General features: G+C 34.9%; 2 protein-coding genes and 1 long non-coding RNA gene across 3 annotated transcripts; 2 read left to right on the top strand and 1 right to left on the bottom strand.

The window, feature by feature from the left end:
• Positions 1–22269: 22269 nt before the first annotated feature.
• On the top strand, positions 22270–23028 carry LOC126719897 (uncharacterized). Its single transcript, XM_050422396.1, has one exon. It carries the CDS (start codon positions 22270–22272, stop codon positions 23026–23028), a length of 759 nt encoding a protein of 252 aa, XP_050278353.1.
• A 22841-nt stretch (positions 23029–45869) lies between these two features.
• Positions 45870–46734, bottom strand: LOC126716441 (uncharacterized). The gene is made up of 2 exons (XR_007652126.1): positions 46620–46734; positions 45870–46063 (listed from the first exon to the last, which is right to left on the bottom strand). It is a non-coding gene; the product is annotated as an uncharacterized LOC126716441 (long non-coding RNA).
• A 1206-nt stretch (positions 46735–47940) lies between these two features.
• LOC126716440 (putative expansin-B2) lies at positions 47941–58166 on the top strand. The gene is made up of 5 exons (XM_050417275.1): positions 47941–47977; positions 55908–56057; positions 56169–56281; positions 57316–57503; positions 57779–58166. Exons 1-5 carry the CDS (start codon positions 47941–47943, stop codon positions 58110–58112), a joined length of 822 nt encoding a protein of 273 aa, XP_050273232.1. The 3' UTR covers positions 58113–58166.
• The last annotated feature ends 13923 nt before the right edge of the window (positions 58167–72089 follow it).

Genomic DNA, 72089 nt, shown 5'->3' with positions numbered 1-72089 from the left:
TCAATGGAGTCATGTTATTCAATTGGAATTCCCCTAATCTCGATACTTGACATACTTGACATCCAACTTGCACCCTACTTTTCATGACATTCTTGGGCCTATGCAAGACTCAAGGCACTCAAAGTACCTTGGTCTCCCCTCTATCATTGGCAAGTCAAAGAAACTTGTTCTTGCCAAGATAAAAGAGAGAGTGGGTCAGAAGCTGGCTGACTGGAAAGGTAAACTGCTCTCTACGGGAAAATTCTCATCAAGGCCAATGGCCCAAGCCATCCCCACCTACACAATGAGTTGCTTCCAACTTCCAAAGAGCCTTTGTGAAGAGCTTGAAAGAATGATGAAGAACTTTTGATGGGGACAAACAACAAGAACCAAAAATAGCCTGGATTAGTTGGAGGAGGATGTGAAAACCGAAATCCTTTGGTGGTATGGGCTTTGGGAATTTACAAGCCTTTAATCTTGCCTTGCTTACAAAACAGTCTTGGAGAATCCTCACAAATCCAGGCTTCTTGCCAGCATGTATCCTTAAGGCAAAATACGTCTCATACAGTGATATGCTTATTGCCAACTTAGGCTGCACCCCTTCCTATACTTGGAGGAGTATTTTCAACAGCCTCGAAGTCATAAGAAGTGGAACACGTTGGAGAGTTGGCAATGGAACACTAATCCACATTTAGGAAGACAAGTGGCTCTCAACCCCCTCAACCTACAAGGTCAAACCCTTGATGACTTTTCGATGGTCTCCTCCCTCATAGACCTAGAGATAAAGTGGTGGAAAATCAATGCCGTTAGTGTTCTCTTCTTGCCAATTGAAGTAGACAAGTTTCTAAAAATCCCCTTGAGCCATAATCTGCCCGAGGACAAACTCATCTAGACCGGGAATAAGAGGGGAGAGTTCTTAGTCAAAAGTGCCTACTACATTACTGCCAAACTCTTAAACACTATGGAAGAAGGGAAATGCACATCTGGAGACCTTAAATGCCCAGCTTTAGAGAAAACTTTGGAAATTAAAGCTCCCCAAAAAAATCAGAATCTTCTCTTGGAGGGCATGCATGAATGGTTTGCCAACGTTTGAAAACATGAAAACAAAAGGCATGCACACTGCCAATGGTAAGGAGCTTGAAAGCCTAACTCATGCCTTATTTTCTTGTGACTCTGCTCTCTTTGTTTGGTCACTTTGGCAAGATTACCCTATTAGATCACTGCTGGAAGCAAAGGACTACACTGAACTTGCCCACCAAATCCTCACTGGCACCACCACTTAGCACCTCAAGTATTTCTTCACCATCTCCTAGCCAATCTGGTACAATAGGAACTTGCTAGTCCATAATGAGCATGGCCTAACCCCCCTGCAACTCTGGGAGATGGCAAAGAACCTTGTCGAGGACTTCCAAGATACCATCGTATGGATTTTCCCCCTAAACAGCCAATCAATATAGGCTAGTCAGTGCCTCTTCCTAGTACTTTCAAGGTGAATGTAGATTGCGTGACCTCCACAGAGGGTGTTGAGATTTCTGGGGTTGGTGTGGTTATTCGAGAAGAGGAAGAAAGAGTTGTAGCAGCTTTCAACAAACTGCTGCCTTCACATTACCCAACTGACTAGACATAATTCTTTGCAATAGAGCAGGGTGTTCTTTTGGCCTAGGAAATGGAACTCTCCAATGTCATCTTTGAAACAGGTGCAAGGAATTTAGCTTGCAAAACCTTCCTTTAATAGCTGCTTTTTTCATCACTTGAAAAGGGACTACAACAGGTTTGCTTATGAGCTTGCCTAGTTTTCCAAATGTAGCTCATCTGATTCAATCAGACCTAGGTTGATCTTTGTGTTTGCTTTTGGCCTCTGTTGTACTCCTTTTCTTGTTTAATGAATCATATGAGTTTCTCCTAAAAAAGAATATATATATATATATATATGCACGTGTATTTTTTCATAAAAAATAATGTGTAATTTGGAGTTTATTTGATATGAAAAATAGATTTAATTGGACTATTTTAGTCAAATTTTCTATTTTATCAATTTAATATATTTATTTATATTTTAAATAATTATTAAATTAATTATTACATCATGACGCGGTTCAACCTCAGTTCAACCTTAAAAACCTTGAACCTCTACTCATTACGGTTCTTTGAATGGTCCGGGTTTGAAATAATTATTCATATTTTAAATAATTATTAAATTAATTATTACATTATCACAGTCAACCTCGGTTCGACCTCGGTGCGTCTTATAATCCTTCCACATTCTTCAGCATCAACTTGAGGGGGGAAAATGCACGTTTGAGTTGAATTTAATTAAGATTGATAATTATTTAACTCTGGAAACGGATTAAGATTTAGTTTTTTAGGATTTTTTATTTTATTTTAATTTTGGTTGGAAAAATTCACTAAAATTACACACATGTATTTGTGGGACCATAGAAATTGTGACCCTGGCCCAGTTTACCTTAGGGCCCAAGGCCCGAGCCGAGGTAGGATATAGCCGAGGACATAAAATAAAAGTCCAAATAACCTTGAGACATAGCCGAGGATGACTCTGTCCTCGGCGTCCCCGAGGCCCTCTTGGAAGAAAGGGCAAGAATGATATAGGAACAGTTTTGGGAAAAACCCAAAATATCTGCGTTGATAGAAAAAGGACCCCTGGACAGTATGGCGACAAAGGACAAAGGGAAAGTTGCCATTACTGCCATTGAATACTCTGCACCTGACAAAACCATGCTCTTCAGCTTTTACAACTACCCCCAACCACTTTGGGTATGGGCTGATGGGACAAGTATCAGTCCTGGAAAGTCGAAGCTACACGTGGATGTAGGATGAGGGGAACAGGCTAATATAAAAGGAGAAGCGAGCAGTCCAGAAAAAGGGGCTGGGAAAAAAGGCCAAGAACCAGAGCCTCCCAGACCGTATCGAGGAGAATGACTCCTCGAGCGAACATGGCTTACTTTTGTATGAACACCATGACTAACCACCGTTCAGTGACCAAGGCCTAGCCTTTCAAACCCACGCTCTACAAATTGTATTGTTTGGGCCCTCAACATGCGAACCCAATATCATTTTGGGGTCGTTATAAATTGAGTCCTTACAATTGGCGCCGTCTGTGGGAAAGACTTGTGTGTTGGCACAGGCGGTGGGTCGAGAAAGTCCCCCCATCACTCCCAACAGCCCGTTGTAGTATTCTAACATAAAGTTCCATTAGGGGCTACGTTTTTCCATTAGGGGCTATGCTTCGAAGCGTCAGTAGCGCGGATGGTTCTAGGGGCTTGGTCAAGGGGCTAATCCCCCCAAACCAATGTCCCACGGCTTGGCCGAGGGGCTAATCCCCCCTACTTGAAAACTATGTTTTGGACAGAACCAAGGTATTGCATGGTCCTCGGACTCAAACCTATGGGGAAACCAACTACTTAATGAAAATATCTAAGTTTTGGATAGAACCAAGGTATTGCATGGTCCTCGAACTCAAATCTATGGGGAAACCAACTACTTAATGAAAATATCTGAGTTTTGGACAGAACCAAGTTATTGCATGGTCCTCAGACTTAAACCTATGGGGAAACCAACCACTTAATGAAAATATCTAAGTTTTGGACAGAACCAAGGTATTGCATGGTCCTTGGACTCAAACCTATGGGGAAACCAACTACTTAATGAAAATATCTAAGTTTTGGACAGAACTAAGGTATTGCATGGTCCTCAGACTCAAACCTATGGGGAAACCAACTACTTAAAAACTAAGTTTTGGACAAAACCAAGGTATTGCATGGTCCTCGGACTCAAGCATATAGAGAAACCAACCACTTAAGGAGAATTCTAGATTGCTCAGACCTACGGAATGATTATATACTAAAAGTCGGATTAAGTCCTGGACGGAATGAAGATCCCGGCCTGCCCTCGGATCCTCAAGTTCTAAGGGAACTGATGCAAACGAACGTTTAAGTTCGGTACGATCGTACTTCAATCCTCAGACCAGATGCCAAAAATGGCTAAGGCTATGAAGGATATTAAGAAGATGACAAAGCATCCTAGTACTTAGCGAACTGCATGGGCAGCTCATTTTGGGTTACCCCTCCTCGGATGATTACCTCCTACACCGTACCGAGCATTTAGCTGTCATCTTGGTTATTCTGGGGTATGTAACCTTTTTCAGGTCAGCATTACTGCGCCAAATAGTTTCAATAAGCTCATAAAGATATCTTTTTCTTAGTAAGGGCCTCGGCCCTAAGTATCGTTTTTTCCGGTCGGCATTATTGTGCCGAGTAGTTTCAATAAGCTCAGAATAATATCTTTTTCTTAGCAAGGGCCTCGGCCCTAAGTATCGTTTTTTTCAGGTCGGCATTATTGTGCCGAATAGTTTCAATAAGCTCATAAAGATATCTTTTTCTTAACAGGGATTTCAGCCCTAAGTATCATCCAGATTAAAAAAAAAAAAAGAAAAAAAAAGAAAAAGAAAAAAAAAAGTCATATAATAGCATATCCATTCACAGCATAACTATTGCAGAAAAGAAAGAGTACATAGAATAGAATAATGTCAACTTTTATGAATATAAAGAAGTAGTACAACGTACAATAAAGGGCTTAAACAAGCCTATACAGGAAGCTAATTACAAAAGCAAAAAAAAAAAAAAAAAAAAAAATACAATAAAATGACAAATCTTTCTAAACTCTGCTCCAGAAGCGATCGTGTATGAGAGGGTGACCCCCTTTGATGGATGAGGAAAAGAAGAGGAAGAAGTAAAAGCACCAGGATGGATCCTGTGATGGGAAAGAAGAAGAAGAGGAGGCGAAAGGAGACATCAGTGAAGGAAGAGAGGAAGAAGCAGGGATACTTAGTCTTTGCGTCATCCCTGACTCCTAACACGCTGGTACCATATTAGCTATGCTCGAAGGAGAGCGGATGGTACTGATGATGAGCAACCCCAGCTCAGTTGCACCAAAAGCTTGATGCGATTAACACCTGCTTCGGATTTTGGCTAAAGGAAGATGAGAAATATCTTGAGTCTCTGCCTACCCTGCCCTGATCGAGTCATCTTAAGCTTCGGAGGGACATGGTGCTTCTGGAGAGGATGTGGTTCCTTTACCCCCGCTTTTACCTCAGACATATCACACTCTAAGATTTGATTGTGCTGATAAGGAAAACTTTGAGCGCAGCTTGAGGTTTAAGGCTTTAGAAAGGTTAAAGGGTCTCTATGCAAAGGAAGTACCCTCTTGTCTTGCTTCTTATATGGAAGGTAGGTTCAGTGGCATTTAATCCGTACAGATTTCCAAGAAGAACTGCAAACGAGATAGTGTCCATTCAACTCCCCAACGTCATCTATAACCGTCAGATTTGATTGGCCTCGTGAAGGAAAGTTATTAAAGACACGCCTCGTACACGGGAACGGCAGGAGCGCATCGTGAGTAAATCTAAAAGAATGTCTCGTAACCCGGCGCATTTTCTAGGCAGATGAAGAGACACCGACATTAATGCGGGACAAAGCTGGGCAAGCCATGATACAGGCCCGACATCACCAAAACCCTCCTCCCCGACCAAGAGGTCGGGCAGCAGGATTTTGAGGGGCTATTGTGGGACCATAGAAATTGTGACCCTGGCCCAGTTTACCTTAGGGCCCAAGGCCCGAGCCGAGGTAGGATATAGCCGAGAACATAAAATAAAAGTCCAAATAACCTTGAGACATAGTCGAGGATGACTCTGTCCTCGGCGTCCCCGAGGCCCTCCTGGAAGAAAAGGCAAGAATGGTATAGGAACAGTTTTGGAAAAAACCCAAAATATCTGCGTTGATAGAAAAAGGATCCCTGGACAGTATGGTGACAAAGGACAAAGGGAAAGTTGCCATTACTCCCATTGAATACTCTGCACCTGACAAAACCATATTCTTCAGCTTTTAAAACCACCCCCAACCACTTTGGGTATGGGCTGATAAGACAAGTATCAGTCCTGGAAAGTCGAACCTACACGTGGACGTAGGATGAAGGGAACAGGCTAATATAAAAGGAGAAGCGAGCAATCCGGAAAGAGGGGCTGGGAAAAAAGGCCAAGAACCAGAGCCTTCCAGACCGTATCGAGGAGAATGACTCCTCGAGCGAACATGGCTTACTTTTGTATGAACACCACGACTAACCACTGTTCGGTGACCAAGGCCTAGCCTTTCAAACCCACGCTCTACAAATTGTATTCTTTGGGCCCTCAACGTGCGAACCCAATATTATTTTGGGGTCGTTACAAATTAAGTCCTTACAGTATTCATTCCAAATAATTTTCAAAAATTCCCCCCAAAAAAATTAATTTCTTGAATTAAGGATTATTATAACAATATGCATGTTTTAATATTAATGAAAATAAATAAATTTTATTAATTAAAGAGAGTTTACATATACATCATCTTGTAACACAACTTGGCAATAATTGGAGGGGTATCCTGCAGCGAACAATTCATTTTCATCCTACACTATGCACAAGAGCTAAAGCAAGGGACTAGTGTCCTTGATGAGGCTAGAGTATATAGATATGGGTTATCCGGAACTCCTGCTCGGGTAGGCCCAAACCCAACAGATAAGGTGTTACTATGATCATGCTTAGGTGGAAGATGACAACTCAGATCGATTGCCCTCCTACCCATTCTTTTATTTAGCACCAAAAAAAAAAAAAAAAAAAAAAAAGAGAAGAAGCATGGGCATGTCGATTACAAGAAGATGGGATTAAATTAAAGACAACCTTTTTGAATCGTGAACATCTCCACTTTGCCTCTTGAATCAAATGGTCCAAAAGAAAACAATTTCTAGCTAGGCGAGGATGATAAAATAGTAAAAACTAATTCTAGAATCGCCTTCAACAATGATGACCTGCACTCCTACCTCAAAGGTTAAATCCAAGCTTGCACTCTATCACAGCAAGTTGCTATGTAGTGATCTTGACAATTATGGATAAAAAAAAGTTCTCATCTCTCCCATTACTCCTGAAATGTGTTAGTGAAAAAAGTTGGATTTGTAGCTAGAATTACTCTATCTTGCCATCCTTAAGCTAATGCGCTTAGACTTCAAGATTTAATTGTAATGTCTAAGTTAATTAAGCTTTGTTTATATGAAAAAGATAGAAGAGGAAAGGTCTTATAAATGACAATAGAAAAAGCTTGGGAGAGAACTTCTGGCCACTCATCTCAATATTCCGAACCCTCCCATTTTACCCACAATTCTTACCAGGTTCAGTTCGAGAAATGTATACGTGAATAACTCTTATTTTTAATTTTTCCTGCTAGGTTCTAAGGAATTAGGAACTAATTTATTAGAACTCTATTTTGTAATGTTGGCAAACCATGATCAAAACGTTTTAGTCTTATTTAGACTTGCTCAAAGTATATGCTTTTTATGTAAAGTTGGAATCGAGTTGTTGTAGGATTTATTGTGTAAATCTACTTGGCTCGATCGATTGAGAATTAGACTCAATCGGTCAAAAGTCGTGCAGATTTTTTTTTATGCAAAATTTCCAACTCAGCCCGAGCCCGTTTGATGTGTAGGGTTTTATGTTTTATCCTAAGTATAAAATGGAAAACCCTAACCACGTTTCAGGTTGCTCCTTATGCTGTGTGCATGAATCTTTTGTGAGATGTGGTTGCCTTCACATACACTTAGGGTTTCCAAGATTCAAGATTATGTCAAGAACTTGGTGATCAATTCAATTACTAAATCAAGAGCTTAAAGATACACAAGTGAGAGTGCTTGTACTTGCTGGGAATCCAAGAAAGATTCATGCACAAAATGTAACTATAGTGACGAATTTTAGTGAAGACAATTTTTTTGTCACAAAAAAGTACCATATAGTGACGAAATTTATATTTCGTCACTATATATATAAAAAATAGTAATATTTAGTGACGAAATTTAGATTTCGTCACTATACGGTGTGCTAAATTCAAGGTACCAAACAAAAGTGGAGGCGGGAAACCAAATTGATCTACAGTAACGAATTATTTCGTCACTAAAAGTTTAAGTTTTTTGTGACGAAAACTTTCGTCACTAAAGGTGATGCTAAGAACACTATTAGTGACGAAACACATTTTGTCACTGAATGTGACAAATAGTGACGAAAATAAGTCGTCACTAAAAACAAAATCACAAGAATCAGTATTATTATCAACAACGAATCTAATTTCCGTTGCTATAGGTAGCCAATAGTGACGACATATAAGTTGTCACAATAAGTTTTGAGACTGAATAAGTTTTATTTTTTGTTTCACTTCCCTTACTCATCCGATTCTAAGTCTCTCCCTCACTCTCTCCACCAGACTGTTGCCTGAGCTCGCCGACGCGATATCGACTCTCCTCGTCGATATCGCCTCTTTGCCTCCCAAAACTCCTCCACCCCACTCTCATCAACCCGATCAGCACTCTCCGAGCAAAACCCACACAAAATCCTGACGATTCGGACGCTAATAGTGACGATTTAGATGTCGTTCGCGACGATTTAGACGCCATTCGTGACGATTTAGATGCCAGTCGTGACAATTCAAGCACCGTTTGCGACGCTTCAGACGCCATTCCAATGATTCAGATGCCATTCGTTCGCGATGATTCAAACGTCGTTCGCGACGATTCCGACGACGCTTCAGGTGACGCTTAATGGGTTTTTTTTTTTTTTTTTCCTTTTGAGTTAATTTTTTTTGTTAATTTTAATGGTTCTAAATGCTTGATGTTAGTGTTTTTTTTTTGGGATTTGTTCTCTGTGGTGGGACGGTTTGTCTAAGTTGTGAATCCCATATAGAAACTGTTCTCATTTTGTACAGATTGTTTTGGATGAGGGTTGTGCCGTTGTTGTTTGTGAACTGGAATGGTGGTTGTGGTTGTGGAATGGTGATTGTTATAGCATTTTGGTGACTTTGATGGTACCCTTTTTGGGTTAGCTGAAATTGTTGTGAAATGTTTTTGGGTCTCAGTTTTGGGTCTTCACTTTGATAAAGCCAGAGATGTTTACTCTAAACTTATTAGAGCTTTGGGTTTTCAAATGGGTAATATTTGAGCTGTGTTTAGATTCTAGAAATTTTTGTTTGGTTTAGGTGAGAAATTTGATTGAGAAATGATAGATAGGTAGTTGTCATTTGTGGTGGGTTGTTGAGTTCCAACTCCTACAAGTTGCATAAGGCTTATAAAAAGCTCAAGCAATCTCATGGTGCTGATTATGCAAGAAGCCACCTGCAAATGAATGCCACAGAGAAGCAGTGGACTGAACTCATTGATGGGAGATGGACCAATGAGGATTGGCTGGTAAATTATTTATGTTGTCAATTATTTATAGTCCAATGTTTACTATATTATGTTGTCAATTGATTAGATTAATACTTAGATGAAGTAAATGTATACTGTTTTATTTATGATCTAATAAATATCTTGAATGTTGTTTATTAGAAAAAATCAAGAAAGAACTCTAAAAATAGGAATAAAACTTCAGGCAAACATAGATACGGGACAAAGGAACTTGCTGTTAGGGTTGATGAGGAGGTGCGTGTTTTTTCATTTTCTTAAACCTTAGTATTTTGCATGTTGTGATTAATTAAGTATATATATCTAACACTTGAATGTTAATTAATCAGACAAATAATAATGATGATCAAGTTTCTGAATTGGCAAAAATCTTCAAAGATATTCATTTCAATCCAAATACAAATATGTGGATACACCATGAGAATGAAGCGACATATGTATGTGTATCATTTCATCCCTATCATGTTTGTAAAGCTACAATATATGTAGTATTAATGTTGTGATTGTTTATTTCTTTCTCTCTTTCAAATGATAGGAACATATTCTCAAAGTGCAAGCGGATCATTGTCAAGATCCTAATGCAATTCCCCTTACACAAGAGGAGATCTCAAACTTGGTTTTTAAGAAGAAGTCCGGTATTGTAAAAGGACTTGGCATGAGGCCTTCTGCCTCATCTAATTTCTCGGTGGAGTATATCCAATGGGTAGAAAATGAGATAATTGAGCTCAAAGAGGCAAGAGCTAGGGACCAAGAGGAGCGAGCTAAGGACCAAGAGGAGTGAGCTAAGCAAGATGAGGTCCAAAAGAATATTCTTAACTTTTTGAGAAGTAAGGGTTATGATGATGCTCTTACCTATGGGGGTGGTTCAACTTCAAGTTAAAACACTTTTTGGTTAGTACTTTATTTTAGCAATTGACCCACACTACATGGTGTGATTACTTTTTATAATGCATTATTTGAAACTAATTGTATTATATTACACTTGAAAATCTATATTTGCTTTCTACAACTTATACATTAGGAGTTGTGATTTTAATTTATTGGTGTGGCTACTCTTAATGCATTGTTAGAAATGTTTCTTATAACTTAGTTAATGTTTTTACTTTATTATTTTAATGTAGTGTTGTTTTTATATTTGTGCAGATTTCTTATTGGTGGTTTTTAGGGGATTTACTTTTGGCATTACTTGAAGACATATGAGAACATCTTCTGTTAGTTCTAATTATTGTACGGAATGAGTTTGAATTGGATACTTGTTTTATTTTTTACTTGTGGAATGTATGGATCTTTTTTTATAAATGTGTTGTTGAAATAAATGTGTTATTCAAATGTGAGGTTTTAATAATGTAATGATAGGTTACAGGTTAATATCAAAACCATGAAAAAAATAAAAAAATAAAAAAAGTTTTAGTGACGAATTTTTTCATCACAAATATAGCAACAAAAAATTGTTTTAGTGACGAAATATTTTGTCACTAAATGTAGCAAAATTTTGTAAGAAATGGTTTTAGTGACAAAAATTTTTGTCGCTATATGTGCCTGGATTTTCTTAAAAATAGTTTTAGTGACAAACTTTTTCGTCACTATATGTACCCGAACATAGTTTTAGTGACGAAATTATTCGTCACTAAATATAATTTAATAAACTAAAGTGTTTTTAGTGATGAAATATTTTCGTCATTGAATAGTGTTTTTAGTGAGGAAAACATTTAATGACGAAATGTTTTCATTGCTAAAACTTTTTTTAAAAAAAATAAAAAATTAAATCGGACTTTTAGTGACGAAATGTTTCGTCACCAGGACTTTTAGTGACGGGCAGTGATGAAATGAGTTTCGTTACTAAAAGTCGAATTTCGTCACTAAAGGTCCTTAGTGACGAAAAACTGGACTTTTAGTGATGAATTTTTTCGTCACTGAAAATACATTTTGTTGTAGTGTGGACTCAGAGTTGTCACGTGGTCATGGTAGTAAGTTTCTTACTTGAGGTAGCAATAGGATGTTAGTGGTCTAAGTCGCTATTGTGTAAACTTCAATTCTTTCATATTGGATTCAGTTTTACCTTGAGGATAGCTAGGTTAAATTCTCCCTAGGTTTTTTACCGGTTTGGTTTTCCTGGGTTATCATATTATTGTGTTTTTTATTTTTCGCATTTTACAATAATATGATATATGTGTGTTAACCTAGATTTGATAATTTGACTAAGTAATCACTTGGCTAATTATCTAGGTTAATCTGGTTGTGATTTAAGGGGTCTAAAATCGAACAGTTCCATCTCCTCTCCTTGAGGACACCACTTTTTGTGTATATGAATAAATTTGCGCAAAGAATCTTTTTTATAAATATGGTAGGCTTGGTGTTCAATTTCTTACCACCAAACCATACCAAGAGAAAGGAATAGTCAAGTGTCTCCTAGAGTTCCCTTGAGCACTTCACTGGGCTCTTTTTAGTTCCATAATGAAGAGGAATTCTGCTCTACTGAAGTGTTTGGGGGAACTCTGGGTAGCAACTAATATTTGAACAAGTCTAGTTTAGTGGTTAATTAATCTTCCTTGTTAGAAGAGTTATCAAGGTTTCTTTTTCTTAAATTAATGACTTGCTTTGTTTAAAATTTTTTTGATGACTTGCACTTCTTTGCATCAAGCATATTAGCATTAATTTGTGTTCGTACATTTTAAATTAAATATGTTGAAACTCAAAATAACTGAAGATGAATAAAGAGTTGAGTTATAATTTGTTAAAGAAAGAGTTACTTGTATGTAAGTTAGATTAAATAAATTATGAGAAGTTTTCTAAATTAATAAATAACATGTAGGTTATGTGAAGGGTTGGAAGACTATATATACAGTTATGCTATGGACTAATTTTATATCAAGAGTGAATGAAGAAAATAGTTAAAAACAAAGTGTATTGTGTGAGAGAGTGAATTTAATAATATTCCTAAATACTTGAGAAATTTCGTGCCAAAGAAAAGTGTTCTTCTAGTGGAGCTTTAGGCTTGAACACTTTGTGCAGAAGCTGTTCTAACCACACAACATTTGTTGGGCTGTTGTATCTTGAGGGAGACAAGTCAGAGAAGGTTTGCACCGGTTACAAAAATTAGTCAACCAAGGGCTTGAATCTCCTTAAAGAGAGCGAGTGCCACGCCTCAGTCCAAATAGTATTGTGTAATTTTTCTCATTGAATTAATAATATTCAGAAGTACTATTCAGTTTCACATTGTATTATTTTCATTATTATTGTGTTTGCACCAACAATTTGTGTACCTAAATCATGGCTACACTAGTGTGTAATCCCTTTCATATACACATGTATAATTAAAAACAATCATAATTACACGGTTCAAATTATACATTTTTTTGAAAAGATATTCAAATTATATATGGTAATAGCTTACACATTTTTTAAACCATACATTTCTAAAATATGTAATGGTTTCTCATTTTTTTTTATATATAATAATAATAATAATAATAATAATAATAATAATAATAATAATAATAAAATTGGACTCCAATTAAAATCCAATTTAAAATCTAATTGGATTTGGATTCTTTGATTTTTATACTTTGACAGTTTTTAGACCCCTTAAAACTATTGATTTAACCTAGGTAATTAGCCAAGTTGTTACTTAGTCCAATTAAACAAGTCTAGGTTATCACAATAACAAAGATCAAATCATGCAAAGCAGCGGAAAATAAATAATACAAGATATGATCACCCAGGAAACCAAACCGGTAAAAACCTGGGGAGGATTTGACCTAGCTATCCTCAAGGTAAACTTGAATCCACTATCTTGAAAGAATCGAAATTCATACAATAAGAATTACAAGCCCCCACGCTTGACTTCTTATTGCTACCAACCAGTAGAACTTACTGACACGACCACGTGCAAGCTCCGAATACACGGACTCCTTCTTTCTTGGATTCACCACCAGATACAAGCACACCCGCTTGTGTTTTCTTTAAACTTCAATGGCAGCAACTGAATTGATCATCAAGGTGTAGATAAATCTTCTCCTTGAAAATCCTAAGTTTGTGTAAAGGAAAGCTCCTCTAGATCTCACAAGAGATTTACACAAACCGCAACTATGAGCAACACTAAAATGTGGCTAGGGTTTGCCTTTTATACTTAGGACAAATAAGGGACCCTAAAAACGTTTTAAAACACTTAGGGCTGAATTGGAAAAATCTGCAGAAAATCATTTTGCCCGAGCTTCGATTGATCGAGCCTGTCTTTCGATCGATCGAGCCAGGCCGAAAGGCACAATGCTTTCCTGCTTTAACTCGATTCCAACTTTACATAAATGCACAACTTTGAGCTAGACTAAAACACTTTTAAACACATTGTTTTGATCATGGTTTGCCAACAATACAAATTAGAGTTCTAAATACATAAAATCCTAAGAATTTAGAACTTAACAAACTCCCCCTTTGGCAATCCGTGACAAAACACAACTAGAAGCTCAAAGTTTACAAAATAAAAAGCCCTTTACAAAATAATGCTCATAAAACAAATTCAATCCTAACTACTATCCATCAGTTGCAAGTGTAGACAGCAGCTCAATTGAATCAACCTGTATATTTCCTGAAACACTAAACAAAATGCATAACGCATGTGTGGAAACAATACAAGTAAACAAATTAACTTCTTGATTTCAAACAACACACAAATAAAGACATATATCAATGAATAACTCATAAATATAAATCAATAAGCAGTTTGAAACAAGAAACATATAAAGTAACAACAAAACATAAAACTCCCCCTAACATGAATATCCCATCAAAAACATGGCAAGAGCTAATAATGTAAAGTACAAAGTGAAGCACCTAGATACAATCTAAACTCCACAAGCTCCAACCAAAAACATATACTCCCCCTGAAAGCAAAAACTCTACAAAGTACTCCCCCTTTTTGTGACGGAATGCCAAAGGGTAAACAGAATCCATCAGCAAAAGGGAGGTGGTCTAAACTGCGCCAACTCCGCACGCAAGGCACGGATCTCATCGAGCATGTCCACCAAAATCTGTTCATGAGCCGCCTGAACGGTTAAGACATGATCCAATGTGCGACGAATGTCTGAATCATCCGAAGCAGTCGATGGAGGAACATCATCATCAGCAGCAGCACCAGATGTCTCAGCAGCATCAACACCTGTAGAAGAGGGAGGAGGGGGAACACCACTAGATGACGCACCTCTAGGACGGGAAGGAGCAACTCGCAAGTGAGCAGCCCTCTGACGAAGAAAGGTGGCACCTATGAGAGCAACAACATGAACAGGCTCACCAGACGGAAAACCATCTAGACCTAAAAAGAGCAAAATCCTATGAATGAAAATAGGATGAATAAGCGCATGCCCTACGGCAGAACTCCTATGAACCTCGTTCAAAGAACGAAGGAACAAGTGAGAAAAATTGATAGACGCTCCAGAAACAAAGGCATACAAAAATACACATCGCTCTAGAGGGATGGTGTGGAAGTGAGAAATAGGCCACAACAAATGACACGCTATCCTAAAGAAAAGATAGGCAGTCTCGGTAAGCTCAGCGACGTGATCCGAGAATCAGAACCCCACTAGATAGATGACTCAGTGATGTATGACATGATAACATCTAAAGAGGGTGACTCATCATAGGGATAGTCAAGCTCCCGAACAACCGGAACCCCAAGAGCCTCAGCCACTACCCGAGGGGTAATGGGGAACTCAACACCTCGTATCCAACTCCTAACAAGGGTGTTGGAATCATAGACGTGGAAAGAGAGGTTCGAGAAGAACTCTCTAATCAGGACGGTCGGGGGTGGATGATCTATCTCTAAGAGAGGCAACCAACCTCTAGACTCAAAATTGGCCCTAATGGCCAGATCAAGCTCATTTAAGACTACAGCTCGCTCAGCCTAAATCTTATGCTTACGGTTCAAATTCTCAAAGGCCTCTTTGCACTTATCATTCCTAAACTCCTCAACCCTAGAGGGAGACACAGAGGAAGTGGAAGGGGTCCTATTGGCTCTAGTTTTCCTACGCATGGTGCAAGGATAAGGACCAAAACACAGAGCAAAAGAACAAAACACAAAACCAAGGGCAAACTGTAAGTTAGCACAAAAAAATATAGAATTAAAATCTATATGATGCATGACAAATTTAAATGGTATGATGCATGTTCTAATGCAGTGAATTAAGTCCAAAAAGTTAAAATTCACAAAATTGGCTTGAACATAGAGGTATTAACACAAAAACCCCAAAATTTGGAAAACCACTTTATCAATTTGAAAAATATTGATGAATTGATCATCACACATGATAGAATTCAAAAATTAATGACCAAATACATCAGTTTGACAAGCCAATTTCATCAATTTAACCCAATTAGACAAAATTCCCAATTTGGAACAATTTTAAACCCTAGAAATTTCAATTTTTCAAAAACCACAAAATTGATCAAATTAAACTACAGGAATCATCATTATAGCATTCTAGAACAAAAACCCATTGATCAATTTCACCAAAACAGGTTTGAATCATAAAAAACCCCAATATATAGAAAGTGCCGAAAATACCCACAACAATGCATGAAAAATGCATGAAAACAAGAAATAAAATGCAAAAGGAAGGGCAAAAGAGACTTACCGGCCCTCAAGGACAAAAACCTTGCAAAAATCTTGGAGGAAAATGACAAAAAATCGATGGTGGAGCCTTAGCCAAGTCGGAGAGAGAGAAAAGTTTGAAAAACTTTTTGAAAAAGTGCCTTTGAAAAGTCCAATCGACTTAAAAAAAAAAAAAAAACATGTTTCACGAGTTTCGATCGATCAAAAAAAAGTTTCGATCGATCGAAATAGACAGAGGCTCTCTCTTAACAAAATTAAAAATTTTCAATCGATCGAAAAACAGAATGGATCGATCGAAATGGGCAGAGGCTCACCAAATTTGAGGAAAAACATAGTTTTTTGAAAAAGACATTTAGAATCAACTCAAAGCATTCAAATTTAAGAACAATAATGCATGAGAATGAGATGATATGATTTTCAAAAACAAGAATTTTAAGCCCAAATTCTCCAAAAAAAAATTTCTTGCATTCTCCACAAATTTTCAAGCAACAAATTAATTTCGCACAAAATTCAAAGTATTTGCAAAAACTTGGTTGGTCAGACCATAAACACACACAATAACACGTACAAAGTTTAGTAAAGAGTAACTTGTGTAGTGTGTGCAACTAGCAAAAGTTTGAGATACATATGAGGTGATATGTGAATAGCAATCAATCACAAAGTCTACAAAATTCATCACAAAGAATTTAAAAGAGACTATCACCTAAAGAGTTACATCATATAACTCCCACATCTTCTAGATCATAAGCTTGCAATCATGTAAGTTTTTTGTATTTATGCCTCATAATATACATACCAATTTTAAGTCATGTGAGTTTGGCATCAAGCTTAATAGTACACACCAATTTTAAGTATTAAGCAATTTAAACGGAGGCTTCACCTTATGTTCTTTTTGTGCATGTGCTACACTTTCTTGAGCACAAAATCTTATGATATGCACTAAGGTGTTCATGATTGGCTAGTGAACAGTGGTGAGATGGTTATTTATGCCTTACTCTAAAAGTTCAAGTCAAACATTCAAAAACATGTGACTTCAAGATTAAGACAGAATAATCAAAAACCCTAAACATCTTTCCCACACAACATGCACTACAAAACTTCAACTAGTAAAGTGCAATAAGTAAGCTCATCAAAGCTAAACAAGGTACAAAAGACATGTTATGTGAAAATAAATTGACCAACCTTGTTCTAAAAAACCAAGAATAGTACAAAACAAAATTTGCTTTTTTTTTTTTTATTATTATTTTAAAAAAAACACCTTGAATGAAATGCATGAATGTTATGTAATGCAAATCCTAGAAAAACAAAAATAAAACAAAAATAAAACCAAAGGACAATGGTCACAAAGGGTAGAGCAATGAAGCACAAGGACCATGTCAGAAAGACTCAGTTAGTTCGAGTCTTTTGCATCCAAAACCTTTTAGATGCACCATGAGCATTGGAGTTCTTATTCACATGAGAATGATTACCAACTCACCAATAAGTACCATAGGATCTTGTGCTTGAGGCACAGGTACATTTGGTTTGTTTGCTTTCTTAGCAGCTTGCAGCTTGTAACAGTTTGGACAGATGTGTCCAGACTTTCCACAAAAGTGACAAACCCATGTAGGCTTATCATGTGTCTTGTTCTTAGATAGGGTAGGCTTCTTAGACTTAGACTCTTTCAGATCAACCCTAATCTTCCTAGATGATGAACCTTCTAAGGGTTTAACAACCTCACTTACAGGGGGTTTGACAGTTTCACTCACTATCTCACTCACGGAAGGTTCAGAAGAAAAAGTTGAAGGAACAAACTTTGTGGAATGGGGAGCAGACATAGAGATGCTTTCAACATAACCTAATCTAGTTTTGTCAGAAGTAGACTTTTAAACACTCAGCATTTGATCAAGTTTAGAACTAGCAGATCTAACAACAGATAAATCAAGTTCCAAAGATTTAACTTTATCAAGCAAAAGCATATTTTCAGTTTTCACATTGTTCAAAAGTTCATTAGCATCAAACAGTTTAACAAGCAAATTCTTCTTTTCAAGCTCAAGAGATTCAATTTTCTTCAGGCCAAGTTCAACATTCATAGCATCCTTTACAGTAACTTTGGAAAGTTTATTATAGACCTCTTGAAGATCTGCATCTTCAGAGAGTTCCCCATCAGAAGGGTTCTCTTCAACAGATATGCTCTCATCGACTACAGCAGTAGCGATGAAAGCAATGAAGTTTCCATCCTCATCACAATTAGACTCATTATCAGAAACTTCACCATCACTAAGGGTTATAGCCATAACCTTACCCTTAGACTTCAAATAAGTAGGACATTTAGATTTCATGTGTTCATACCCTTGACATCCAAAACACTGAGAGCCCAAAGAATTATTGGAAGATTGACCTACTATTTCTCTAGGTTTATCATTATTGTTAACCTTAGTGGGATCATGCTTCCTAAAGTTTCTAGGTTCAGTAGTGTTCGTGCCTCTTGCCTTTCTATTATTGTTCCTGAGAAAGTTTCTAAAGTTCTTGGCAAGGTAGGCAATCTCTGTAGCAGAGAGCTCATCATCAAATCCACCACCTTCAACATCATCAACTGACTTAAGAGCCATTGATTTGGATTTGGTAGTTTTAGGTAAATCCAACTCATAATATTGAAGAGATCCTACAAGTTCATCAACAGGGATGGAGTCCACATCCTTGCTTTCAGTAATGGCAGTCACCTTAGGTCTAAAGTTCTCAGTTAAAGATTTAAGAATCTTCCTAACAATTTTAGGTTGATCATAGATTTCATCCAAGTTAAAAGAAAAATTAACAATATCATTCAATTTAGCATAGAATTCATCAAAAGATTCATCATTAGACATCCTAATGCTTTCAAATTTAGAAGTCAATTGCTGCAATCTATTGATTTTGACAGCCTTTGTGCCTTCATGCATAGTTTGGAGGATATTCCAAGCAGTATGAGCAACCTCAACATTAGAGATTTTCTTAAATTCCTCCATAGAAATAGCGTTAAAGATCGCATTCATAGCCTTGCTATTAAACGCAGCTGCTTCTTTTTGAGAAGTTTCCCACTCACTAACAGGAGTAGTGGGCTTCTCCCATCCGTATTCAACGGAGTTCCACACTCTCTCATCAATGGATTTTAGGAATGCTTTCATCCTTACTTTCCAATAAGCATAATTATTCCCATCAAAGTGAGAAGGAATAACTAGAGAGTGTCTGTGTTCCATGACAACAGGGGTCAAGGATCAGCTCAGTGATCAAAGGATCAACAACAAAAGAGCTACCTGCTCTGATACCACTTGACAGTTTTTAGACCCCTTAAAACTATTGATTTAACCTAGGTAATTATCCAAGTTGTTACTTAGTCCAATTAAACAAGTCTAGGTTATCACAATAATAAAGATCAAATCATGCAAAGCAGTGGAAAATAAATAACACAAGATATGATCACCTAGGAAACCAAACCGGTAAAAACGTGGGTAGGATTTGACCTAGCTATCCTCAAGGTAAACTTGAATCCACTATCTTGAAAGAATCTAAGTTCATACAATAAGACTTACAAGCCGCCACGCTCGACTTCTTATTGCTACCAACCAGTAGAACTTACTGACACGACCATGTGCAAGTTCCGAATACACAGACTCCTTTTTTCTTGGATTTACCATCAGATACAAGCACACCCGCTTGTGTTTTCTTTAAGCTTCAATGGTAGCAACTGAATTAATCATCAAGGCATAGATAAATCTTTTCCTTGAAAACCCTAAATTTGTGTAAAGGAAAACTCCTCTAGATCTCATAAGAGATTTACACAAATCGCAATTATGAGCAGCAGTAAAACGTGGCTAGGGTTTGCCTTTTATACTTAGAACAAATAAGAAACCCTAAAAACATTTTAAAATACTTAGGGCTAAGTTGGAAAAATCTGCAGAAAATCATTCTGCCCGAGTTTCGATCGATCAAGCCTGTCTTTCGATCGATCGAGCCAGGTTGAAAGGCACAATGCTTTCCTACTTTAACTCGATTCTAACTTTACATAAATGTACAACTTTGAGCTAGACTAAAACACTTCTAAACACATTGTTTTGATCTTGGTTTGCCAACAATACAAATTAGAGTTTTAAATATATAAAATCCTAAGACTTTAGAACCTAACATACTCAATAATTCATTTGTTACAAAAATTAAAATTTAGATGGGACACTTGATGCAAAATTGAGAATCCAATTGAAATCTAATTTGATTTTCTCTACTATAGTCCATAATCTCTATTTAATTAGAGAATTTGAAAACAAATTTTTGTTTGGATTGATCTTAGTGAGTTGCCGATTTGTGGACACCATGACATACATGATGCTCTCCTAAAGGTTTATATTTTAAATAAAGAGTTTGGTGAAAAAGATTTTTGTTTGGCGCATATTAGCATTAATTTGTGTACCTAAATCATGGCTACACTAGTGTATAACCCCTTTCATATACACATGTACAATTAAAAACAATCATAATTACACGGTTCAAATTATACATTTTTTTGAAAAGATATTCAAATTATACATGGTAATAGCTTACACATTTTTTAAACCATACATTTCTAAAATATGTAATGGTTTCTCATTTTATATATATATATATATATATAATAAAATTGAACTCCAATTAAAATCCAATTTAAAATCTAATTGGATTTGGATTCTTTGATTTTTATACTCAATAATTCATTTGTTACAAAAATCAAAATTTAGATGGGACATTTGATTCAAAATTGAGAATCCAATTGAAATCTAATTTGATTTTCTCTACTGTAGTCCATAATCTCTATTTAATTAGAGAATTTGAAAACAAAGTTTTGTTTGGATTGATCTTAGTGAGTTGCCGATTTGTGGACACCAGGACATACATGATGCTCTCCTAAAGGTTTATATTTTAAATAAAGAGTTTGGTGAAAAAGATTTTTTTTTTTGGATTTGGTCACAATGGAGTTGGCAATGTAATCACTGCAATGTCGCCACTTATTTTATATTTGTTAATGTATAAACAAAACAAGAAACAAAAAATTCATTTTATTTAAAAATAAGTCCATGGATAAGAAGAAACAAGTTACTTTCAACAAAGATAAGTTTTGGGATTAAGTTAGAGTGTGTGAAGGTGTGAGATACCCTCATACCCATGCATGTCCAATGTATTCAATTCAGTTTGTTTTACTAGTGGCAAAGCTGGAATTTTTTCTAGAGGGGGCCAAATTAAATATAACTGAATTTTTATGTACAAAAAAAACTAAACAAAGAAAATACTTTATTTCATAAATTAAATTTGACCCAACAAAGTTGTGTCATACATTCTTTTATGGTATTACAATCATTTATAATTAATTTTGAACTTTCTTCACTCAAAAACTCATTTTTCTCATCTATCGCGCAAAATACACACTGCATAGATGTTATTGAGATGGGGAGAGTACTAGTGATTGTTTTAGCATTTTTAAAAGGTTCAACTATGTACAGTTTGAAATGGAAATTAAATATATAATTTTATAAACTAATTATGTAACTATTTTTTTTTTTTGGTAGTATGAACAGTTAGACAAAATTGTGTTTAAGTACCTCTTAATTATAATTGAACAACTCAAACTATTATTAACAAAGATAAATTATGAAAATATATTAAAATATTTCAGGCAGCGACACTATTATACCCACACCATTAATTTGGTCCAAAAAAACAAAAAATCAACACAAAATATCTATAACTCACACCACAGCACAAATCCAAATATAATAGATTTAAACATAAAATAATCAGTATTATATAACACGGCACAAATCCAAGCCTTTCATTTAGCACAAATCCACAAGCACTCAAATCACAGTGCAGCACAGATCAAAGCATTTCATTTAACACTGCTATTGTAAACTCAAACTTGTAAGAATTTAATTTTTTTAATTAATGGATATTATAATTTGAAACTGAAAATTTTTGTTTAGAGTTTGAACCCTTAGCTGTTTCTTTTACTACCAATTTTAAAAAAAAGTATTGAATTTGTCAATCAGGCAGTTAATTAATTCAGTCTAAAAAAACAAGGATTTTACAGTAGTTATAATTTTTTATTTTTTTATATTTCCTTTTAAATATGTTTGATGAAAATATAATAAGATAATGTAATGAAAGTTTATTTATTTTATTACCATGTGGTATATATTAATATTAAAATATATATAATTTTTATAATTTAATATATTCCAATATATTAATTTGCCGCCCTTAGCAAAAATAAAGTTACCCCTTTTGAGCAGTGAACAAAGCAAACTATTAGAAACCGACTTTTACTCTTATTCCGATTAACAATCGGATTAGGAATACTTTCACAATATAAAACCTGTGTTTACTCAGTGTTTTTCAGAATAGATCAAATTCTTTTCTTCTTTCTGTTAATCAATATGCAATTCGTTCAACTTAATCCTCGGGTATCCAATCGAGTCTGGCAGCCAGAGATCAACCTCGACCACGTTGATTCATGGCAACGATCATCGAAGGTTCAAGCTTATGTCAAGTTCTTTGTACAAGTAAAACGCCGAACACGGTACCGAACATGCGAAGGAAATCTTGTTTTATTACGCAGCGGATCAAGTCAAGTCTCTAGCACCAAAGGTGTGTTCTTAGATTTGGACATGTTCAAGAGCTATGACTACTCGTGTCGAGAAATATCGAATCTTCTCGGTTATAGACCTGAAGTCCACGAAGATTTTCATGCCTGTATAGCCGATGAAGTGGTTTGCTTTGCACGCAAGATTGGCAACTGGGTTTCTAATATGGGTCGTAAAGTATTGCCTATATATGTGGATATTATCGTGGAAGAGGACTTTTTGCACGATGAGAGGTATTGGATTACTAGGGCTTTGAGGGAATCGGCAATGGAGTTTGAGAGAAGAAGATATGGTATGGTACCGGCGAGGAAGTCTGCATTGAAGGGGATGTTGAAGAGGGTGAGAGTGGAAGATTGCGTTAAGGGTTCGGAAGCAAAGAGAAGATGTGTACGTGAAAGAGAGACTTGCACCATATGTCTGGAAGAGTTTGAAGCAGGTTCTGAAGCCTTGTGCATGCCTTGCACTCATATATTTCACGCTGGATGCATAGTGAAATGGCTGAATGAGAGCCATTATTGTCCTGTTTGTCGCTTTGAGGTGCCTACTTTTTAGATATTCTTGGTTGCTTTTGGTTGAACATGTATATTATACTTTATTTTATTTTATTTTATTTATTTATTTATGAAAATACATGCTGAGCCAATGTAAAGTTAACCATATTAAAATTTTCCTCTATTTAAGTTACATGACTATCTATTTTCAGTCTCATAACTTTTGACATATTTTTGTATATGTGGAATATGAATTTTATGGATGAACTCATTTATTGTAAATTTTTTATTATTAATTTCAGTCGATCGTCCAAAAACAAGAAAAACACAATACTTAAATTACTAATTAGTAGATATGATGATGTTGATTGAATTTGGAAGATTTTTTTTTTCTTTTGCTAATTGACTATATTTGGAAGATTGGGAATTAATCAAGAGTATCTGTGTCTGGACACGCTTCCCTATATATATTAGGTCACCCTTCAAATTAGTATTAGACTCAGAATTCGAGTTAAGGCTTGTAAGTTGTAATAAAGATATGGGTTTGAATCCAAAGATATGCAATAGTCCTGTTTAGCGCATGAAATTACAATTGAAAAGAACTCTTTTTCTATTTATTTGTTATGGTAAGCCACTGAGACTAGGTACTAATTACAAAAATTATGATCTACGCTGGACACCATGATAAAATTGATGACAAATTTGTATGTGTCTTCACCACCTTCTGTGCATTGTTGTTAATCCTTATATATAGTACATGCCTGATGGTACCTTCTCACAATATTCACCCTGAAGGAGTACTATTAGAAAAAAAAAAATGAAATAATCACAAAAGATAAGAAGCTAAATTAAATTAAGAAAAAATTACATTTCACCTACTTATGGTTTGCTCTAAAAACACTTTGCCTACTTCTGGTTTGCTTGATAAACATTTTACCTCAGATTGGTAAAGAGCCAATTTTTAAACCATAGATAAACAAAATATTTTTCGAACAAATCACAAGTTGTCAAAGTGTAATTTCTCCTTAAATTAATAATGACACCAAAATGATTACACAAAGCATCTTGAATTTGCAAATTGCTTAATTTACTTGAGGTGGGTAAAAAAAGAAAAAAAGAAGATACAATCCAAACAAAGGAAGAAGAGATAACTTGCAAATTACGACAAAAAGTAATAATTCTACCAATATTAGGCATTTCTAAAACAAGTCAAACTAGGGATGAAACATACATACATAGCGAAGCATGTTTACTACAATCTCTCTAGCAACAACGGCATCAAATTAAATAATAATACCTATACCATAACTTTTACTAATGTCTTTCTACAGAAACAATTTTTTCCAAAACTTTATATATAACTTGTTAAAGTGGTTGATTTTAATATTGGTGGATAATTACTTTCAAATCTACCACCTTTTATCTATTACTCATATATATATATCCAGACTTTCACTTTTACTAATTCACTGGTGAATACATGTATAGAAAACCAAGAATTCCTTTATCCTAATTGTAGAAAAGACTGACAAGTTTTTAATTAACAAACAAAAAGTTAGAAAGACTAAATAGTTCAAGAAGAAAAAAATTACCACACCATACTTTTGGTGCGATGATCATTCTATAAGTATAAGTACTTATACGGTGTGAGAGGTAAGGGTCAGAGTTCAAATATCCAGAATGGAGCTTTCACATACATATACGTTTATATTAGGTTAAAGTAGAATTTTTATCTTGTATAAAAAAAAAAAAAAAAAAAAAAATTGAAAAGACAAATAAAACTTAAATCATGATGAGCAAGCTAAAAGCAGCCAAACAAAACTTATAGCTACCCTCATGCAAGAGCAATATTGCAACATAAACTCAAACCTAAGCTACCAAAAGTACCAATCAGTGTATGGAAAAATGTCAAGTAGTATACAGACTGCTTAGAACAAGTGTCGCATTTTTGTTGTGTGTGACTCTGACTCTGACCTCTCCAATGTCTCCATGCACTTTGAGTAAGTATAAATATATCAAATGACACCAGGAGTTCCCCCCAAACACTTCAGTAAGGATTACATATATACATATATATATATATATATATATATATATAAAAGTATAAATATATCAAATGACACCAGGAGTTCCCCCAAACACTTCAGTAAGGATTACATATATACATATATATGCTCTCTTGTTAAAGAGAGTACAGTCCTCAGTGAAGCGTTCAGGGGAACTCTAGGGGACATCTGATGCGGTGTGTGTTACTCTTACCACTTCATGGTTGCTTGGTACGACAATGGGTCTAAATCTAGTATTTATAGTGACTAGTGAGTCCCTAGGTTTGGTTTCATACATAGGTTGTTTGGTTCTGTTCAAATGGAGAAGACAAAGCCGTGGCAGTGAACCTGGACAGAACTGTGGACTAGGTTGAACTTTAAGAATAATCTTGAGATGAAAGGCCATATGCAACTCTACCTCTTCAATCTGTCTATTTGTTCAGCCTCTCCTTTTCACCTTTATCAACCTGGATTTTTTGTAGATTCCGGTATATACATCAAAATTCTGGTTGCCACTGGCCAAAGGACTTCTTTAATTAGAGGGAAAGACAAAACCAGAAACTTGAAGTCTGCTATATATTGAGTATCCACCTAAGTATCAGGCCCACAACTTTTTTGACCACCAATCAAATCTTTGAGATAATATTCCAAAATTAACCATGTCCCAAAACTTATTCATCTATAAACACAACTTTCTCACAAGTTGTTTGAAGTGGCAATGACAAAGTTGCAATTAATGGTAGATAATATACATAGTAGTGTCAGTAATAGGTCAGGGGTTGAAGGTGCTAGCCACCCAGTAATAAAACCGGAAAATGGTGTATGCATAATTTAATGAAAAAGTTTACCTCTAAATTGGTTTTGACTAAAATCTCTTAAACCTACTATGTGGTAATTGATAAAATGACTTATTTGTATTTTTTTAGTTATAAAACATGTTCAATGAGTCATGAGAGACTTGTTTCAATTATATATGTGGATACAGTTTTACAAGTTTCCATGTACTAGTTTAGAGGAGATTTTTGCACATCTGCTTGGAAGAAAATATTGTCCTTATTTAATAGCATCCTTCACTTAAAATTAGATAAACAAAAACACTGTACAAACGATCAATTAAAGTAAGTATTAATGAAAGCTATTATAGATGATGGTGGTTCTTTGATGCCATTTGGAATTGGTTGAGAATATGAAGATTTGTTTTCAGTCTTTGTTCAATTACGTTACTCTCATATTAGGATAGAAAGTAATAACTTAGCTCACAGTTTGGCTAGGCATGTATTAAATGTTCTAGATTATACTATGTTGTGTGAATGAATAATGTTCCTCCACGTATTATTTCTGTACTTCAAGTTGACATAGTCGGTTTTTCTTATTATAAGCATTACTGTCTTTCCCCTATTTAAGAAAAAGTAAAAGTATTAATATCACATTTTTTTTTTCCTTTTGATATTCATTTTATTTCTATATGTATAACTCAGTAATTTTTTGAGCATTTTAAACATTAATTCATAAAAATATTTAAGTAAATCTCTCTTGGAACTTTTTTTTGCAAAGAACAATATTTTTTAATTTTAAATTTAGAGTCATAGGAATGCATGGATTTTTTTTTTTCCTTTATAAAGAAAAGTGCAATGATTCGGGATATGTTTGTTATCGACCCAAAAAAAGTTTGTTTATTTAGTCTTTACCATTATTATATTTCTATTATGTTATATTGTACACATTGAGATATATAAAAGCGACATTTATCATTTAAATTATTTAAAATTAGTTGATTTATATATGTTCTATATATTTTCTAAAATTATTGTTATACTCATATCTTTAATATGTAATTAACCTTAATCTATTTAACAAAACAACATTGATTTAAAATATTTCATTACATATGACTTATTGAAAAGATAAATTTGTCATGAATTATATAAAATTGATTTGATGAAATTTTTTTAATACCAAAAATTCAGATAGAAAATAAATCATGTTAAAATTTGTTGATATATTTATCTTGGCACCATTGAAAATATTTCTAACGCCACCACATAATAGACCTATATAAATATGAATAACAATTTACCATTTAAGAAAGTCTTGAAAATGTGTTGTGAAAAAAGTTGGAACTGAATGTACTAGTAACCGGTCTATGAATGAGTGCTATTGGAGTAGTCGACCAAGCTAACGTTTAAGCTAATTAAGCTTTGCTTATATGAAAAAGATTGAAGAGGATAGGTCATAGAAATGACAGTAGAAAAAGCTTTGGAGAACTTCTAGCCACTCACCTCAATATTCTTCCTTGCCCTCCTATTCTTCCCACAATTCTGACCAGGTTCAGTTCGGGAAACTTAATTCGTATACGTGGATAACTCTCATCTTTTAACTGTTCTATCTCTTCTCCATAAGGGCACCAGTTTCTGTGTATGTGAATGAATTAGCACATAGAACCTCTATTATAAATATGGTAGGTATGGTGTGCATTTTCTTACCACCAAACCATACCAAGAGAAAGGAAGAGTCAGGTGTCTCCTAGAGTTCCCTTGAGCACTTCACCTGGGCACTTATACACCCTTAATGAAGGGGAGTCTGCTCTACTGAAGTGTTTGGGGGAACTCTGGGTGGCAACTGACATTTGAACAAAGCCTAGCTTGGTTGTCAATCTTCTTACTCAAAGAGCTATCAAGGTTTAGTACTTGCTAACCTAAATCATGGTTACAATGAACTAGTCTGTTCCGTCTTTCTTGCTTTTTCTGCTTCCTAAAGTTTAGCGAAAGCTCACTCAAAAAGTTTCAAGAAAAAAAAAAAAAAGAATCTGCCATTGTCAATTTCATTAATTTTTTTGGCGCAATTTGAATACTGTTTTTAATGCTTCCTATTCAAGTTTAGATATGTTTTGTGGGTATTTCATCATTTTGTGAATTGTAAAATTTTCCACTGTGTCGTGTTTCTATGTCAGTGCAGTGCTGCATGTTCGGTTCTCTTAGATGATCAAAAATCCTCTGCCTTGGACATTCCAAGCATGCAGTGATGCAGCAACTGCTTTTGTCATTCCTGCTTTTGCAATTTTTGTCCATGTATGTTTTGATACGCAAATTAAAATATCTCAAACTTGCTTATTAGGTCAATTGTGTGACAGTAATTACGTACTGTTTTCATTGATTAGTATGATCATGGGGATTCTAAAAGACCATTGGTTTGTCTTGATTCTTCGACAAATTACCATAGTTCTTAACCTGATGATCATTAATATGTAGCATATATTACTGCATACATTAATATGGCTTCAAGCCAAAAAAAAAAAGTGCATACATTATGGCCATGCCTATGCAAAGGGCTTACTTTTAAAAAGACACACAAAATAAACTAAAGCATTCTTTATAGGGTAGCATTTATAAACAACCAACAATTCTACCCATCACAAACCACGACCTGTTGTATTAATAATTCAACCTAATTCATATATATGAGGCACATATTCTATTTCATCATTGTGTGTTGTGGCTATAATTTCAAGGAAGTGCCTTAGCACACGGATGGAGAAGTGGAACTAATCTTTATTTTTTATATTATTTCCTTAAAGAGAAAATTGAGAGGGAAGAGTTTAATATTTCAAGGTATAGCTTTTTTTTTTTTAGAAACAAATACACACAAGAAAGGAAGAATGCTGTTCTAAAACAAAAGCACACTACAAATTGCAATCAAAAGCAAAAGTATAGCTTTAGATTGCATAAAATCCTAATGGTAGGGATTAACTCGTCACTTGACCCGATTTCATTGCATGAGAAATGAAAGCAGGATAATTTCAACAGCCAAGCCAAAGCCAACTCACATGATGACATGTCATTCCATTCAGCAGCCACAAGACAAGATCACTTAGCCAACGATGACTCAGCATCAAGTGAAGCCAGTTGGTCACAAGGCAATTTACAGTTATGCAGTTTGTCAAATTAACAGACTTTGTTAAACAGGTTGTCAAGTAGTTGTTATTAAACAATTGAGGTAGTTGAGTCCAATTTGTAAAGAAATGCAATCAACTATCCTTTATTCTTACCCATAAATAGGAGAGCTATGTATCATTCAAATTATATGGAATATAGTAAGCAGATGTGCATAACTTCTTGTAAATTTTTCATCTCTCTCAAAGATTTTGTTAAAGAATGCCCTAAGAGCATCTGTTAACAAAATCTAATAAAGAAACTCATATCAGATAATCATATGGATGATTGAGTCATTAATTACAATGAATTTCTATAGAAATTTACTCTATAAAGCCAAACACACATATATGATTTTTCGAGGAAAAAAACCACATCTAAATTTATAAATATCAAATGCACACATGCATTATTTTTTAATTTCATCAAAAACAAAAAATAACCATTCATTTTTTAAAATCTACCACCAAGTCTTGATTTTTTTTTTTTTTTTTAATTTCCTTATTTTCCACGAAATTGTGAAGCTTAAGGCTCTTTGTGAAGCTTAAGGCTCTTGCACTAAGAGAGATTAGGTTACAAAAACAAGAAAATATATATATATATATATATATATATATATAGGGATAACAAACATAGCAGAGAAGGTTAGATTCCTAACCAATGAAATTAATAACTTACACATGGTAAAAAAGAGTGATATATATATATATATATATAAATATATATATATATATATATATATATTTATATATAAAGAATCAATCGAGTTATTCAATTGGAATTTCCCTAATCTCGATACTTGTCACCCAACTACTTTTCACAACAATTAAAACCCATTGTTGATAGGCCCACCCAAGATCTTTCTGGTCGACTAGGTTAGTTTTAATGGATCATTGACTGTATAGCATCTAGTCAATAGGCAAATAATAAAGGAATTTGAAAATTTTATGAAAGAGGATATTTTTCTTAAAATATATAGATTATTTTTTTATTAAAAATATATCATTGTTTTATCACCAATTATAAGAATATGTAAAAGTTGATTTTCTATTAGTTAGAATTTTATGTTCTAAAAACAAGTTGAATGTGACTTAGTCAATATGTCTGCGGGTCCTAATAGTATATTGTGGCTTAGTAATGGGCCTTGTTACGCCTTGCTTCTTTTAGACTTATACATGAGGCAAAATGTAAGATTTTAGACATGATCCATGATGAGTGAATGTTCGCTATAACTATTAAGGTTATGTCCCATTCTTCAGTCGGAACCTTTGACAATACACTAACTTGTCTCATCAAGAGCTATTTTTAAAGGAGGAGATTAGAGAGGTACATGATTGAGATCCTACATGATTCATGCAGTAATAAACCCTAACTCATGAGTTGTGTGCCAAGTACACGCATTTGATTTATTACAACTATGGATTTGCTCAAGTTTGTTCATGGTATGTATCAAGAGGTACATGATTAAGATTCTGTTATTTTTCATGATTAGTTTTGTTCCAGTTACTAGCATATTTTAGATAAATCTTACATGTGGTATTATAGAAGATTATGCTAGGACTATATATAACAACAAAAGGCAAAGAAAAATAAGTGTATACAACTTATAAAGTTTGTAAACTTTATGTTGTTGGTAAATCATACCTCCCTTTGACATTTGGCAATCAAACCTTGGGGCAACTAAACCTTAAGAACCAATGTGATGCGGGTGTGGAAGCAACCAAAAATGAAGCACATTTACTTTTAGAAAATAAAAAACAAAATACGTTTTCTTCTGAAAGATAACCTTTAATTCACGAGAGTTCCTCGAATCTACAAGAAGAAATTGTCTAAAATCCACTAGAAAATAAAGAGATTAAAGTATGAACTTTTTATTAAATTGAATATGAATTGTTCAAAAATCATCTACAAACTTGGAGGTAAAAGCCCTCTAAAACTTAACATATAAGAAAATATATTTTAAAATAAATCCAAATTTAATACCTAACTATAATAGAAATAAAATAGGTCTAATTTTTGTTGGCAATTCATGAGCAAAACATGTCATGTAATTAGTTTTAGTGATTCATTGTTGAAGATAAGATTGTTGAAAAATTCTGCAATTTAGAGTGTGAATCTGGAAATTTTGACCAATCGAATTGAAGCTTGACCGATTGAAAATTGCAAATCAGATCAGTTTGCAAATTTTAAAGCCCAGCCCATCATCCAATCTACTAGTGTTTTGTGCCACTTATTCTACACTATAAAAGAGACTCAGAGATAGAGAGAAGTGACTCTTGTGCCTCTTATTCTAGATCTGGGGTTTGTGTACCTAAAGCTCTTTCATATTTTCTACCGATGATATTCTTTGAAGAAATTCAAGATTCGGTGTTGTAGAAATTGCTGTCTCATTCTAGTCATAAAGGGTGCTAGAGATCTAAATCTTTAATGGGATTTGAAGTGCGTGGATTAGAGGTTCACATTGTAGCAGTTCACTATAAAGGAAGTCTGTGATGTTCAAAGCTTAGTAGGTAACTGAAGTTAGATTTACTACGAATGAGTTTATTCTTGATTGTATATCTCCTGCTTATAGTGAAATTGTTTTCTTATTGGGGTTGGTTCCTATAGTTTTTTCCTTTAGAATAGGTTGTTTCATAAGGTTTCTTATGTCATCACATCTTATGACATATTTATTTTCCATTGTGCATGATGTGTATGCCTGATTGTTTAACTTAAAGCTTTTATAATAGATCTAATTAACAACTTGGCCTTAAAATTGGTTAAAACTATTTGACCTAAAAAATATTAAAAACACTCAAAGTCAAGAAAATAAATATCCTAAATCTAAAATAATTAAAATTACATAAAAATTCTAAAATTAATGAATTATAAAAATTAAATTGTAGATTTTTTTTCCTACATCACAATGCATTATTAAGTTGTTAAAGAGTGACCTTTCAATGCATTCTATAATCCTTCTACACACTTCGGTGTCAACTTGAAGGAAAAGATTTTGGTTCTGGGGAGTTTTAATTTAGGTTGGAAAAATTCAGTAAGATTAGTTTTGTGCTTATATGTACGTATGTGTATATATATATATATATATATATATATATAAGAGAGAGAGAGGGTTTTAGGATGTAGTGTTTATTAACTCAATGAGTTTAGGAATTTTTTAGAAATCGTTTTCAAGGAAACAAAATGCACTAGCTAGGATCAGTTTTGTATTAATTGGAAATAATTTTGAAAAATTCCAAGGGCAGCAACTTGCATGTTTTAATAAAAAGAGACAGATTTTATTAATGAAATAGAGTGTATATCATCTTGTAACAACTTGGCAATAAATGGAGGTGTATCTTCAAGCCAAAAATTCAAATTCTCCTTACACTGTGCCCTAGAGCCGAAGCAAAGGCAGCTCTATTACAAGAAAATGAGATTAAATTAAATGCAACCGCTTGTGTTTGTGTTGTTTAGTTTCATCGATCTCTCTACTTCTTAAGGCTGCTACTAGATTAAACCTTTAGTACTTGTCTTGGGTTGTTTAGTAGTTAAGGTTTATTAAATCGCTTGTTTTCTAATTAACTACGACTAAGGAGAGATAAGAAAATTGTTCCGATGGTGAATATTCAAAGTGTGAATTGATATATACTTGCATCGATGATCAATTGTAAAATTCCAATGGTGGATGTTGACTTAGACCAAGATTTGTTTTTTTGATTAATTTTGATACTTTAATTTGAATTATTCCTTAGTTGTTTTTTTTTTTTTTCTTAAAATTGTTTTTATTATACTCCACTCCCCCCCCCCCTCCTCCTTGTTCACGTAGCATAAAACTAAACTAGATATTCTCCGTGGGAACAATCCTTACTCGCACTACTACATATATTTTTAGGAGTATAGGTTTTATTTTTGGTTGCCTGTGACAGCACACCAATGGGTCACATGAGGGGTAGAGAATCAAAATTTGGTGAGTGGTCAGAAGCTATCCTACAACTGACCCAAACTTGAACTTCCTTTGATCTCTAATATGTGGGCCCGTTTGGTACGTGTATTTAAAAACTGAAAATTGTTGTTTGAAAACATTTGTGGAAATATGTGTGGGTGAAAATGTGTGTGGAAATACGTGTAATACTGTTTAAAAACTGAAAATGGTTGTTTGAAAACACAAACCAAACACCCCCTAGTCTGTCATTTTTCAACATGATAAGGGTACAAAAGCTTCAAATCTGGAAGTTATTATTAGCCTAACTAACACATTTGACAAGTGGTCATGAAGCATGTGGTCCTATACCTTATCGTTTCAGCAACACGCAACAATTTTCACAGTTTCTTTCATTACTATTAACCTAAAAAATTATGATTGGACTAACATCACTTTCACATGTATTAATTATTGATTTTGATTTTAATTATTAATTAACACCAATTATAATGTTACATCATTGGAGATTGATAAGGCTTAAGACTTATTGTTAGTTTTAGTCTCCACCTGGCACTAATTTAAAGTAATGCTACAAACACAACATTTTTCGCAACAAAATTTATGAGTTAATAAGTTATTATTATTATTATTTTTTAGAAACAAACACACACACAAGGGAGAAGGAAAAATGATCTAACACAAAGACACACCACAATTCCATTCAAAAACCATGATAACCATGACTTTTGAGTTAATAAGTTATTATTGATTCTCATATTGGCTAATCATGCACTGAAACCACTTTATTATTTACAATTAATAAATTATCTCACCGCCAGATGTATAAGTTATTATTGTATATACCAGAATGTCAACAGTTGCTTTATATCAATGAAAAAAGCAGGAAAGAAATGGCTCTAGAGATGACATTATAAAAAGGCAGAATGGTCATATAGTCACTCACCTTATATTATTCTGTACCTTCAATAATCTAGCCCTCTATACGTCTAGGTTCACTTCTTACTGCTTTATTCCCTAAGATTTCTCTAATTTCGAGCCGAAGTATAGAGCTAAAATAGAGGACCAAGGTAGGCAACTAATTCCAAAGATGGGCACTAGAGCTTGCTATAAATAGTAGACTTAGTACTCATAACCATACCCAGCAACCCAAACAAATGGAAGAGCCAGAATATGCATCCAGTGTCCCCTAGAGTTTCCCTGACCACTTCACTAGTAACTCTCTTATAACTGAAGGGTCATTGTTGCTACTGAAGTGTTTGGAGGAACTCCTGGTGGCACTTGATACTCACCAAACAAAACAAGATCCAACTGATCTTCATTTGAGAAGCTCTGAATGTTATATTCAAATGTCTGCTATTTGCATCTTGCTCTTTTTATGACTATCTATGCTTGCTGTTTCCTTTTACTATCTTCAGTATTTACAGCCTCCTTCTTTTCTTTTTGTACTTATTTGCACATTGGACACTTCTGCTTGTCATGTACAATTTTAATAATTCTTTAATGTAACATATTGAAGCATAAAGTTTATTGTTAATGATTTATATATAGCACAAAATGAGGACACCGTTTTATTCATTATAAAGTGAAAATTATTGTATACTGTACCGACTCCAACCCCAAAAGTGGGGCATATTGGATTTGCTTCATAATGAGCTAATCTGTCATCACCACATGTCCAAGGCATAGCAATCACGTAACAATTAGAGCATCACATTGGTGGAGCTATAATTTTAGTTATTTGGCTCCACCAAAAGCTACTTTATCTATTTTATCTTCTCATTTTATAAAACACTCAATATTAATAATTTTATTTTAGCTTTTAACACAATAAAATAACAAAAATAACACAATAAAATAATATATCTACTACAATAAACAATTCATTTATTTATTATTTTTTCTCACCGCACCACCACCACCACCAGTGTGAAACTCCTATGGGAATTAGAAGAACAAAAAACCCAGCAACCCCACCCCAAATCAGCCACAACACAAACACAAACCCAACAACCCCAAATCAACCACCTCTATCAGCATAACCAACCCAATCATAGCCACCCGCCACCCATTGCAGCAACCACAACCAGCCCACCACAACTCAGATTATAAATAATAATAATAATAATAATAATAATAACAATAATAATAAAATTTATCACCACCACAAACCCACCTCAACAACCCACCCACATCAACAATGGACATCCACAGCTACAGTGCACAACCAAAGATGGCTGTGCATTGTAGCTCAAAGGTAATTAGAAAAAAATTTAAAATTTATGTTGCTTCATAATATTTTAATATTCTTTTTTCTGCTCTTCATTCTCCATCCCTCTCTGTCTCTGCTATCTCATTTTCTCTATTCTCTCATTTTCTTGCTCTTTTCTTTTCTCAAAATTTTCTCTCTTTCTTTTCAAATTTCTCACTCAAATTCTTTTCTTTTTCTTCCCAATTTTTTTCTCCCTTTCTTCTCAATTTTTTCTCTACTATGAAAGGGTCTTTTCTTTTGCCGTGTGGGCCATAGGTGTGGGTGTGGTGGGTCATCGACATCATGGTCATGCTGTGGGTATGGTGGGTCATCAATTTTTGGGTCATGCCATGGGTGTGGGTTTGTGCCATGGTGTTCGTGGGTCTTGCTATGGTGGGTCATTGGTTTTATGGTTTCGTGGGTCATGCCGTGGGGTTTGTGTGGTAGGTCATCGGCATTGTGTCATGCTGTGGGTGTGGGTTGCCGTGGATTTTATTTTTGTGGTTATGGGTAGATTTTCTTGGGTAGTTGTGGGCTGATTTTGGTGGTTGTGGTGGTGGGCTGTGTGAAGTGGTGGTTGACCGGTGGTAGTGTTGGGTTTTGTGAAGTGGTGGTTGTGATTGTTGTTTATTGTAGTGGATATATTATTTTATTGTGTTGTTTATGTTATTTTATTGTGTTGAAAACTAAAATAAAACAACTGATGTTGGATATTTTGTAAAGTGAAAAAGTAAAATAGATAAAGTAACTTTTGGTGGAGCCAAATAACTAAAATTATGACTCCACCAATGTGGATGCTCTTAGTTGTGGTCCATGTGTCCAAGATAGTGGATGAAAGTGATAGCAAGATTAGTCATTGACCATTACAATTGCAACAACAAATCACAACTGCCAGGTTTTGGGAATATTACAATAGAGGGCCAGCTTGTTGAGGAAGCATTATTGCGTGTAGTACAAGCACTAGCAAACTTGTCAAAAAACACCAAATGCATGTGGTTCCATTTTGTCAAAACTCTAACTTGTCCTTCTCCAATGGGAAGGCAACACCTTACCCATTGGGAAAGTGAAACATGCCCATTTCCACCATTATTAAAGAAAGAAAGGACTAAATGAAGAGGACACATAGACACACTTTGAAACTACGGTGGAAGCCTTCTTCCCACCTCTTCTTTCTCTTTTATCTCCACTGTTTCCTTTTCTCTTTCTCCATTATAACATAATACCCCAGTGTAACCATATTTAGAAAATAGTGGAATATTCGACTGGCTTGTGCCCGTGGTTTTCTCCCTCTCCCAACATAGAGGGTTTCCACGTTAAAAAAACCTGTGTATATTTCTTTTGCAACTTTACTCTCATGTTCTTCATTTTCTTACAAACACAAAGACACCATTTTTGACAAAAATGGTGTCTAAATGTACTGTTAAGGTTTTAGAGATCTCTACCAGATAATCTCAAAAATTTGACTTGCACATACATATACCAATAATAAATTGATATCCAACATTGTTATGAAATTAAGCATGGATTTTAGTGTGGATTTGGAATTTTTCTTATTTAAATGTGATTAGGAAACAAGAGGTTCCTTATACTTTTACTATTATTATTATCACATTTTAGGAGCCATTTGTGAAACTATAAATTCTACTTAAAGCTTGTTGTGCAGATAGCACCCCATGACTCAAATCAATTACAGTAAATAAGCAGAAATTAAATAACAAGCACACACAATAGAACACAAGAATTTACGTGGTTCGGCAAACTGCCTACCTCCACGGAGACGACGGAGAAATTTCACTATAAAATTAGGGAGATACAATAGTGCACAATAACACTCTCAAGAAATCCAAATCCCAATACACCCTAACTCTCTCTCACCCACAAGACAAGAAAACTCTATTCTTCTTCTTCTGCGGCTGCTAGGTTTTTAGGAATTTCTCTCACACGGCTACACTTGCTAGGTTATTAGGAATCATCACTATTGCCGTAACTAATAACATATATATATAGAAATATATGTTAAGTCGGCCACATTAGTCTCCTAATATAACACGGTCAACTTGTGTTGACATGGGCTTGGCAATACAAGCCATACGGCCCACATCTGGCAACCCTGCATTCAATCTCATGCATCTGGCTCTTTCTGCTAAGGTTCTGTTCATTCTCTCTGCAACCCCATTCTGCTGTGGAGTTCCTTTAACTGTGAAGTGACGAGTAATGCCTTCTAATTCACAAAATCTTATGAATTCTTTATCTCTATACTCTAGTCCATTATTTGTTCTAAGGTATTTTATTTTCCTGCCAGTCTGATTCTCAACCTGTGCTTTCCACCTTTTAAATATGCCAAACACATCAGACTTATGCTTCATAAAATAAATCCATACCTTTCTAGAGTAGTCATCAATGAAACTGACGAAATACTGAGCACCGCTATGAGAAGAAACTGATACTGGACCCCAAACATCTGAATGAATGTAGTCAAGAACACCCTTACTTGTATGAGAGCCTATCTTGAAACTGACTCTATGCTGCTTCCCATACACACAATACTTGCAGAAGTCTAGCTTGCATGTCTTCACCCCTTTCAATAAATTTCTCTTGTGCAACTCTAACATACCACGTTCACCAATATGGCCAAGTCGCATATGCCATAATTTTGTGTCGTCAATGCTGGACTCCACCGGAGTGGTGACTGCAACTCTTCCTACAACTGTATTCCCAATCAATCTGTAAAGCGTGCTTATTTTCTGTCCCTTCATCACCATCAAAGCACCTTTGGTAATCTTCATGATTCCACCCTTTGATGAGTATGAATAACCCAAATCATCCAACACTCCTAAAGAAATTAAATTATTTCTAAGATCTGGAACATGTCTGACATTACTAAGAACTCTCACAACTCCATCAAACATCTTGATCTTCTCGGTACCAATCCCAATAACCGGGCATGTAGCATCATTACCCATTTGGACCATACCACCATTGTAAGGCTTATACGTGTCAAACCAATCTTTCTTTGGAGTCATATGATATGAGCATGCTGAATCTAAAACCCAAGATTCCAGTAGAACATTGTTACTTGATGAAACTGAAAGTAAATCTGCACCAACTTCACTATCATCTGATGTTTTTTCAGCAACACTAGCTGATTCTAGGGGCTTCTTTCCATTCTTCTTCTCCTCTAAATGCTCTTTCAACTCTTTACACTGATTCTTGTAGTGCCCTTTCTTGTGACAATAAAAGCACTCTACATCTTTCTTTGCACATGATTTAGACTGTGATTTGTTCCTGTTGGAGTTCTGTCCTCTTGACCTGCTTCTACCTCTATTGCTTGACTCAGACTTTACAATAAGTCCATCAGCCTGAGAACCATTACCATCTTGCTTCATCTTTATATGTGACAAGAGAGCACTAGTCACCTCCTCGAGTACTATAGTCTATTTCCCGTACATCAACGTAGTCACTAGATGATCAAAAGAAGTAGGAAGCGACGCTAATAAGAGTAACGCTTTATCTTTGTCCTCATAATTCACCCCAAAACTTGACAGTTGGGTGTTCAACATGTTAAACGTGTTGAGATGCTCCAACAGATCAGAACCCTCCTTCATATGCAAACTATACAGTTGTTTCTTCATGTACAACTTGTTCGTCAGATTCTTTCTCATATAAAGACCTTCTAGTTTTTCCCAAACCTCCTTTGCGGTCTTTGCTTCTAAGATGTTGTGAATGACCTCATCACCTAGGTTAAGACGAATAGCGCTAGCTGCTTTCTCATCCATCTCTACCCGTTCTACATCCTTCATCGTTTCCAGTTTCTTCTCCTTCCCAAGCAAGGCCTTATGAACTCCTTGTTGAATTAGGAGATCCTTCATCCGCCTTTGCCAAAGTGAAAAATTTCCCTTACCACAAAACTTCTCTACATCATACTTTGTGCTTGACATCTTTACTGTATTCAAAGGATTGAATCCTAACCTTGCTCTGATACCACTTGTTGTGCAGATAGCACCCCAGGACTCAAATCAATAACAGTAAATAAACGGAAATTAAATAACAAGCACACACAATAGAACACAAGAATTTACGTGGTTCGGCAAACTGCCTACCTCCACGGAGACGACGGAGAAATTTCACTATAAAATTAGGGAGATACAATAGTGCACAATAACACTCTCAAGAAATTCAAATCCCAATACACCCTAACTCTCTCTCACCCACAAGACAAGAAAACTCTATTCTTCTTCTTCTGCGGCTGCTAGGTTTTTAGGAATTTCTCTCACACGGCTGCACTTGCTAGGTTATTAGGAATCATCACTATTGCCGTAACTAATAACATATATATAGAAATATATGTTAAGTCGGCCACATTAGTCTCCTAATATAACACGGTCAACTTGTGTTGACATGGGCTTGGCAATACAAGCCATACGGCCCACATCAACAGATCCATAGCATAATTGCAGCACTACAGCAAAATTTAAATTTGTACTTTGTTTTTGGTTCACCTTGAATATATACCGTTTCGTTGATCAAGTTGACAAATATTTTGAATCAGAGACTTGATACCAATAAAAATATGCTCTAACCGGTGAAAATAAATTGTTCAGAATTTTTTTATTTATTTAAAAAAAAAAATTACGAATGTTCTATTGATATAGAGTTCAACAAATCCAAAATTTTCTTGGATTGGGTAGATTGGATGGGTCAGTTGAATGAAAAGAATTCGGAAAATGTATGGAAGTCAATATATATGTCAAAATAGACGGTTTTTTTTTTTTAATATTTAAAAAGAATATAATTTTTTTTTTTATCAACTATAAGAATATGTAAGAATTGAGTTTCTATTATGGAAATTTATTTTATTAAAAACAAGTAGAATGTGACTTGTTCAATGTGTTAATTTGAGGGTCCTAACAGTTAGTATATTGTGGTCATGTTTAGTAATGGGCCTTGGTAAGACTTATTTTTCTTAGACTTGTATGTAGGATGTAAGCATGATCTATGATGGGTGGATATAACTATTAAAACTATATGACTAATGTTGGTGCCACAACTTGTGGTACAACTCACCTATGTGGCGAATTGTGATTGGTGAAGGAGTAATCCCTTTACCAAATAAAAAACCTTAAAAATGATTACAAAATGAAATGCCAAAGAAAAACAAAAACAAAAAAATATCCTTACATACCTGAAAATGAACACTGCATATATATGTGTATGTTTTACCCACCAACTCTCTTCATTGTTCATCAATGTCAGGTGACAACTAGAGTTCCCCCAAACACTTCAGTGGACTAAAACTATAGTTCCAGTGAAGTGATCGAGGGAACTCTAGGGGACAGCTGACCTATACTTTCTCTCTTTCTTGTTTCTTGGTAAGGCAATGTACAGTAAACCCTTCTATTTATAGAAGAGGTTCTCTATCTTTTTTATTTGAGAACGAAGAGGTTCTCTATCTTTAGTCACATGATTCTGTAATGAATGCTTTTGGATTTGATGGACCAATATAATAGGGACGAAAAATATCCTCGTATATGGACACTTGAATGTTGAACCTAGTCTGAATAATGGGTCAAATGAATTGTAGAGAATAAAATTCTGATGAGTTGTCAGAAGCTAGCTTACGACTTACCCAAACATGTGCTTCCTTTGATCTCTAATGGTCTGTCATTTTTCAACATATAAGGGTACAAAAGCTTGCATACTGGAAGCACTTGTTAGCCTAACACATTAGCATTACGTACCTAGCTTGACAAATGGTCACGACGTACGTTGTCCTGTACCTTATTATTTTAGACACGCAATGATTTTCGCAATGATTTTTATGATTATTGACGTGAAAATTTGTACTTAAAATAATATCACTTTAACAAGAATTTATTATTTACGTCACTTTTAATTATTAATACCAATTATAATATCATATCACTAGGAAAATTGTTAAGGCTCAAGGCTTATTGATAGTTTTAGTTTTCACATGGCACTAGTTTAAAGTAATGCTATAGACATACATTTTTCATAATAAATTATGTTAGTTTGTTTATACCCCTGTATACTCAAATTGTTTAACCTAATTAATTAATCAAGTTGTTACTTAGATTTATTATTCAGATCTATGTCAAACACAAACAATCATATCACTAAGTGTGGAAAAGTAAATAAGAAAAACAATATGATGACCTAAGAAAACCAATGAAACAATCCAGTTTCAAGGTAAAAAATCTGGAGAGGATTTAATCTAAAACAATCCTCAAGGCAACAAATTCACTATATAGAATGGAAGTTTTACAATAATTTTTTCCCTAAATCTAAAGCAACCTCTTGTAGTACTTACTCACGTGACCACACGCAGTTCTGAATCTACGGACTCTTCTATTTAAATTTGTTAAACACAAACACCCATGTTTGTGACTCTGAGATCCCACTCAAAATTTTAGACCATCAGCAATAATTGATCTTGTATGCAGCAACTTATTTCCATTGGTTCTTGTATATGGATCTTCTTTTTGGTAGATACTTGTTGAGTTAGAAGGTTACAAAACCTCTCAAATCTCACACGAGTAACTCACAAGTCTTTTTGGGGATATTGAAACGTGATTTAGGATTTTCCTTTTATATCTACCAGTGTTAGATTCAAACCCTAAACTTTTCACGGGCTTTTGGGCCTGATTTAAAATTTGCAAAAAATGCATCTTGATCGATCGAAACAGTTCTCTCAATTGATCGAGCAAGGAAGTTTTTGAATTCTTCTTTCTGTTGCTTGATTGTTCTTGAATCTTGACTTGAACCAACTTGAGCAATGTCTAACACTTGTTCTAAGACATGAATGTCTTAAACTAGACGTGTTTTTGTACTCGGTTTGCCAACTTACATAAAATTAAAACCAAGAAATTTATTCCTAAATATTTAGAACCAAACAAATTTCACAATGGTTGAGTTGATAGGTTATTATTGATTCTCATATGGGTCAATCATGCATTGACACCACTTTATTATTCCTCATTAACAATTTGCTACATCAGCAGAAGTGTTGGATCTACCATATAGGTCACTTAGACAATGACCTAAGGCCCCATCTATTAACTAATATAATATATATTTATTTAATTATCTTACAAAATGGACATTTTAATTAATACAACTTCACTTTAAAAAAAAAAAAAAAAAAGCCTTTCTATTGGCCAATAAAATGATTTGTCTATTAAAACATGAAGAGAAAAATTAAGCCCCACACAATATCCAAAGCATAAAAGCATTATTTATTAAAACGTGAAGAGAGAAAATTAAGGCCCCATTATATCCCAAAATATAAAAGGCGAAGAGAGAAAATTTAATTATGAAAAAAAACACACTTAAAAAATTAAAATATGAATTAATAGCATATAAATTCATTAATAAAATATAACGTTTATTACTTGAAATTTGCTATGAGAGAGACTATGTATATCTAATAACAAAAGACAGAAATATATATATATATATATATATATATATCTCTCTCTCTCTCTATCTCTCCATCACTTTTTGTTTTCCTTTTTATTTTCATTCCAATCAATTGTACAATAATGAGGCACCTTCTCCAATATTAATTGGAATCTCTACGCTGTCTGCACTTGCAACACATGTTGCTTCCAGCCACCTTCAAGACACAGCTATTGTGAGTTAGATAAGAGGAATCAACAACATAGAACTCAAGAAAAGTATTATCGATATTGTTACAAAAACTATATATTCAAATTTTATTTGAACGTGATTACTTACTTAATACTTATATAGAACCCATGCTAGGGAAACCTCTATTGAAGATCTATCAAGAACAACGATCGCATCTTTCGGCCTTGAGTGTCAAAAATCATTTTGAACATTGGAAACCCTATCATTAAGATGATGAATTTCACAAAAGATATGTGCCCCATCTCTCTTTCTTTTTTCTTTCTTAAGAAATCACTTCTTCTATGGTCTAAATGACTTTTAACCTCAACTTTATATAGGTGTGCAAATATAATATGCTTTCAATGCTGCATTTAGATAATATGTAACATATTATATAACACGTTGTTATCTGCTATAGCTACCAAGATTCATCCATATGCTCAGAATTTTTAAAGTTATCTTGTTGTTCCATCTTGCGCAAACCCATGTATGGAAAAACTATAATGTTCTCATGCACTTCCCATGTTTTATAAAATCAATTTTGCTATGGTTCCCTGCTAAAATTATATATCTAGGATAAAAATTAATAATTTATATTCCATGTCCCTTCTTGTCTTTCCATTTTAAGCAAAACGCAAGGGACAAGTAAAGTAATTTTGGCAGGTAGGAGAGAAGCAATTATGACTAAAATTTGGCAGTACAATTTAGTGGCTGATGCTTATTACTCGTGCATTCACCTTGCACCAAAAGAAAGAATTGAATGAGGGAGAGTGAGGAAGAAAGAAATAAAATTCTATTTCATTAATTTCTTAAAACTCACGAAATCCATTGTTTAGATTTCATATTTTTAATGGATATTATTATAAATTTATAATGTTCATAGGCAATAAAGTAATAAATTGTGTAGGGGTGAAACGAACAATCCGGCCCAATCTAGATGAGAATGGACTAGAATGGAGGCCCAATACAATTAGTTTGTAGAAGTGGATTGTCAAGGTCAACTCTTCAAGCCTTGGTAACTTTAGTTTGGTAATTTAAAGAAAGAAAATTGGTTAAGACAACAGCTTTAGTAGGGAATAATAGCAAAGGAAATAGAGATTCTAATTCAAGTTCTTCCTTGGGCTAGTCGAGAAGCAACAATTCTTATGATGCACACTTCTCGGTTTCATAGTTCTCTCTCTCTCTCTCTCTCTCTCTCTCTCTCTCTCTCTCTCTCTCTCTCTCTCTCCATTCTTTTGATCCACTTTCCAGGAGGATCTTCCTTCCTATATATAGCTACTTGGATTGCATCCCAGCCCTCCACTTGGATGGTCGTTGATCCCTTCTTAGATAATTGTCCTATCATTGCTTTGTTGCTGGTAGTAGAGTAGGCTGCAAGCTGTAGGGCACTGTTCAGGGATCATTTTATCATTAATGTGGCAGGCTGAGTTGGCATAGTGCATTAAATGTGGAGGTAATGAGTGCTTTATCTAGAAACTTCCTCCTTCCCCTGTTTACACGCCACTACTTCCTTGACCTTCAATCTTATAGCCTTGATGGTTTGTCTCCAATCTCCTGAGGAGTATCTACTCCTCAGGTGGGCCGCCATCCTCGATTTTACTGACTAGACTATCCTAATTGTACTAGGCCTAATCTAATGAATAGTTGGGCCCAGTTGCTCATTGGGTTGATTCCATTTGATGGTCCTCTTTCTTCGGGCTTCCCCCTCCCACATATATGATAAATTACAAGAGATTGGGTTTGAATTCAAAGCTACCTACTTTAAACTCACAAATAAAAATTGATCCTAAAAACTTAAACCTTTTACATAATTAGGTAACGATATTTATGCATCCACTTTGATTTCTTCTCTACGCCACTGAGATAATGATCATGAGACCCATAGAGACTTCCATGTACATAAACATAAAAGACTGTTGTTGTGTAGAAAAGAACTAAATGGTAGGAAATATATTTATGCTTTGACTTTAGACGGATGGTGTTGCACCCCACATACTAGAAAACAAGATCAACTTTGCCTAATTCACTGCTTGACTAGTCAGAAAGTTGTGCTTGCTTCTCCGTGAGTTTTCTCTTTTGTTTTGGTCCTTTCCTTCTTCTATCCCACGAGTTTTAAGTGTAGCTGAAGTGCCGAATTGGATTATGCACTAGTTTGGCTAAGGTAAATCTCAGTTTTTGTAGCTTCTTTTACCTGTGCCTTATCCTTCTCTTCTCATCTTGGTTTCTTTCCCTTGGTTCAACCTCCTTATGGTACCTGTAGTACTATAAGAATAATAACAGAAAAAATTGATATACGAGTCATTTACATAAATGTAGTACTTAAAAAAAAAAAAAAGGAGGTTATTAGCTAAAATGTTTATATCTAATTTCAATATTTTGCATCCATGGCCAAAATGGATGCATAAATAGTGTTTTATTAGGGTAACACTATTTATGCATCCATGTTGATATCTTCTACACCAAATAAACAATGACGAGACCCATAGCAACTAAAATGCATGTTTGGATATATCATTTTCATATATATAATGTTAATTATGACAATCAAAAAGTAATAAATGGAGCAAGAAAAAAAAAACAAAACGGCACTCATTGGCTCGTTAAGAGCATTGCAATTTGTGTAAAATGAACGTAAAACTTTAAAAGGAAAGATGTCATCAACAAAAATCATTTCTTTAGTAAATCAAATGACACCCGGGGTTCCCTCAAACACTTCAATAGGGAGGACAACCCTTTTGATTAGTACAAAAAGTCCCCAAATGAAGTGTTTGGGGAAACCTGATCATGCCCCACTACAAGAAATTTGGCTATTTTCAACGGTTGAAACCATTGAAAAAAGTATTAAAAACCGTTGAAAAAAGTATTTTCGACAGTTGGAGTGACTGTAGAGAACTGTTATTAAAAACTGTGTCAAGAATATTTTTCTACGGCCTATGGAACTGTTGAAAAAAGTTTTACACCTTTATCAACATGCACTCTACCGTTGATAAAGGGTATCTTGAGATAAGTTCAACGGTTTGTAATTGTTGAAATAAGTATTTTTCATTCAAAAAAAAAAAATTAGATATGCTCCTTCACATTGATCAAAATTTAATATCCACATTCAAAATATAAACATTAATAATGACCAATTTCAAAATTTTACTACTATAATATAATTTACAAAATAAAAAAATATCCTGGACATATTGCCTCAAATTTACACAATTTGTATGTGTTTTAGCCAAAGCAAATGTAGCAGTATGAACAAAAACAACTTAAGTTTGTCCCACATTTTCCAGCTGCTCCTCACCACCTCTAGTTACCTATAATTAGAAAATTGCATACAAAAACAACTTTGATTTTGTATACAAAACCACTATAATTATAGAAAAAAGAAACAGAACAATAACTAGTAAATAAGACCTTTACTTTAGAGAAACTTTAATTACTTATTATGAAGCAAGAGCATGTGATTTAACATATGGGTAAGCCTAATCTGTGGACCTATTAACTAAACTATGGACCATTTATTTTAACAAGCCTATCACCTAAATAACTATCCTAAAGAAAGTACAACCCAACAAGGAGCCCATAGACTAGAACGTTAGTGCTTAAATCTCTTATGGCAATGTTTACTGTGTTCACTCCACAACCCCAACCTAACACGTCTCTCTTCTCTTTCTTTTTATTTTACATAATTATTTCATTTTATCAATTTTCAATATCTGTCCTAGCTTACAAGCATTCAGAAGCCAAAATTCATACAAAAAAGCAAGCATAGTTAATAAATTATTTAAAATGTAAGTTACCAAAAAATAATTATACATTTAAAATACAACATGACCAAAAAGAACAATACACCATGGTTATTGATCATACCTTGCTAGTGGCTATAAGCATTTCAAATGCTTCTGTTCCATGTTCTTCAATATAATTTTCTGATGTGGCTAGGACATCACCTGGCTTTCTAAAGAGCCTTTGCTTCTCTTTGTTCTGTGTTCTTCAATATAATTTTCTGATAGACCATTTTAAGTGAATTACAGACATTCTACAAATACAAACAATACGTTACACATATTCAACTAAAGTTATTATACAAAGTTCCCCAAGAAATAGGATTCAAGGATAAAAATATCAGCAAACTTTCTGGAATGGGTGGAGTACCCAAGGTGGTTGTTCACATCCTGTAGTCGCATTTTGTTTTATTCTCTTCAAAGTGCATTTTAGAGGTCATAACTACAACACATCCTTGTTTATCATATCCTTCGCTAGTCCCTCCATGCCTTTCACTCTTTCAGCTTATATTATATATATAGCATTATTGAGGTCTTCCCTAATTGTGCCTTTGACAATGTACTTAATGTGTTCTTTTCTGCAACCAAATACTTTTTTTTTTCTTTTCCCTTCAGCCACCTACTTGTTCATGGCAATAGTCAAACTTTAAATAGAGGATATCATTTGGTGGTTAAGTATGGGTGGTATTTGAAGTTTTTTCATTGAATTTAAGCTTTTTCAATTGGTGGTTGAAGAAGGAGGAATTTTTTTCTCCTTACGTATTTTTGAACGGGGCAAACACTTCATGAAGTCAGTATTCATGGGCAAGAATGCAGCATTATGGTTGATGAAGAATATAGAACACATGGTGGTCGGAATCAATCCCAAACAATTTTTTACGCTTAGGGAAGGAGACACTACATACACTTTACAGCGAGGATCAAATTCCTTTGGTTAGTTCCTTTTAGTGTCTGAACTTAAAGTTGGTGGGCATAGAAGATCTGTCATAATTCCTGGTGGCAAAGCATAGAATGGTTGGAAGGTCTTTGGGCTTGAACTGAGGAAGATGTTGGAACCTGACCAATTTGCTCTACATGGTTCAAGCTAGGCCAAATTTGTGTCCCTACCACAGAGGAGAATGTTGGGGCCTCATCCTTCTCGGTCTTTTGTTGAGATCCTAAAAGGTCAGGTGCAGCCAAGGGTTGTGACTCAGTCACAACATATTACAACCAAGGATAAGGTTAAAAATTTGATTCAGGGGGAGTCTGTGGAGAGGCAGAATCAGTCAAGGGGGCCATTGGTATGAATCCGAGATTTACATGTGCCAAGGTGGGGGATTTTTCGGTGGGCTGAGAAGATAGTGGTGGAAGTAGGGGATAAGAGGGAGCAGTATATTAATGTGGAGACAGAGTTAGGTGAGAAAAATATGGCAGATATTAGGATACGTTTCCCATCAAGTCTTAGTTTGAATTCAAAAGCAAATGAAAATGGGAAGAAGAGTGATGTAAGGAAACCATGCTAGACAGGGAGTGGTCTAATTGTGGAGGTTGACGTGAAAGGGAGGAGACGAGTTTCCTGAGATAGAAAGAAAGGGGGAGTTAAGAAGTTTAAATGGGTATCACGGGCTGGTAAAGATTTGTGTAAGGGTAAGCTAGGTTTGGGCCCTAACAAGCTGGCAGCCTAATTGCCAATTAGTAAGTCAAGCTTAGGCCCAAATACCATAAGCCCAATAACCTTTGAGCCTAGGAAATGCTCCGTTAATTGTGTAGGGCCTATAATCTCAGTTGATACTCACGAGAAGGCTGGGGAGAGTCCAGGGGTGAGTCTGACGAGCTCCGACATGCCAATACAGGTGGCTAGAGGTCTTGTGAGGTCACCGAAGGTATGGGTTCAAGCCGAGAATGGCGGTACGAGCTTCTCGATGCCTCTGGTGCTTCCAATGAGCCTTGTTTTGTCGATACAAGAGGAGCGTCGCACGGCGATTCAGGTGGTTTTGCCAACACAGGTGGTTTCACCGGTAGGGGCGACACAAGCTGATGCAGATGGAGTTGTACCTACTCATCAGTGTTGTGCTTCGTCGGTAGGAGTGTCAGGGTGTACCGAGTCTCCTTTGATAATGGTTTTCAGGCTCAGTCTTGACCGGAATTGTATTTTGGGCTCTATTTTGTTGTTGGGTGGGTTGATTTCTAAAGGTAAGAAGACGGTGACTCTCGAATTAGTGCCGCGATTGGTTGGACCTTCTTTTCCCGATCTCTTTCTAGAGTTGTTGCAAGCTGGATCACTAGGTTTTGGGGTATTGGGTCAAGAGGTTTATTCCTCCTATAGTAAGGATCTCTTAAGCCTTCCTAGGGAGGTCATGCTTGTGGAGGAAGCAGTTGATTTTTCTACGGGTTTTGGTGAAACAGATTTGTCAGTTTGCCTTCCTTTGCAAATCATTACTCCGAGTGCGTCGACAAATTTGGCAAAGTTGGAGGAGGTCAATGAGGTATTGAGTATTGAGATTAAGTTAGATATTTCTAGGTGGGTGAAACACAAAATTCTTGGTTTCAGTAAATTGGTTGGGTTGTCAATGTTTCGAAATGGGAAATTGTGCATTGCTCTCTTACAGAGGCTAGAGTTAAAGATGGAGGCAGCTAATGTGTTACACAAGAAAGCAACAGGTAGCAAAAAAGTGGCTAAGTCCAAAAAAAAGGAACGTAGAGAGCTGCAAAACTTGATCTCTTCGGTGAATTATTACAGGAGATAGAGGGTGGTCTTGTGCTGGTGTCAGTAGTTAGGGATATTTTAGTGTTTATGAAGATAAAAATGATTTCATAGAATGTTAGGGGTTTAAATGACCCTCAGAAACGACTTGTGGTAAAGAATTTGTTGCAGGAGTGGAAGTGTGACGTTGTTTGTTCACAACAGATGAAAATAGCAAACATGAATACATAGCTGGTTTGTAGTTTGTGGTGCTGTCCTTATATGGATTGGGCTTTTTTGGAGGCTGATCAAATTGCTGGTGGTATTTTGCTTATGTGGGATAAAAGGGTTTTGGATAAGGTGGAGGTTATGGTTGGTACTTTCTCAGTTTTGGTAAAGTGGCAAAGGGTAGGGGACAAGATACCGTGGTGTTGCTTTTGGGACTTTAATATTGTTCGCTTTCCAAGCGAGCATAAGGGTGAGAGCCATTTGATCCTGGCTATGGAAAAATTCTCTGAATTTGTTTAGGATCTTAACTTGGTTGATTTGCCTTTGGAAGGAGGTAGCTATACATGTTTAAGTGGTTATGATCAACTAGCGATGTCTAGGATTGACAGAGCTTTGGTCACTCCAGATTAGGAGGACCATTTCCCTGATGTTATTCAAAGGATATTACCCCGTCCTATCTCAGATCACAGACCAATTCTCTTGGTGGTAGAGGGAATGGCAAGGGGGAAAAGTTCGTTTAGATTTGAGAATATGTGGTTGAAGAAGGAGCGATTTGTGGATAGAGTTCAAACCTGGTGGAATCGACATTCCTTTGTAGGTACACCTAGTTTCATGCTTGCAAAAAAACTAAAGGCTTTGAAAGAGGACATTGTGCAATGGAATCGTCCAGAGTTTGGTAATGTAGTGCGTCAAAAGAAGTAATTACTAGAGGAGTTGAAAACATTAGACTCTAAGGAAGGGGATTTTGGTCTCTCTGATGGGGAGAAATGTCATAGGGCAGATTTGAGGTCCCAGGTGGAGCATCTTCTTTCCTTGGAAGAAATTTCCTGGAGACAAAAATCTAGGATGTTATATATCAAGGAAGGCGATAATAACATCAAGTTTTTCCACAAAATGGCTAACTCCCATAAAAGGTATAATCATCTGAGGACGTTAGAGGTGGATGGGGTGGTTTTTAAGGAGGATTCTGAGGTTACTAATCAAGTAGTACAATTTTGTAAAAATTTGTACAAGGAGACTGAGGGGTGGAGGCCTTTTGTGGAGGGTTTGGAATTTGATCGTATTGGAAATATGGAGAGGGTTTGGCTTGAAAGGAAGTTTGAGAGAGAGGAGATCCTTCAAGTTGTAAATGACTTGGAAGGGGACAAAGCTCTAAGTCCGGATGGGTTTACTATGGCGTTCTATCATCATTGTTGGAGGGTAGTGGAGAAAGACGTCTTAGCAGTCTTTGAAGAGTTTTTCCATCATTGTAAGTTTGAAAAATCCCTTAATGCTACCTTCATTGCATTAATTCCTAAAAAGAATGATGCCTCTAATATTAGAGATTTCTAACCTATTAGCTTGGTGGGGATTGTGTATAAAATCTTGGCTAAAGTCTTGGCAAATCATCTGAGAGTGGTTTTAGATCAATTGATCTATGAGAATCATAATAGCTTTATGGGTGGAAGACAAATCCTTGACTCGGTTCTTATTGCGAATGAGTGTGTGGATAGCCGAGAGAAAAGTAGGGTTCCTGGAGTCATTTGTAAGCTTGATATGGAGAAAGCCTACGATCATGTGAATTGGGAGGCTTTGCTGTATTTGTTGAATAGGATGGGCTTTGGAGTGAAGTGGTGTAAGTGGATCCATACTTGCATATCCACTATTCAGTTCTCTGTTTTGATTAATGGGTCTTCAGCTGATTTCTTTGGTAGTTCAAGGGGTTTAAGACAAGGAGATCCACTATCTCCTTTGCTGTTTTTGATCATGATGGAGGTGTTTAGTATGATGCTAAGAAGAATGGAGGGAGCTGGTTTGATCCGTGGTTTTAATCTTGAGGGTAGGAGGGGTGGTGGGGAATGTGTTTCACATCTATTGTTTGCAGACGATACTATCCTATTTTGCGATGCAGATGTGGAGCAAATTCTTCATATTCGGTTGTTGTTACTTAGTTTTCAGGTGGTAACAGGTTTGAAAGTCAATGTGCATAAGAGTGAAACGGTTCCAATAGGGGAGGTTGTTGAAGTGCATGCCTTGGCTGAAATTTTGGGCTGTAGAGTTGGAATTTTGCCTATGTCATATCTTGGCATGCTATTGGGGGCTCCACATAATTCCCCTTCAATTTGGAATCCAATTTTGGAAAAAACTGAGCGGAAATTAGCCAAGTGGAAGAAGTTGTATTTGTTTAAGGGGGGTCGATTGATGTTACTCAAGAGTACGCTATCTAGTCTTCCTACTTACTCTCCATCGTTATTCACCATTCCTACTCATGTGGCTAATAAAATTGAAAAGTTGTAAAGGGATTTTCTATGGGGTGATAGCAAGATTCATCTAGTAGGATGGGATAAAGTTTGTGCGCCTATAACCAATGGTGGCTTAGGGATAAGGAAACTTACCACTTTAAATAAGGCCTTATTGGGAAATGGTTGTGGTGGTTTGGGAAGGAAGAGGATCAGTTATGGAGGAGGGCGGTAGCTTTAAAATATGGGGAAGACTGGGGGGGGGGGGGGGGCTGGACCTCAAAGTTGGGTAGGGAAGTTCATGGGTGTGGTTTGTGGAGAGGTATTCGCATGGGATGGGAGGATTTCAACAAAAATTGTCAATTTGTTGTTAGGTTTGGGAATAGAGTGAGGTTTTGGAAGGATGGGTGGTATGGGAATCAACCTTTTCAATTGGCATTTCCAAGGTTGTATGGTATTGCCATTGATAAGGAGGTTTCTATAGAAGCTTCTTTGCCAAGGTAAGGGGCGGAGGAGAAAAGAATTTGGGATGTTCGTTTTATTAGAGATTTTAATGATTGGGAGATGGATGAAGGGCTGCATTTTCTTCGTATATTGGGAGCCAATACTCCTCCTATGGATGCTGGAGACCGAATGAGATGGAAGTTAAAGCCTAATGGGGCTTTTGACATTTGGTCATATTATGACAAATTAAGGGATTCTCCCTCAACTGTCTTTCCTTGGAAAGCTATATGGAGAGTAAAGGCCCCTAGGCGAGTTTCTTTTTTTGTTTAGTGTGTAGCTTGGAATAAGATCCTAACGGGAGATAACTTGAGATTGAGGAGATTGGATTTTTTGGATTGGTGCATTATGTGCTATCATTGTAGAGAGACAGTAGACCACTTACTTCTTCACTATGAGATGGCTTATCGGTTATGAAGCTTTGCCTTTATAACTTTTGACTTGTCTTGGGTTATACCTAAATCGATACCAGACTTGCCTTTTGGCTAGTGGAATTGGTTAGGGAAGCATTCGTCTCAAATTTGGAACTTAGTTCCATTGTGTATCCTATGGTGTATTTGGAAGGAGCGGAATCGGAGGACTTTTGAGGACTTGGATAGCTAGCTCCGATGATTAGATGCTTGCTTCTTTTAGTGGAACTCTTTTTTATTGGTCTCGGGCTTAGGGACTCACGTCCAGTGATTCTCTCCCTTCTTTTCTTTGCTCCCTTTCTCTTTTGTAATTATTCTGTTGTTTGGTTTTCTTTTATGTTTTTTCCTTGTTTTCTTCTTCTTGTATTATCTGGGTTTGCTCTATGTTCTTCATGCATAGAGTAGACTTTTGCATATATATCATTCTTACTTATCAAAATATATATATATATATATATAATTTTCTGCAGCTACTAGAACACCACCTGGCTTTCTGAAAAGCCTTTGCTTCTCTTTGTTTACCACTGCTCTGCGTACAACACTCTTTAGCCTCCCATTAGTCCACGCCTACAAAGTAGGTAGTAACTATAAGTGTGTGTTAATGGAAATAAATACACCAAAAAGTTATTATTTGTTAACCTCAGTAAGATTATTAGTCTTAAAGAACAATTCAATTTTTCTAACATTCAAATTTTATTTGTTGCCAATATGAACAGGTGGTAGAACGTAAATCCTAGATCAAATAGAATTAAGCAAAACATCCGACATACAAGTGAGAGTGAGTTTCTATCATACTTTGCAGTTTCTGAGTGGGTTGGGGGTTAAATGGGGATGGAGCTGTCAAATTTTAGGTGAAGTAGAGATGGGGAAGAAAGTTTGTCCAAACACAAGTACAAAACAATATTGGAAGGGTCTAACATGGGTGGCACAGGAATGGGAGAGGAGAAATTGGCCCCACCCCATTGTATTCCCTTTTAACCATGGTACTTCCTAATCTTAATAAAATAATATAGAAATTTCTTAAATTTCAAAACTATTTCCTTGAGTACCATTTGTCTATCTCAAATTTCATGTGTGTATAAAGAAGCACGCATGTATATTTGGGATTTTCTTTAAGTAAAAAAAAAATGTCCCTACAATATTTGGAGCAGTTACAAATTAGTCAGGAAACAGTGTACAAAGACAACAAGTCTGTCCTGCATTAATGTGCTATGTGGAAGAATTAAGAAATTACCAAAATTCAATGCATTTCTTATTGCCTCATGGGAAAGGTTGCCAACAAAGATAGTAGCGTATGCTGGATTGTTTTCAGGGGCCTCCTCATTGATCTACAAAACAAATAACACATAAGAAACTAACTGTCAAAATCCAGATATTCCAAACCACTTCTAGTCTAGCATACTTTAAATTAGAGCACATGCTTTGGGATACAACGGGAAATAATTCGAATTTAATGAAGCCACATAATATATGAGCTTAGCTCTTCTGACACAAACTGGTATCAGTTGTGATACTCCTAAAGTTCTCGTGAGCCTTTTGAGCTAAGAAATTTCCTAAGACATATCATGGACATGAAGAAAAGGAGATTTCTTACTCCAAATGGTTACTTATTATTTCTACCGTTGGATAAGCAAAGAATGAGATATTCGGTGGCTATAACCGTTAATAACGGCAACATTAACGAACATGTTTCGCTTTCAATCAAATTCCTCAAATCTCAAAGAAGCTTGAATATGTATCCCCTGAAAACGGGGTCTTTGTAAAACAACAAGCTAGCTAAGCTACAAATACAATCCAAATTGAGTAATAATGTTAGGAATGTTGCAAAATTTATTAAATATGTCTTACAAACTGATGTGTGAGCAATCATAAAAACGTGTGTTTATTTTATTGTTTAAGCAACACAAATCATATTCTTCCTATGTTAATTTTGTAAATTTTTTATGATAAAATTTACGGTTGCTTTGGTGTCTGTTGGGCAAAAATTATTTTTGCCAACTTATTTTACTACTCAGCTTCTTTTACTATTCATGCATTTTACTTCATTTTTTAGTACTATTTATAGGTCTCGCTTTTTGATACTATTTATAGGTCTCATTTTCCAACCATTTATTTTGAGAGGAATCTTCCAACAAAATATAATGAGACCGAGTTAAACCCTCCATTGAATATGGGATTTAGGAGTCATGTGGGTCCAATGTGGTCCCTCCAAGATTGCATAAATGCACGGGCAATTGTTTTCTAGTTGATATAACCAGCCAAAAAAGGGAAAAAAAAATGGTTTTGTTGTTGATGTAACTGTCATGCGAAATTCAACAAATATAGTATGGTCAGGTGGCCGGCATCAACGGTTACTTGTACACACGCCAAAAGCATGTTAATCCTAAAGACTAAAATGGGACATTTGATTCTGTGGTCTATGTGGGGTTTGATCATTTTGGAAAGTGCAGGAAGTCATTAATTTTTTCCTTTTAAGTAATGGAATCATATATATTTAGAATTTTATATATATATATATATATATATATATATATCTATAATTAGTTACAAAGTCATAGCCCGTGTTTTACTTGAACAAAATATTATAGAAAATTTTATTAACAAGCTCAAAGTTATGCTGAAGTCACGGTATGCTATGATATGGAATAGCCCATATCTTTATAACTTGTAAAAAACAAATTCAAGGGCACCCGACCATTGCACCATGGTGATTAATACGTGAAGGACATGTTCATTCAAATTCGTTGGCTTGTTGCTTAAGAAAATTGATGCAGGACAACCTAGGCTTCCGACCTAAATTAGTCCTACCGTAGACCTTAGGTTTCCTACCTAAGGTGTTTGGACTCACCACCAAACAATCACAATGCAATCTCTACAAATAATCTCAATAATAATAATATGTGAATACAAAAGAAATCATCTAGAGCTTTATATGTAGCTTCCAAGAATCACAAAGATAAGGATAAACTCTCCTAAACAATTTCAAATACTAATCTGATAATCCTAAGCAATTTCAAATACTAATCCGATAATCCTAAAAAATTTCAAATACTAATCCGATAATCCTAAACAAAGAATAATTATGAACAACTAATCCTAACTAACTCAAATACCAATCCAAACTAAATAAATAACTACCTTACAATCTAAAATTAGCCCCTAAAAATCTAAAATGAAATATTGAAAGCAGTAGAAACCAAGCACTGGCCTCTGCCTATAAATACCACCAAGCCATTCCTCTCAGACACATTAACTCGATCAATTCAAGCCAAAAACCACAACTTTCATAGACTCAACGTACTGGGGGTTCTTCGAGCACATTGTGATAATGGCTTTTGTTTCATTCTCTCTCTTTACTCTTCTAGTCCTCTTTTCTCTTTTACTAAATCCAACTTCTGCCTTCAACCCCAAGCTGCTTAATGTCTCTAAGCTTCAATCTAGCACTAGTTGGTCACCTGCGGGTGCAACCTGGTATGGAAGCTCCACAGGTGCCGGGAGTGATGGTAAATGAGAACAAATTAAGCTTACTATATCACATATTGATACAATATTTGTGCAAAATATGACATTTGTTCCAAACAATGTGCTTGATTTTTCATAATTTTGCCTTGTAGGGGGTGCTTGTGGATATGGAACTGCCGTAGACCAAGCACCATTCTCTTCAATGGTGTCGGCTGGAGGCCCTTCTTTATTCAATTCAGGCAAAGGATGTGGAGCTTGTTATCAGGTACAAGCCCTATGTTTCTTTGGAAAAGTATAGATTTACTTGGATAAAGTTTGGCTCTAAACCTACTCGTAGTCATATTTTTTAACTTATTGCTTGACGAATTATATGACTATTAATGTATATTATCTAAATAAGATACATGATTTATTAAAATATTTATATAACTAAGACTACACATGAATGATCTCTTTAATTCCTGCATATTTAGTTGAAAGAAGAAGGCTCCTACGGGTGGAGGGAATGGGGACCTAGGGGGGCCATGGCCCCCTTGAAATTTCAAAAATCCCTCTACTATCTTTATTTTTGGTAAAAAAGAGAGAAGTAATTTTCAATATAAATTTAAATAATTTTCCCCCTAAATTTTACTAAAAACATGTAACACATTTATTTATATGATTAATACAGATTTTGTTTACTCTAATTATTTTTATACTATAAATTACTCATTAATTCAATCTGTATTTAATGTATTCAAATAAATAGAAACATTTATATATTATTTATGTGATGTTTCTTTTCTCTAATTACTCTTATACCATATTAGCTCATCATAGAGATATATAAGTAAATATTTTTAATAAAAACATTCTTTTTTCTTTTCATTTATAAAATTAGAGATATGAACATTATTTTTTTCCTTTTAGAAGAAACAATAAAGGTTGACTTCATGGTAAGGAATTAACAATATATTATATTTTATTAATGTTATATATATATATATATATATATATATAAAGAAGAATATTTCTGACTCTGCCCCTAATGACTCCAAGCATGTTTGTAATCTAACTTTTTTCAATTTATTATTATGCCTTGCCTTGTTTAAAAAAATTCAACTTGTTAAGAAGTATCATTTAATTTATTGTCTTCTACATAAAATGGTATAAGTTTTGAAAACTTCCTTTCTTAATTTAAATTAAAATAATTTAAGTTAAAAAAAAAAAAAAGAGAGTGAGAGTGAAGACGGAGGGAGTGAAAATTGTATAGAAGTGTGAACCTCACAAAATCATCTTGTACGTATTGGTTGATTTCAGGTGAAGTGTACGGCGAATCAGGCATGCTCGGGGAATCCGGTGACTGTCGTTATCACTGATGAGTGCGCTGGATGTGTCGCAGAGTCTGTTCATTTTGATTTAAGCGGTACCGCCTTTGGAGCCATGGCAATTTCTGGTCAAGAAGATCAACTACGCAACGCTGGAGTCTTGCAAATTCAACATAGAAGGTAATTGCCGTGAGAGAGAGGCTAATGGAATAAATAAATAAATAAATAGTACATTTTTATTTCTTGAAATGTGACAAAATGCTTCAACTCATGTCCTTGAAAGTCCACATTTTGGCATGGTCTATCATGTGAAGTGCAAGACATTATTGCTCAATTTCAAATATTTTGACTTTATATTATCATTCTTTAACTTTCTCAACATTTTCTTTTTGTCAATTATCATTTCATCATCTTCTTGTCTAATATGACTAAAACTATGGTTTGCAATAACGCAGAGTTCAGTGCAACTATCCAGGTGTGTCCATAGCCTTTCACGTTGATTCTGGCTCCAACCCCTATTACTTTGCTTCCCTAATTGAATATGAAGATGGAGATGGAGACGTATCTGCAGTTGACCTTAAACAGGAACTTGACTCGAGCACATGGCATTCCATGCAGCAATCATGGGGTGCAATTTGGAAACTTAATTCAGGCTCACCATTGCAAGCTCCTTTCTCCATCCGCTTGACCTCGGCCGTGTCCGGAAACACTATTGTAGCTAACAATGTCATTCCAGCTGGTTGGCAACCAGGCCAAACTTATCAATCAGTCATCAACTTCAAATCCTAAATAATATGCTTGCCTTTGGTCCTAGCTAAAGGAGGTGGAAAAAAACAAAGATAATGAAAAATATTTGTAGCTTTATATTTACGGTGTAGATGAATTAAAAGTCAGCTTATAGTTTTTTGCTAGGTAATTATAGGGGATAGAACCCTGAGCTCATAGATACACATGGTACCGGGTACCACCAAGTTACAAGGCCCAGTGGTAAAGTCAGCTTATAGTTAAATGACTTTATGTTTGTCTTTGTACGCATACAATGAATACTATAGACATACCTTCCGTGGAAAAAAATGACCCGGAATCTTTTTTTTTCTCCCTCTGATTATTTTCTTTTTCTACATTTATCATGCTACCATGTCTTAGATTTTCTCCGTTAGGAAATTTAACATGGTTCACATGGAGTTTATTAGAATTATTTAATTATTATATAGGCCAACCTACACTATTTGTTTCTCAAGTTTGTCATGAGATCGTTTTAATTTAGTCCCTCAAGTTTCAAGTTAGCATCATTGGTCCATCAAGTTTTAAAAACGAGGGTTATTAGTTATTCGGTTAATTGTTGCTAGTTTTAATGCTTACGTGGCTAATAGACTGATATGTAGCATTTTTAAATGATATGACAATTTATTTTAATATTAAAAAAATTAAAATTTAATTTCACACATAAGCAAACCCATGACTTATTTTAATATCCAATAATTGACCTATTATGAAACGAAAAGTAATTCTTAGGTATTCATGAAATACGGAAAATTGTGTTTCCACATGTCACATTTAAGGTAGGGTCTACTCATTAAATTCATGGTGGGATCTACATGAATATGAAAAGAGGGAGCACCATTTCTCCGTACTCTAAGAGTACCTAAGAATTTTCCTCAAATGGGTCTTCACTATTAATTTAATAATAAAGTATTAAATGCAGTTTTACTTATGTCTTTACTCTTTGGGTCAATTATTAACAAAACCTAAAATAAGTTGGAGTGATAGCTTAGTGGTCCTGATGTCTTCTATGATGTCCTGGGTTGAAAAAAGGTGGCTGGAGACGCGCACCTTCTCCCCTCCCTATTTATCTAGAAGACCAAAAAATAAAGAAAAAAAAAATCTCTCTCTCTTAGGGACTGTATTTGTGATTGACTAAGGTTTTTATTTTTTATTTTTTATATATAATATTTTTAATTTTATTTATGGGATTAAGACAATTTTTTTTTTTCAGTCAAAATCAATGTTGTTAATTATTAGTATTGATGACCATTTTTAATAGAGTTCAATGGTTTGTAATAAGATCTTGAGCACGAAGAATGATGTTTATTCTTCTCACATTCATGGTGAAGTTTACTCATTAAATTCATAGTAGGGTTCATTATGAATGTAAGAAAAAAAAGTACCGTTTTTCCATACTCTGGGAGTACGTAAGATTTTTTCCTAATTTTCTATGGCTGTTTTCTTTGGATTCTCTTTTGTCTTTTTCATTTAGTAAGTTGTATGCTTTAGTTCTACTACGTGATGTTGGTAAATTGGTTTTGTATGTCATTATTGAGTGTGCTAATGTGAGGCAAAGTTTTAATGGAATATTAAAAATCATAATTTTCTATTTGACATTTTTTTTATAAAAAAAATCTATTTATTATTTATTTATTATATTTCTGAAAAACAAAAGGAAGATATATTCAACCATGTCTCCTTCCTTCCCCACCGCCCCTTAAAAAATTAATGACTTGCATCATATAGCCATGAGAGTTGAAACAACAGACTGAGCTTTAACAAAAATACTCATCTCACAAATGTCATACTCTGAATAATCAATTCTCATTAAATCTAGCTCGAGAGGATGCCTTGTACTTCTAAAAGGTATTACGGATGTCATTTGGAAAAATAGTGTTCCCACAACACTACATGCAATTACGTGTTAGGAATCTCATATTCAATTTAATATCCTAATAATTTTTTAGTTCCATCACTTCAATTAATAGTTAGTTAGTTGGTTACATATATTGGCCCCTTAGTTAGTTGCGATTAGTATAAGGTAGTTAGGATCTAAGCATATGTAGCTAATTTAACACGTCCTAATTTTTAGAGCACATATTCAATTAACTAGTCAATTATCTTAGGCCATGTGAACCAATGACATTAGAACTAATTTCCTATAAACACATTTTTGTAATTCAACATTAAATGTTGAAGAATAAACCAATTTCTTACTTAGTGCATTTCCTCTCTCTTAATATTTCTTTATAGAAGATGACTACCTTAAATTAAGTCAATTCTTCTACAATCCTCATACATTCCCTTACAATTCCTATCAATCCTCGTTAAAAACCACTATGTTTTTAACATTACCCAACACAATGAGGTATTAACCATACAATAAGAAGTAAGAACCACTAGGTTCTTCACATTACCCAACATACTTAGAACTCTCATTTTATTTAACAATAACGAGAGTAATTGATAAAGGCCCATCCTATTAAGGGTGTATTTGTGAACAATTATTTAAAATGTTATTTGGTTAATAGACGTTGCTTATGGGGAACACTCACTTGACAATTAAAGATGGAAGAAGTATAAATAGAGAATCAATGTTAAAATTGAACTGGTCTGCAGTCTGGCCTAGAAAAGCATTTATTCTCCATCAAAGGGTTTCTAAAAAGAAGGTCATAGACGAGAAGAATTTCATTCTCATTCATTATTTTACAGTGGACTTTTCTATACAAATCACTTGAACAACAATGGCCAGAGGTTTTATTTCTTCCGTCATTTTAGATTTCTCATGTGTGATATCTGAGATTTCTTCATGACTTGTTAGTATTTTAGTAGTATGAGTTTTGTGTCATCAATATTGATGTTTGTGCGTTTATAGATTGTGCATTTGTTTTGGATCATTTAATAAAATTCAATTGAGCGTAGCTTCTGCGTGAGTGACATTTGCAACTTTTCAATGTTTGAAAGAAACTATGAGCTCTTCTACATGCTAAAGCCTCCACCGTAGCTATTGCATTTGGGAGGGGAATCTTTGCAGCTAGAGCACCAATCACACGGCCAGATGAGTCACGTACCACAACACCCATACCAGCACAACTCAGCTCCTTAAAAACTGCCCCGTCGAAGTTAATCTTGTATGTTGGAGATTCAGGTGGAATCCACCTCACAGCTCGAGTTGCAGCAACAGACGGCTTCCTGTGAGTAACTTGGGCTGACCTGAATTCAGTGATCAAACTTTTTGCCTTAGGCCTTATCAAGCGATTTTCTATAATGGCCCCTCCACATCTTTTAGCATTTCTATTATTCCATATTAGCCAAAACATCATATCCAACACCTCCACATCAACGCAACTTTGCCTACTGAACACCACTTCCAACAAATCAGAGAACACACCAAATTTGAGCCTTACCATCTTCTTCAGCTCTTCATGAGAATACCAAATTGCTGAAAGAGAATTACAGCCCCAAAGGGCATGGATTGTGTCTTCAGTATCTGCCTTACACATTGGACAGCAAACAACATTAACCACTTTCCTCTTCCACAAGTTGAGCAAAGTGGGGATAGCTTCATTTGCTGCCCTCCATAGTAAATGTTTCACCTTTTGAGGGGCCTGGAGATTCCAAATACCCTTCCACAAGGCTTTTCCACAGCTGCTAGATGAGGACGATGGTTTGGCAGCCCGGCCTGAGGTGGCTAGGAGTTTATAGGCTGACCGAGTTGAGAAGTCACCATTAGCTAAAGGCAACCAGACTTGCCTGTCAGGGGTAGCTTGAAGGCTTAAGGGCAGGCCAATGATCAGACTTGCTTCATGTGAGAGAAACTTCTGGGCAATCAGCCCCTTCTTCCAGGTATGTGTCACATGGTCTATAAGGTCATAGACCCGTGAATCAGGGGGCAAAACAGAGGCCGGAGAAACCACCTCTGTTTTGCCAAGGAGCTTTGCCTCTTTGATTGTGTATTTGAGGGAGATGCCGAAGTCATAGTAAAGGCCATCCAGAGAGAAGATTCAACGCACCTAGAATATGGCCAAGTGCTTAGTGATGTTTTATTCCTAGCTGCTGGTTTTCGTGTATGTACTTTTTCTCATGTAAAACGAGCAGGTAACTCAGTTGCCCACTTTCTTGCTAGACAGTGTAAGTCTGGTGATGAGCTACAGGTTTGGTTTGAATCCATTCCTGAGGATATAGCTCCACTTGTTGCGCGTGATGCATTGTAATTTGTTTCCTTTCCATTTTAATATATTTCCTTGACCCTCGGGTCTGGTTTCTCAAAAAAATAAAAAGAAACAAACTATGAGATCACCAGTGGCGGAGCCAAGTTGGGACTGAAGGGGGCCTTGGTCCCCCCAATTTTTTTTGGAAAAAGTTAAAATATATGGATTTATAATGAGTTATCCTATTTTTTAGGGAAAATAATAATAATAATAATAATAACTCAAGATCATATCCTTTTACCCCCCTTCTCCGGTTAATTTTTTTATTTATAACTTAAATTAACTGGGTATTCATCAACTTGTGATAAACATAAAGATTTTAACAATTATCTCAGGAAAAAAATTATAACCTTAGCTCCTACCTCATTAAAAAGAAATAATAATAATTCTTCTTACTTACTTTGACTATGATAGCAGTGTTTCTCAAAAATTACACCACCACAAAACACAGCACCACCGGTAAATCTACAACTAAATTGTTAAGCAATCACCTTGAGTTTACATGTGAGTCTTTGATCATTTTCTCAGTTTTAGTCCTCTCACTCTCCATTCCATAATTTCTCAAGTTGTCTCCTTCTTTCTTTGTATCTGACTCTGATTTCCCTTTTCTTTTATCTTCTTTTACTTCAAGCTCTTTAAACTTGAATCCGAAGTTTTTGAGTGCCTTTAAGCTGTTTCAATTTCAAGAAAATGAACTGTTCATGTGTATGGTTAAAAACCTCACACTTACCAATGTTAATTAACATAGTAACCACATATTTCTGTCTCTCTCTTCTAATTTTGTTAAAGTAACCATTTTTTTCTCTACTCCCCCAACAGTAGGTACGTGATTCTTCTTCTTATATTCTTTTTTTTTTTTTTAATTGATAGATATTTTATAATATAAAACATAATATAATATAATATAATAAACTAATAGTTTGATAAAAGTATATAATATATCATATAAATAAATAAAATAATGGAAGATTTTAGCAATCTTTAACCAATTAGTAAATTTTTATCTTAATTATAATGCTAAATCTAGGTCTATTGACAAATAAAAAACTATTAAGTTATAAAGACTTAACTATTGAAAATATCTATATATATTTTATTTGGCCCTCCAAGCATAAATTCCTAGCTCTGCCATTGGAGATCACCTCGTGGGACTTGACCGATGTTTGCCCATTGTATGATCTCTTTAAATTTTAGTTTTCTTTCTCATTATTGCTATTCAAGTTTTCGACATTTTTATTTATTTTATTGGTCGTATACTTATAGAGATCTGATGATTTGGATATACACTAGTTGTATTAAAACTAGAGGGATGATAAAATCATAAAAGGCTGCTTTTATTTTATAACCTGGCCTAATTGAGCTCATGTTTTTATACACTAATTTTTTCATGAGTTTTAGATAAGAACAAAGAAGAGTACCCGAGCTCTAATAATAAAGTCCCAAATCCAATATAAATTTTACAAACAAATATATTACATATGGGCATGTAATTTATATAAACTTAGGGTTATATTATGAAAATTTTATAATTCATGTATTTTTCTTTTTTGAGAATCAGGTAAGCAAAGTTTTATTAATCAATCAAATCCATTTGGAATACATCCTCCAAATCAATGGGTAGTTCTTCCACCCAAACACCAGTGTCAGTGGATAAAACTGTTCTTCGTGCAAAGGCATGAGCTAGCTTATTACCCTCCCTCCTAACATGTTGAAATATAATCCTTGTAAAACTAGAACATGAACAATGAATCTCCTTAATCACATGACCAAAAAGTGTCAGGTTTTCCCCCTTATTGGTGACTGTCTCCTTCAACAATCACAAAGAAGAGACTTAACTCTTTTCCAAAAGAAACTGCTCTGCTACACGCTAAAGCTTTAGCAGCATCCACCGAATGAGGCTTACGTATCTTTTAGCTAAGGGCAGTAATTATTTCCCCCTCACTATCACGAACAACGATTTCAATACCTACCATTCTCGAGTTGCCAAAATAAGCCGCATCAAAATTGGCTTTGTACAAGCCTTCTGGTGGAGGTTGCCAGTGGACCAAAGCTACTCTCCTCTAAATTTTGGGTGGATGTTTGTGGATCTCAAAGTACTCTGTCACCATATCCTTAGCTCGCTTGCTGACTTCATGAAGGGGCCAAGAAGGTTGCTTTTCTCTAAGCCTGTTGCGTCTCTGTCACAAGCTCCAAGCAATTGTAGAGAACCAGGCCACATGGAAGACCGATCCTTTGACATGTAAATGATTTGTTTAAGCATATTTATAGTTCTTTGCATGTATCTTGTCTTGAATATCATTTTATGATTTGTTTTACTATAAATTCATGTCAGTTAATTCATGAAGGTAATAACTTGGCCACATAAAGGAGGTTTTAATTTTTGTGATTTAATTGAAATAAGCTGGTGAGTTGGCCATTAAGAATAGATTTTTCTTAGGCCCATTGCCATAGATATGAGAAATTTTGTTCTAGTGTTTATATTTACTAGTCTTATTGATAAAGTATTTTAATAAATTCATGCATGATGCACCTTTACCAACAAAAAGATTAGAATTTACTACAAAATTGATATTGGTTAATTTAGAACTAAAGTTTAAGTTTTATAACATTCAAGTTTATTTTCTTTGGGGTGCATAGATCTTTGTTTTGGCACATGTCTCCATGAACGACTCATCCCATTGAATAAAATATGTTGAATGAGAAGATGTGTGAGTGAGGGTGGGAGTGATCTAATCACTCAAGTTGAATTCTCAATAAGTCTCATATAAGTGAAGGTACCCCTAAATGTTTTAAGCTTAAGATTTTATAAAAGTCATTATAGAAAAATTTATAAGATCCAATAAGGTTTGACTCCCAGTGAAGATTTTATATTGCAAGAGTTAAGCGCGTACAAACATCCAAGTAATAGTATGTAAAGGTTCACCAACATTGTTGTCTTATTTGGTGTTACAACTTATTAAGCACGGTGTTGATCAATATATTTACCCTAAGGTTAGTAGGAGTAAATACATTTCTTAGGCCTATATATGGATGGAATACTACTTGGAAGAAGTGATTTGTGTTTGTCATGTGAGGGCGTGAGGCATTCTATATACTATGGAGTTATAAGAGCATCCACATTAGTGGAGGCAAATTTTTAGCTTTTTGGCACCACAAAAAGCACTTTATCTATTTTAACTTACTATTTCACAACACACCCAACATTAATGGTTCTATTTTTTTAGCTACTTCATTTAAATATTATTTTTTTATTCTTCATTTGTATTATTTGTTGAGAAACATTGATGCAAAAGGCATCATCATATTATATTGATATTGACCGTATTTTAAAATTATGAAGAGACACGATGTATTGGTCAAATTCACATGCCATATGGGGAAGTAATTATTAAAAATTTTATGTCTACTATGTACTTAGAAAACACACATATTTCATTTAAGGTGATGTACTTGTGTTATATCTATGTCGTATTAGTGTTATATCGGCCGTTTTATATTATAATTTTTATAAAATTGCTTGTATTACCTTGTTGTATCTGTGTTCGTACCTGTATCTGTGTCCATGTTTGTGCTTCCTAACTATATACTATTCAAAACTAGAAAATGTTCTCCATACACAAACGTGGAATTAAGAATATATAGAATATGTTTCTCAAAATCAGATATAAAGAAACTCGAAAAACTTTCTAGTGTAGTCTTTTCTGAGTTAATTTCCTCATATATGATTTTGGCATTTGTAGAGTCTTGCTCGAATGTAAAATGAAAATGATCAAGCGAGCTGGAGAAAATGGGCTTTTGCCCTCTTTTTAAAAAAAAATCTAGCATTTTGCCTCCTTTCCCAAACTAATTAGGAAAATGCCCCTGTTTTGAAAATCGATTTTTTAAAAATCGATTTAGACCTATAGCGGCGTTTTTAGGAGCCCTATAGCGACATTTTAATGACGTTTTCGAAATCGAGCTCCATAAACTCGATTTCCATAAAAGAAAAATGCTACTATAGGTAAAACAAAAAGAAAAACTTGCATGATATTTGAGAATCACCACTATAGTTCCTTAAAACGTCACTATAGGGCTCCTAAAAACGCCGCTATAGGGCTAAATCGATTTTTAAAAAATCGATTTCAAAACAAGGGCATTTCCCTAATTAGTTTGGGAAAGGGGGCAAAATGCTGGATTTTTTTCTTGAAAGGGGCATTTACCAATTTTTGCCCAAGCGAGCTCTGTAGTAGCGAACCTTCACAATATGGAAGCTCTAGGAATGCTTCTATACCTTCACAATTTTGTTCCTATAAAAAAACAAATCAAAAGGCTTGTGAAAGTGAAAAGAAAAGCAACAGTAAAAAAGAAGGAAAAATAAAATAAAATGAAATCATTTTCATAATTTTCCCTCTACCTTTGAGATTGCTTTAGTTGTAACCTGTATCCATGCGTAGGATTTGGACAAGTGTCCTAACCATATGCCACCATGTGATAAAAATCTACATGATATTCTATTTATCTATACTACTATTTAAAGAGCTTCCCCTGTTTGGACCGAATTTTTTTTTTTGGTTCCAAAATACCCCTACAGCCTATATTTAAGTAGGGGCAAAATTTGGTAAAAATGCTTCTTTAACTTTCACTTAAAACACTATCTACAAAATAGGACCACACTCCCAATACACTCACGTTGATTTTCGAACTCAAATTGCTTCTTTTTCAATTCTTCAATTCTCTCAATTCTGTGTTTTCAAACTCCTTTCACCCACCTCTTTGCTTTAGATTTCACTACAAACAACAACAACAGCAGATAGATTTGAAGTAAGCTCTTTCTTAGATCAAATCTCAGCCCTCTATCTCTCTCTGATCTCACTTTTTTATTTCTACATTTCTCACTTCAATTTGTCTCTCTATTTGGCCATGTTTTGTTTATTGTTATTTCAAGACTTACTGGATATTTTCTAATCTATTGTTTTACAGGCCTTCACAAGATGCTATTAAAAGATGTTTCATTTTTTGTGACTCTTCACTGATGTGTAGGCTTTGAGGTTAGTACTATTCGGCTTCGTACTTCTCTACATTATTTGTCGTAATAACAATGCCATTAACAAGACGCTAAAGAAGAATTACCATACTGATGTGTAGGCAGAGGAGATCAGTGTGAGAAGTAGAGAGAGTAAACTGATTTTGGGTGCAAGGGATTCTCTCAAAAAGACACGTTTCAGGTTTGGAGATCAGCGTCAAAATGAGCGTGTCTTCTATTTCCCTCAGGGCCACATCGAACAGGTTCATTTTTAACTCTAAGTCTGATATTTTATATTTTATTTATTATTTTTTTTGTCTTTCAATTTTTTTTGGAGGAAAATCTTTCAATTTTTATAATTATTATGGTTTTGTTCTATTTTAGGCATGACAGCTATGAAAGGTTGAGGAGATCAACGTCAAAACGAGCATGTCTTCTATTTCCCTCAGGGCCACATCGAACAGGTTCGTTTTTAACTCTAAGTTTGATTTTTTTTTTTTGGTCTTTTAATTTTTTTTTGGAGGAAAATCTTTTAATTTTTATAATTACTAGTTGCTAACCCGTGCGATGCACAGGATAGTTAAATAAAAATGAAAAGTACTTATTTTGCTTAAAGGTTTATGACTTAACTTTAAAAAAATGTATAACTTGAAATGAATGAAAATAAGTAATTTTTTGTTCAATATAATGGTTTAGAAATTTTTTTTTTTCATATCATTGGTTCCAAATAACACATCTCGACGTGGGCTATTATATGGTAATGACTTCACATAATACTCAATTGCAATTAAATCTACTATCCACCACCAATCTAATATATGTTATCTTGAATTCTTGATAGTAGATCTAGCTTGCCACATCATTATTATTATCAATATATAATATAAAACCAAAAATTTTGACTTTTTAAGAGACCTATGTTTGAATTAGGATTAAAAAAATAATTATAATTTTTTTAAATTAGACCTCACGTTAGATTTTTTTTTTAAATGACTCAATTTAGGTTTCAAAAGAAAGACACTTAAAAAAAAAAAAAAACTTTAGGATTAAGGAAAAGAGAGAGAGAGACTCCCATTAGGACTCTCTCACTATTTAGTTTGAAAGAAGACCACATGTTAGACTCACTTTAGCTAAATCATGCATGATGACACTCTTGAAATACAATCTACCCACTGCATAACAGAATATACAGAGAAAAATGAAGGCTAAAAATAAAATAAAAATAGAAAAGATGATCATGATCTATGGAAGTCCATACAATGTCCTCATAGACACATTTACAGTTCAGCAAAATCATAAAAGTCAAAACATTGTGATAGTATTTAGACCCCTTAAAAAAAAAAAAAACACAATTGAATTAACCTAGGTAATTAGCCAAGTTATTACTTAGTCCAAATTCCAAATCTAGGTTATCACAATCAAACAATCATATCATGCAAAGCAGCGGAAAGATAAATAACACAATGATATGATCACCCAGGAAACCAAACCGGTAAAAACCTGGGGAGGATTTAACCTAACTATCCTCAAGGTAAACCTGAATCCACTATGAAAGAATCGAAATTGTTCAACAGGACTTAGACCACTAACATCCTATTGCTACCCACCAGTAGAAACTTACTGACACGACCACGTGCAAGTTCCGAAACCACGGACTCCTTCTTTCTTGGATTCTCCAGCAAGTACAAGCACACCCACTTGTGTTTCTTTAAGTTCTTATGGCAGCAACTGAATGATCATCAAGTTCTTAAACAAATCTCCTTCTTGATAGTCCTAAGTTTGTGCAAAGGAAAGCTCCTCACATATCTCACAAGAGATTTACACAAACAGCAATATGAGCAACACTAAAACGTGGATAGGGTTTGCCTTATATACCTAGGGCAAAAATACAAAACCCTAAACGTTTTAAATAAACTAGGGCTAAGTTGGAATTCTACAGAAAATGCATTCTGCCCGAATTTCGATTAATCAAGCCTAAGTTTCGATCAATCGAACCAGGCCGAAATGCTTTATGTTAGTTTTTAGACCCCTTAAACAATTGATTAAACCTAGGTAATTAGCCAAGTTGTTACTTAGTCCAATTTAAACAAGTCTAGGTTATCACAATCAAACAATCATATCATGCAAAGCAGCGGAAAATAAATAAGACAATGATATTATCACCCAGGAAAACCAAACCGGTAAAAAACCTGGGGAGGATTTAACCTAGTTATCCTCAAGGTAAACTTGAATCCACTATCTTGAAAGAATCGAAGTTCATACAAAAGGACTTACAAGCACCCCCGCTTGACTTCCTAATGCTACCAACCAGTAGAACTTACTGACACGACCACGTGCAAGCTCCGAATCCACGGACTCCTTCTTTCTTAGATTCCCACCAGCTACAAGCACCCCCGCTTGTGTATTCTTTAAGCTTTAATGGCAGCAACTGTTTTGATCATCAAGGTGTAGAAAATATCTCCTCCTTGAAAACCCTAAGTTTGTGTAAAGGAAAGCTCCTCTAGATCTCACAAGAGATTTACACAAACCGCAATATGAGCAACACTAAAACATGGCTAGGGTTTGCCTTTTATACTTAGGACAAATAAGAAACCCTAAAAACGTTTTAAAACAACTAGGGCTGAGTTGGAAAATTCTGCAGAAAAGCGATCTGCCCGAGCTTCGATCGGTCGAGCCTAAGCTTCGATCGATCGAGCCAAGCCGAAAGCCAAAGTGATTCCTGCATTAAACTCGATTCCAACTTTACATTGACATACAACTTTGAGCTAGCTTTAAACACTTCTAAACACATTGTTTTGATCATGGTTTTCCAACAATACAAATTAGAGTTCTAAATACATAAAGTCCTAAACTTTAGAACCTAACAAACTCCCCATTTGGCAATCCGTGACAAAACACAACTTAGAAGTTCAAAGTTTACAAAATGAAAAGCCCTTTACAAAATAATGCTCATAAACCAAATTCAATCCTAACTACTATCCATCAGTTGCAAGTGTAGACAGCAGCTCAATTGAATCAACCTATATATTTCCTGAAACACTAAACAAAATGCATAACCGCATGTGTGACAGAAAAAACAAAAACAGTAAATCAACAAATATGCAAACTAACTCTCCCCCTAAGTTAGATACATCAAAAACAATGTTAACTCAATGTTAACTCCCCCTAAACAGAACATTCTTGTATTTTCCACACATTTCATCTAAATCTCTCCCCCTTTTTGTCACGCATTGACAAAGACAACTCAAACAAAGAGTTGACAGAAAACATACGCAACAGAGTAAGAGAAAATAGAGAAAGAAGGGAACACAAAACAATTCAACTCTATAGGAAATAGAGACAACTCCCCCTATGAACAACAACTCCCCCTAAGAACCACACAGGTTAAAAAAATTTCTCCCCCTATAAAAATAGGAAAAACAAAACAAGTTTTGGGAAAAACAGTTTTGGGGAAAAAAAAGGGGTTGGGGATAAATAAAAAGACACAAACCAAGTTTAAAAAACACTAAGTTGAGGATACACATGAAGAAAACTATTCTCTCTTTCAATAAAATGCAAACATGGCACTATGTGACCCATAAACAGCTGCATGAGTAGAGAAAATATTTGCACATTGATTATCCATCATATCTCTTAAAAAAAATTTTCTACAGTTCACACATAAAAATAGTATATACTAGAAAGTACTTAACTCAAAAATTAATCAATCAATTTTTTGATCAAGTTGAGTACCCAATGTAGCAAAGTGTATGCATGTTATGTGTGAAAACAATAAGAGATATGACTGTAAAACTGCAAGATGGATAAAAAAAATCAATGCAATACATGTGAATCCTAAACATAAATGATGCATGGAAAAATCAAATTTTTGAAAAAACAGAGCAATTTAATGCAGAAACTTCTCAAAGCACAATATTTCATGAAAGAAATGTATGAGTATGAGACGAAAAGTTTTTCAAAAACACTTGAATTCAACCCAGATCTTCCAAAATCAAGATTTTCAATCAATTTGTCCTCAAATCACAAACATTAAACACATTTTGCATTAAAATCAAGGAACTTTTAATCTTGGATGGCCACAACAAGATCACACACAATATAATGTACCAAGTTTAGCAAAGTGTAACTTGTGTAGTGTGTGCAACTAGCAAAAGCTTGAGATACATGTGAGGTGATATGTGAATAGCAATCAATCACAAAGTCTACAAAATTCATCACATAGAATTTAAAAGAGACTATCACCTAAAGAGTTACATCATATAACTCCCACATCTCCTAGATCATAAGCTTGCAATCATGTAAGTTTCTTGAATTTTGCCTCATAATATACATTCCAATTTTAAGTTATGTGAGTTTGGCATCAAGCCTAATAGTACACACCAATTAGATTTTAAGAATTAAGCACTTTAACCGAGGCTTCACCTTATGTTCTTTTTGTGCATGTGCTACACTTTTTCGAGCACAAAATCTTATGATATGCACTAAGATGTTCATGATTGGCTAGTGAACAGTGGTGAGATGGTTATTTATGCCTTTCTCAAAAGGTTCAAGTCCGATAGTCAAAGACATGTGACTTCAAGATCAAGACAAAGTGATCAAAAACTATAAACATCTCCCACACAACATGCATTACAAAGCTTCAACTAGTAAAGTGCAATAAGTAAGCTCATCAAAGCTAAACAAGATACATAAATTTGTTATGTAAAGATAATATGGCCAATCGTTGATTATAAATCCAAGATGTGAAATACAAAACGCAAAAATCTTTTTGGCTTTTTAAAAAATTTA

Source organism: Quercus robur, chromosome 3 (genome assembly GCF_932294415.1).
Source record: "Quercus robur chromosome 3, dhQueRobu3.1, whole genome shotgun sequence".
Lineage (NCBI taxonomy): Eukaryota > Viridiplantae > Streptophyta > Magnoliopsida > Fagales > Fagaceae > Quercus > Quercus robur.
Note: the sequence above shows the minus strand (reverse complement) of the source record. Positions and strands in the feature narration are given on the sequence as shown.

Coding starts and splice junctions, on each gene's coding strand:
- LOC126716440 (XM_050417275.1), top strand. CDS start 47,941: ATGGCAGATATTAGGATACGTTTCCCATCAAGTCTTA. Junction 56,058..56,168: donor CACAGGTGCCGGGAGTGATG/GTAAATGAGAAC, acceptor TTTGCCTTGTAG/GGGGTGCTTGTGGATATGGA. Junction 57,504..57,778: donor TTGCAAATTCAACATAGAAG/GTAATTGCCGTG, acceptor GCAATAACGCAG/AGTTCAGTGCAACTATCCAG.
- LOC126719897 (XM_050422396.1), top strand. CDS start 22,270: ATGCAATTCGTTCAACTTAATCCTCGGGTATCCAATCGAGTCTGGCAG.